Genomic DNA, 72,089 nt, shown 5'->3' with positions numbered 1-72,089 from the left:
TTACGAGGGTATGTTTGGCAGCATGAGTGAAGGATGCTTTGTTGCGATATAGGAAGCCAATTCTATATTTAATTTTGGATTGGAGATGCTTAATGTGAGTCTGGAAGGAGAGTTTACAGTCTAACCAGACACCCAGGTATTTGTAGTTGTCCACGTATTCTAAGTCAGAGCCGTCCAGAGTAGTGCCCATTGAGCATGAGGCACAAGGGTGCACTTGTTAGCATCCGTGTGAACTTCTACACATTTAAGCTGTGTGAGTGAGCCAGAACGTGGGTCTAATGCAGGTGCCTTTCCTCAGCTGACAAATCACTTCACCTTATGTGAAAATAAAATTATTGCTTGTGCTCCATATGTGCACAAGCAAGCCATGCTTGTGGGAGACTTTTATTAGTGGGCCAGCCATGATAATTGAAATGCACTTTTTTAGGAAAATAAGAAGAAAAAGACAAACAAGCCTCCAGGGATTAGGTTCAGATGGAGACAAAGGGATGAGAGAGGACAGATTGTTCCTCAAACCAGGAAGGCAACTACATCCACTTCTGTTGGTAAATTTCATCCCGTCTAGGTGTTTAATTTTATTGGTCACTGATGTGACTTTTTCCTTTCAAACATACTGTATCATAGCATATCAAAGGTTTGTTGCTGTGCCATAGGCCGGTCTAGTACCATCTACCCATAGCACATAATATATTATATGCAGGTCTGATCCCATCTTTCCCTGTCTCTAACTGTTGTCTGTCTCTGATGAAAATACATATTTAACGAAAGGAGAGTCAGAAACTCCAGCAAATCTTTTGTATTAAAAAGCTTTTTATTATCTTTTTTTTTTTCAGCTCCAAGGGCCAGTACATCAAGAGCCAGACTAGTGCAACCTTCTGGACCAGTCACTGAGGAGGAATAATCAGGTATTGATGAGCGATTGTATATATTAATCTACACAATTCCTTGTTATTCAGTGGCCTTGTAATTAAATCTGTAATTGGTAGTTGAAACAATAACAAAGCACACTCCCCTCCCCTGTTTTTGAGTGATGGGGTTGGTGAAATGTAACCACTTTCAATTTATTGACAGAGCTAGTATTGCAATAACTTACCATCAATGTTATTAAAATAATAGTTTTAACCATATATCATTCATATAAATCCAAAAATGGCTTTATCAACTTCTGAATGCCCCTTTAAGTCTAATCCTTTCCTTTTTTGCCTATCTTATTTTAGAGACAAGGACCAGTGGGTTGGAATCCACTCCAGTTTTAAACATTGATGAAGAAGTAGGCATGTTAATATTGTTTTACTTTCAAAATTGGGGTCCATCTTGGTGTTACTGAATTATACTGCACGACATCTTTATTTTGACAGTGATGCAACATTTTTAAATGTGTCTCAAGTCTCCAGAATTTCGGTTTTGAGATCAAATGTTTGATGAGGTTACAGTACAGAATGTCACCTTTTATTTCAGGGATATTTTCAGACTTTTCTGATTTACCGGTTCGAAATGAAAGCACTTTATATGTCTAGTTGCAAGTTTTATTAGTCGTGTGTACAGGATACGTATGTAACACGATCCAACGAAATTCTTACTTGCAGGTAGCTTCTCGACAAAGCAATTGAAAATGCTGGAGTATAGAGACGAATTCAACATTTTAGCATCACTGTCCAAATACTTCTGTAGGGGAGTGCAACAACAATATCCTGGCAGAGATTTTTACTCCACATTTCCTTTAATATGAAGCAATCTGCCATTCCACATTATGGAATTAGTCTTAGTTGAATTAATTCAAATCCACTATTGTAATGTTTACACAGTGTCGTTCATTTTTGTAACCACTGTCTGTAATTGTGGAAGCTGGAAGCATTTGTCTTTGAGGAGAGTTTACGCTGTAGTCAAAATACACTGAGTGTACAACATATTCCTAATATTGAGTTGCACTCCCTTTTGCGCTCAGAACAGCCGCTGGCCCATGTTGACTCAAATGCTTCCCACAGTTGTCAATTTGGCTGGATGTCCTTTGGGTGGTGGACCATTCTTAATACACACGATTAAATGTGGATCGTGAAAAACCCAGCAGCGTTGCAGTTCTTGACACAAACCGTTGGACCTGGCACCTACTACCATACGCCTTTCAAAGGCACTTAAATATTTTGTCTTGCCCAGTCACCCTCTGAATGGCACACATACACAATCCATGTCTCAATTGTCTCAAGGCTTAAACATCCTCCTTTAATCTGTCTCCTCCCCTTTATCTACACTCAGGTGGATTTAACAGGTGACATCAATAAGGGATCATAGCTTTCACCTGGTCAGTCTGTCAGGGAAAGATAATGTTTTGTACTCAGTGTGTTGTTGCTGTTTTAAGAACATTCAGAATTTATTTTCGATGATGGGATCAAGTTCTATTGTGTGATATTCCAATTTAGACTTTACTCAACATTTTGGTCTGCCCTGTAATTGAATTTACTGTAGAATCAAAGCTGAGGCTTTTGGCTTGTCACACCATAGATTGTGCATAGATATATTTGCTGTCACCTACTGACAGCCCAATATGCGTTTTAATAGATTAATTATATCATATTCTTACTTTAATCCTTTTCCCAGTTTTGTGTTTTCAAAAAAGCAATACTTCATAGAGAAATGAACATCCTCCTAGCTGACTTAGAAGACCCTTGAGTGTTCAAATCCTGCTGTGCCTGGTGCATCACACAGTTGGAGTAAGGTTATGGAAAAGGAGTATGTGGAGCATCCCAGTGGACAGCAGCTAAAGAGTCATCAAGGAAAACAAACGACAAACTTGATGAAGAGGGACTCGAAGTAGCCGTCTCTCGCCATGGAATACTTCTAAGGAGCCTCAACATGATGCGTGGAGAGATATTTGCGTCCCCACTGTTCTTGCAGAAGGAATTGTCTGGCAGCAGGAACATACAATTCATGTGTATGTGATCTGCAAATTTTGGCCATACCTGACCAAAGTTGCCCTTCATTGTCCAGAGCTCGCCACTCTTCTAAACATGAAGCCACTTCTTTCTGTCATGCATGCAAAGGCACATCGTTTGAAATGCGGTAAGAGGTAAGTTTTTCTTTATTAAACTGTTCAAAGAGAATTTCCAGCTTCAGTCCTTTACAAGGCTTCCTATTTAGATGTTTGTTATTCACATAATTGCAATATCAAGTCTATATTTTTTTTTAAATGTAAATTAAGATTAAGTGGGGAGGACGGAATCAGGAAGGAGTTGGCACAACTCTGGGGGAGGAAGTGGAACAAGGGAACAGCTTCTTGTCGAGGGCTGCAATCTGTTCCAAGCAAATGTCCAAAGGAGGTAAACATTTTGTTTAAGGTTATATTCAGCTATGTTAATACTTATCTGGAATAAGGAGTTCTATTTGGCATTTCTAGCAAGAACAGACATGCTAACCATCCAGGCTATGGGGTAGAACAGAAGGAAGAAGAACAACCTGCACAGAGTATTGTCCAGAAGATACTTGAAGGTGTATTGTGTGGATCAATACATTTATTTTAGAGGTATTATATCTATGGATTTAATTAATTTAAAAACAATTAGTTATTCTGTTTAGTTTGTCATAATTCTCAGACAACAGCAAAAATCCAGGAGACCCAGACTCTCAAAGTTTAAGAGTGATTTGGGTGTTAGGCGATGAGACTCTGTACAACAGAAGTTCAGAAATGGGATAATACAGGTAAATGAATACAAAATATAAATAATCCTAAATGTAACTCTCCTGGACTGTCACCTTGACGTAGTGGAGAGGCTTGTGTACTCCAATGACTCTGAGAGCTAACCCTCAGAGGATGTATTCCACCGACACGTGCAATCAAGCCGGACGGGTAGGAGGCAGACTAAACATTCCCTGGTTATCCAGGTTGGGGTTCATTCACCGCCCACATAACAAGTCATTTGTTACAGAAACCTTCACAGGCTCCATGTTCCTCCAGGAAGTGAGTGCAACTTCTCAGCGTTGGAGATGCGTTGTTAATTTATAGATGTACTGTATTTAAGAGGAAACAAATGAGAACATGGGACGGTCCGCAGGTACTACAGAGAACAATTGAAGTCCTGTTTCTTAGCATCAAACAAAGGAAACAGAACCTCTACCGTCGGACAGGTTTGTTACATTCCCTGAATATTGAATAGCACACACTTCATTTCTCGTTAATTTCAAAGCCATGCAATGTAGCAAATAATTCCATTCTCCTTTCGTTTTGATGAGATGGATGTTTTGTTATCCGTGTTTGTTCCGTTGCGTAAACACAGACAGCACTGCTAAAGTTACAAATCCACATTGCATTCTTATGAATTTACAGCTGACCTACACAAAGAAAGTAGCCTTTGACCGGGTGATGCTCCTGAGACGGCTGAAGGAGGAAGAGTTAATTGTCCTAAAGGAAGTCTAGCAGCACTGGGAAAGCCTAAAGAGGGAATCGGAGAATGTGCAAGACCTTGCTTCACATGTGGCACTTGACCTAAGCAGGCAAAGTAGGGGAACGTTCATTAATATGTACAATTGATGTTGGCACCTTGTAAATTGCTATTGTACTTAAGGAATACGTCATTGTATTTACCCTACACATTACGATTGTTGGTGTTAGGCTGGCAATTGAATCAGTCGGAAGCTGGGAGCAGAGGTCTCTTCTCCATGCTTCAGAGGAGAGTCAGCAGCCTCAGAAGACACCAGGACTCTGTCAAACTGATATACAGCAAAGCTATGGGCCAAGACACCTCCCTCCTAGAAAATAACTTCATAGATGACCTCCTGGAAGAGGACATCTATGACAGCATCCACTACAGCTCTGATGATGAAGAATCTATCACAGACTGAAGGTGTTCGTTTGGGTGGGTGCAGTTTGCACGGGGTAAAAAGTGATTCCATTTGTTTTGCATATGTGCTTTATCTGCCTTCCTAAGGAAAAATAGTTTGAACATTTTATGGAAAATAAACTTTTATGTTTATTCCTTGTTGACAATGTGATCATGTTGCACAGATTTGAGAGGGGCGCTCGTCTGTTACTGCTTTTGCCCGGTTACATGACCAGGTCCGATGCACCCCTTTAAAATGGCCAATCTGCAGTTGCTACATCCACTTTTGGATTCTTTAAGAATATAATTTATAAATGCCTCATGAATATAGTTCACCTGCCGTACCCCATCAGATCCCAAAATAGATATTATTTCTACTTGAATGTTTGTAAACAAAGTAAATGTAAACATACGAGCGTGTGTCAAAACTCATTCCACGGGTGAGCCGAGTGTCTGCGCTCCTCCCATAATTGATGAATTAAGGTCACTAATTAGTAAGGAACTCCCCTCACCTGGTTGGTTAGGTCTTAATTGAAAGGAAAAAACAAAAACCAGCAGACACTAGACTCTCCATGGAATGAGATTGACACCACTGGACTATAGCCGCAAAACATGGTTTAAACTATGGTTACATTTCTCCATCCCCATCCCTCTGCTTTTTACAGAACCACTTGTGGGGAGAACGATGTATTGTTTCACCTGGTGATTTCCGATTTAAACATTGTTAAACTGTAATGTACTGTGCTTGTTAGTTTATATTAGTATTGTATTAGTTTAGTTTTAAAAAATTGAAAAGGTTATCCTTGTCTTCAAGTAATCGTTTGCATCCTGATGGAGCTACATTAGTCATGGGCTTTTAAGTCAATGATTCCTTATGTATGAGATGTACAAATGCTTAACTAGTACTGAGTACTTTGACCAGTTACTTATTTACTCTCAAGGAGCTTTACTTGTACTTGAGTACAATAACTGACTCCCATCAGCTGCAGATGAAACCGGTTAGTTGAAAAATGTTGGTTAGAATCTACAGGCACTCGCAATGAATCATCAAAAGTATGGACACAGAATGATTGAAGTGATCCATATATAATATCTGTGTGGAGAAAAATTGTGTTTATAAATTAAGGACCATGACAAGAAAACCTGCTGATGAAAAGCAGAAAGTTTCACTGGAACTTTGTCAATATTATAATTGCAAAACAACATGAAGTTAAGGCCACCAAAAGTAGAGAAGACATGATGAGGAATACAATTCCAGATAGAAGTGGGTCTTAGAAATTGTTTTATCCAATTGATGTTTAAAGTAGTCAAGTGTTCATTCCAACAGTGTTCCTAATGTAATGGGTACGGTTTCTCCAAAGAAAGTTGAAAAGCATCTGGTCTATCTCCTTGCTTATTTTACTGTCAAGATATAGAGCGCCATATGTTAGTCTAGAGATACCTTCGGCCTTGGTTATTAGGACTCTACCTTTTAAAGATAAGTCCCTCTGTAGCCATTGATTTAGCTTCTTCTGTGTTTTTTTAATAAGAGGGTTAATTTTGTAAGCCTCTAGACTTCTGATCTTTTGTAATGGCTATGCCTAAATATGTAAGTTCTTCTTTTACTGGAATACCATAATATGAAGGTGTCACACAATCTTTGACAGCTATGAGTTCACATTTATTAATGTTAAGATATAGACCAGACGCTTTGGAAAAGGATTGTATCACATTGATCGATATGGGAATTTGGTTAGCGTCATTCAGAAAAAGTGTAGAATCTGCCAGCTGGCTTATAATAATTTCTTTACCAGCTATGGAAATATCTTGTACAGGACTATTATTTAAAGAATTTGCAAGAAGTTGGGTGATTAATAAAACGGGTACGGAGAGATAGGCAAGGTTGTCCTAATTCCTCTCTTTAACTCAAATCTAGGTGAGGTGCCATATTTCAATTTGATAGAGCTGTTACCATTTGCATAGTGTCTTAATAGCCTTACAGAAAAAAATCCCTAAAGCCAAGTCTCAAGGGAGTGGAAGAGAAACTGATGCTCTACTGTGTCAAATGCTTTATAAAAATCTAAAAAATAATATGAAGCCATCCTCAGTTATTAGGTCTGAGTAGTCAAGTATGTCTAATACTAGTCTGACATTGTTAGAAATATGTCTGTTCCTCATGAAGCCAGACTGTGTTTCATCAATGATTGCATCCAAACTGTAGTAGGATGAGTCAAAGATGTAGGAGCAGTGAACGTAAATGATAAGGAACCGAGATCTGCACCATTTATGCCAATTTAAAGTGAAAATAGCTTATTCCATAACCTTTGAGCTAGACATTATCCGGCTTTGAAATTCAACTGAACTGAAAATTATGTTCAAGACCAAACCAAGGGTTATTGTAGTAAGAGAGACTAAAAACCCTCTTTAGTGTAATCAGGAACTATTCTGAGAAATAAAATAACAAATAATTTAAATAAAAGGGTACCTATTTTAAGTGCATATGAAACTGATCATAAAAAATAGAATAAAAAATGTTTTACATAAACGTTCCTAAGACCTTTTTTGGAAATAAGTATTAATAACTAAATAGAACAATACCCATGTAAAGTCATAGCAGACCTGCATGCCCTTTAAAACAGTATCTTAGTTACTGTATACATAAAATAAATACAGCTTTCAGTCTTCTTCGTAAGTTTGTAAACAAAATAGGTCTTCTGGTCATACAAGAACAAACTAATAAATTGAAATACCTGAGTATTCCTGAAAAATAGTCACCAGATGCTTGTTAGATAAACAACATAAGGAAAATGAGAATACCATGGCTGAAACCATCAACCTGTTCCTTCTAGTGAGATTTTAGGGAGGAATATGGATTTCTGAACCGTTGATGAAGCCTCGTCCTCTGACGAAGTAAGCAGCTTTTCTGTCATTTCATGCTATCTTGACCATTGGTCACAACTTGTTCCTTCTTTCTATGTCCTCCAGGCTGAGATGCTCGGCAAAATGCATACCATGGCTCTGAAGGAAGGCGTTCATCCTAGCAGCTTACATCCCTGTAGAATCTGGCAGTGAAGAGCACGATGATACCCCTAGGTCTTGAATCATTTTGCTGTTGTTTCTTGCCGAGGCGATGCACAACGTTGATGGTATCACCAACTTTGTTCTTCTCTGCAGGCAAAACTTCTTGGCAGATGCGGATAGCCGCTCCTCGCACATCTTCATTCTCCACCTCTGGCAAACCGTAGAGTCTCAGGTTCCATTTTATTGTGTATTGTTCCAGATCAGTGAGACGTCTATGGTAGACATTGTTATTCTTTTCCACCCTTTTTCAGCTTTTGCCACTCTCGTTTTCACATCCTTGATTTCACCACATGCAAACTCCAGTCTTTTTCAAGCCTTCGATAACCATGGTGTTCGCGCCTACCATTTTCTCAATGGCGTCACACCTGGAGTTGATGAGTAAGGAGAGGATAGCCACGATGTCAGAGTTCATGTTGGGTTTTTTGGAGGGTGGAGGTTTGCACGGAGTAACAGGTAAAGAGGGGAATTTGTCATCTTCAGCAGCATTGAAAGCATGATATTATCCATAGGCCAAGCGTAGTTGTGGCAGTTGTCTATAAGCACGTTTCTCTCGTTGATTAGCAATAGAACGGCTAACTTCTTCCTGTCTTTTTTTGTCACGACTTTGCCTGGACATGCCAAAATAAATGATCCAATTATTATTCCAGTCACAGGAAAGGTCTTATATCTTGAACAAATAAAAATGGTAATGACTGTAAACTTGTTTTTTTCACAATCTTTCTGAAGTTTGGTACGGAGCTCGGTAAAAAAAGCGTCTGTTCAAGCCGCCATCTTGGCACCTCAATCCCTCAGAGTTCATGTACGTCGCAATGCCCGTGACGTAATAGACTATGTTTCTAAATTTTCTGATTACATTTTTAAACTATTCAAATGATTCTTGCGCAATGCTACATTAATTTGAATGTCGTAAACATTGTCGGATTCTATTAAATAATTGATGTAACGGATAAATTCTTATGTTACTACAGAAACCGGAAAAGTTGTGAACTACAAATGTGGCGCCATTTTGTAGTTTTTTTTACTAACCCTAACCAGTTTGTTTTTAATCAATATCTTCGACCAATATCATTCTAATTGATGTGTAGAATGATCTGTACATTCATTAGGACATGCATAACGCTGTACTGCAACAACACATGCCAATTCAATGTCTGAAGTAGTGCACTTTCTGAAATGTGTTTTTCATCATAACTATTTAAGTTTGACATGTGCGATTCTTTTGATTTAATAAGGACCCCTTACTAAACCTTCATGTCAAATAACGTTCGGATATGTTTATCGATTGTTGATTAAAAAATCATAAAAGTTTGGGGAAAAGTCAACTGTTGGTGGTGCTACTGAGCACTCGATGGCCACCAGGGGTATGGGATTGCATAATTATGTTTAATTCATGCATAGGATTATTTGTGCCAAGCCATAAATCTAAGCTAACAAAAAAATATATAATTTGTTTGGGGTGGGGGGGGGACTCTATGATGAGAGTTGAACTCTTCCAAAGGTTTCCGAGGGGTGTATAAAGGTTCATGGCAGAAAAGTGTATGTATAGAAATACTTATATAAACATTGTTACATCGATATTGACGCTTCTAGAAGTTCAAAAATAGACATTCAACAGTCTATATGTGGCCTTTCAACCCCGATACCCATGACCCACATGGCCACATAACCGCACCTCTATTGCCATGGTCCTCGGCACATCATATTCCTGTTAAGCAACAATGATGAAAATTAACTCTCACTGCCTATTCAAAAAAAGCAGTTGTGAAATTATTTGCCTTTCACCTTCATTAAATATTTTCCGTGGACAACTAGCCTAGAGACCGAGCAGATAGACGGTCTGCCTTTATGCGCTAAACATGTTGCATGCCAATATAACTCAGGGGTAGGCCTATATCCAACATATTTACTGCAGGTAAAGTAATATATGTAATAGCATTATATATACTGTATATATATTCTGTTGATTTACACGTAGGCCTGTGTATTATAATATATAGCCTAGCTGCGCCTAGCCTATGGGCCTATAATAAACTTCGATATGAATTGCGAAGTTCATCGTCAGTTGGCCAAAATTGCTGTCCCAAAATGCAACATTCTCATCACAAATCTAATCATGCATCTTGCATGCAACAAGGCGCTGGAGTTAGTACTGAAAAAAAACTGCAAAGGAATATACTTTCTGGCCTAAAAGCCTGTTTTCCACACGTTTGTCCAAATACATATGGCTTCTTCAAATTGGGGGGACTATATACGTAAAACGATTTCCTCTCTATATTGTGAAAAGGTGACCTGTACTATCGCCTCATATGAAACATTTGATTTCAAATCCAAATTGCTGGAGTTTAAAGTTAAATTGTACATTTTAACTTCACTGTGCAAATACATATGATGTTGAGTGTACAGTATATCCTCAATACATATGGTGTAGAGTGTTCAGTATATACTCAATACATATGGTGTTGAGTGTACAGTATATCCTCAATACATTCTAGGAGATTAGTTGAAGTAAACATACCATCCAGAGCATGGCTTCCACCTCACTTTCTGCTCCTGACCCTTTATTATGAAACAAATAGAAATGTCTGTTTTATTTTAAAGCTGCACTATGCAGAAATCGCTCCACAATGTCATGGTAGCTAATATCAGCTGTTTGAAGCGGTTGTAGAGAAACCAAAGTAAAAGACTCAATAACGGGAAGCATAGAAATAACACACACTGTAGGACAGATCTACCGCTTCTTAGACTTGCTTTCAAGTAGAATGATGATCTGTAACTAACATTTCTATGTGAATTTGGTCGGGCCACCCAGAAAGTTACATATTGCCACTTTAACTACAAGGTCTATGCACTGCAAGTTAACTACAATTGGTGTTGCACTAGGATGTCAATGTTCTGCAGATTTACCTCCTTTGAAGGTCTATTGGCAAGAATCTTGAGAATAGGGAAAGTCGTTTGCCCCGGATACACTGGACACTCTGAAATAATGCATTAATATATTTAATCACCACCCACCAGAACATGAATAAAGTTAGCAGGACAGTCAATTGCATTATTCATTTTACATCTATGCCTAGCCTTAAGATTACACTCTTATAAATGGTTATTTGGCTGTCACCATAGGAGAACGCTTTTTGGTTCTGGATAGAACCCTTTTGGTTCCATGTAAAATCCAACAGAGTTCTACCTGGAACCAAAAAGGGTTCTCCTTTGGGGACAGCCGAAGAACCCTTTTGGAACCCTTCTTTCTAAGAGTGTACAGTATGCCTGCCTCCTGAAAAGTAGGGGACCATCAATCACTGGAATGGTTTCATACATGTATTAAAAACATAATTGAAATGATTGTTTATTCATAAATGTTAATGATGTCAATATAAGTTAGATACTAATTTACCTTTTTGCATGTCATATTTCCTCTTCCTTGGTCGGGGTATGATGGGGTTGGATGGGGTTGACTGTGTCATGCTCTGCGAGTTGGAGGGTTTTTTGAGGGTGACAGGGAGACAGGACTTTCTCCCCGTCTTCTTTGGTTTGGTGTGGGTGAAGCTGGTCTCCTGGGTGGTGGGGGATATCAGGGGTTTACCCTGGTTGAGGATGAGGGTGTAGCTGGTCTCCTGGGTGGTGGGGGATATCGGGGGTTCAACCTGTATTGAGGATGAGGGTGTAAAAATCATACAATGTGATTTTCTAGATTTTTGTTTTAGATTCCGTCTCTCACAGTTGAAGTGTACCTATGATAAAAAAGTACAGACCTCTACATGCTTTGTTATTAGGAAAACCTGCAAAATCTGCAGTGTATCAAATACTTGTTCTCCCCACTGTATAATGCATGTTAGAACCAGGTATAAACGGGGCAAATAGAGGTAAGAAGGGCTCAAGGAAAGGGTGCGATGTGTGACTATGTGAGTGGGAAAGCAGGTGAGTGAGCGAGCAGGTGTTGCACGTATGTGTGTGTACGAGTGTGTGAAACAGAAGAGGTGTGTGGGGGAATGGTGGAGGGGGAGGTAAGGGTAGGCCATGGTGAAGAGGTGGGTTTTTAGGCAGGACTGAAAGATGATGATGGACTTCCAGAGCCTAGGAGCAACCCTGGAGAAGACCCTGTCACTGAAACTCTGGAGCTTGGACCTGGGGATGACAAGGTGGCCAACTGTGGTTGAGCGGAGAGAGCATGGGGGCTGGTAGGAGAGAAGAAGGTCAGAGAGGTAAGGGGTAGCAAGGTGGGGGGAGAGATTTTTAGGTCAGGAGGATATTGTAATTAATGCGGTGGGAGACAGGGAGCCAGTGGAGTTCAGAGGATGGGGGTGATATGCTGCCAGGGTGATTTAGAAGACTGGCTGCCAGGGTGATTTAGAAGACTGGCTGCCAGGGTGATTTAGAAGACTGGCTGCCAGGGTGATTTAGAAGACTGGCTGCCAGGGTGATTTAGAAGACGGCTGCCAGGGTGATTTAGTGGGTTAGAAGACGGGATGCCAGGGTGATTGAGTGGGTTAGAAGACGGGCTGCCAGGGTGATTGAGTGGGTTAGAAGACGGACTGCCAGGGGATTAGAAGACGGGCTGCCAGGGGATTAGAAGACGGGCTGCCAGGGGGATTGAGTGGTTTAGAAGACGGGCTGCCAGGGGGATTGAGTGGGTTAGAAGATGGGCTGCCAGGGGGTTTGAGTGGGTTAGAAGACGGGCTGCCAGGGTGATTTATTTTATTTTACCTTTATTTTACTAGGCAAGTCAGTTAAGAACAAATTCTTATTTTCAATGACGGCCTAGGAACAGTGGGTTAACTGCCTGTTCAGGGGAAGAACGACAGATTTGTACCTTGTCAGCTCGGGGGTTTGAACTTGCAACCTTTCGGTTACTAGTCCAATGCTCTAACCACTAGGCTACCCTGCCGCCCCGTTAGAAGACGGGCTGCTGAGTTTCGAACCATTTGGAGCTTATCGAGGGAGTTTGTGTTAGTGCCGTGGGGGGAGTGAGTTGCAATAGTCTGAATAGAAGGGTGGTAGGTGTAGGTCTGAGTAGAAGGGTGGTAGGTGTAGGTCTGAGTAGAAGGGTGATAGGTGTAGGTCTGAGTGGTCTGAATAGAAGGGTGGTAGGTGTAGGTCTGAGTGGTCTGAGTAGAAGGGTGGTAGGTGTAGGTCTGAGCAGAAGGGTGGTAGGTGTAGGTCTGAGCAGAAGGGTGGTAGGTGTAGGTCTGAGCATTAAAATGTACTTAATTTGTAAGTGGATTACATCACAAAAAATAAAGGTGGTGTACAACATTTTAAATGACGTGAATGATGCATAACAAGATGACCATTGGATAGATACACATTCACTGTGGATGGGAGCATTGCTGTCTGGTGGTCCCAATTCATCCATTGTTTGGAATTATTTTCTCCATAAGATCTAAAACGGTCTCATTTAGAAAGGCTTTGCAAAGACAAGTTGAACTAGCTCTATTAGGCAGGGGTGTCAAAATCATTCCACAGAGAACACCTGGACAACCTAACCAGGTGAGGGGAGTTCCTTAGTCATTTGTAACCTTCATTTATCAATTAAGGGTGGAGCAAAAACCGGCAGAAAATCGGACCTCTCATAGTAGGAGTTTGACCCGTGGATTAAAGTAATGAACCACTCAAACTAGTTTAATCAGGTGTGTAGATGTTGCCCAGAACAAAGCCCTGCGCCCACCATGAAACTCCATAGACTGTAGCCTAGCTCGCTAAAGCTAGCTGAAACTTGAGTCGGCCTATATCTAAGATTTTGATTGAAAACCTTGACAGATCAGTGAAAATGCATAGTAGTTTGAGAAATGTCGTAAAAAACAATAAATCAATCTCCATAACATTACATACTAGCGATTACAACCACATGGTTTATTTGCACACTTCACTTACCGGGAAAGAGAATGATCGCATGAGAGGATCGGGTACGTTCCAAGTTGCCTTCTTAGTTGAAGTCATATGATGCGCATTTGTGTTGTAGGTCAAATTACACCGATTCTGCAAAGAATAAGAATATACATTCAAACGGCCTGGAAAAGCGTTTCTTAGATTCGTTTAATTTGATATTCTTATATAAACTGAACAACACAGAAAGTAACCTCCCCTGCAGCCGATTGTGTTGACGAGCTCCGCATTACATTGGCTTGAAGTTGCAGATGTACATTACTGATCTTGGGTCAGTTTTCCGTTATTTTCTCGTACGACTTGGGGAGAGAAAGCAACATCACCTGCAAGGGTTTTGATCGGCAAACATATGTTTTCTGACTGCAATGAGCGCAACACCCAAAAATATTAAGTGAAATCAAGCATAGAAAACAGCATTTGCCATTGATAATGTATTTAAATGTTCCCTGGCAAAGATCCCAAAGACTCCCATTACTTGGAGTAATCTCTGAACTGTTTCAAAATGCCTACCTGTTGAATATAATTTTGTCTGCAGCAAATAAATGTATCGGAAGAGTGGAGTGGAAGATTAAGTACAGTACACTTCTTTCAATGGAAAAATCACCCTTAAAATAAATCTGAAGACAGATATAGGCTATATATGTAGCCTGCTATTACACATACTATTGCCTCGTTCAGGTGCAGAGGAGAGGTGTGCGCAACATAGAGGCTCTTCATTTCATGTAATAACTTTGTGCTGCATCTATTCACTGCAGTTATTTCATCTCATCCAATATTAAAAGACAAAAAACGGCAGCAGTGTGTCCCTTTTGTCAACACGCACCACAACACAATGCAGAACCGAAGCCAGAACGCAGTAGCCAGCGCATTTATACATAGGCACAGCCCGGCTACACTAACAATTAAGTTCCATTCATGAACATAGTAGCTTAATTACTTGTGATTGTGTTAGTGTCTGGGAGAAATTGCATTAAATTAAGTCAGATATACATACAAGTAAAGTTATAAAGACATGAATAGTAAGAAACAATGGTGAAACTATTAAGAAAGCATTAGTAATTTACATGATAACAGGATAACCTTTTCTTTAAAAATACAGTGTCAAAGCCCTGTAGGTAGACTGAAACTATAAAGAAATTACCAATAAATTACATAATAATTACTTAACTACAGTGCTGAAATAACAACGACAAGCTAACTACCAGCTACAAGCAAAGACCCAAAAGGTACGTTTTGGGTATCCTCCCCATCCAATACACCTTAAGAAAGTTTAAGCTAATTTGCTGCATTTCTATACCAATTAATAACTCTTAAATGCTATTTGGAGAACAGCAAAAACAAGCAAAAATGACCATAGCCATTATCATATTGGTTGGTGTAGCTTCATTCACCTCAGTTGACACAAACTATACACTACACATTAACTCGGCACCGGGATTAAAAATGGTAATTTACTACATACAGAATGATCTGTTAGTAGAACAAGTATTTTATTAAACAAAAGTGAACAAATACGCTTGCTGTAAATAACTTTTGTTGTTGCAGTTTTACAGTTAATTTCCTGCAATTCTACACATTTTTCCAAGACTTCTGGCATGTTAATAAGATATCTGAGCGAGAGAGTGACTAACAACATATATGTGGGCCCCCTGGAGGTCAGGGCCCCTGGGCACGTGCCCTGCGTGTCTGTCGGATAACTCGGTCATGGTTACCACTTAAAGCTCCAATACTTAACTTTTAGGGCAACCAACCAAATGTACATAGAAATGTAAGTTAAAGATCTGTCATTCTCATTGAATGGATGTCTAAGAAGCTGTAGATCTGTTCTATATGCACTATTTCTATGCTCCCGGTCTTCAGTTTAGTTTTTGCCTCTTTTACATTGGTTTTGTGCACCAGCTTCAAACCGATGAAAATACAATATTTTTGGTTAAGGGAAATATATTTTGCAGCGGTTTAGATGTTACAATGATTCTCTACACTATACTTGCTTGTTTTGTCACAAACTGAAATTAGGAAAACTATTAACATTTTTTTTGCAACGAGAAAATAGCGGAGCGAGGTCTGCATAGTGCATCTTAAGTTTAAATAGCTGTCTAGACTAACTAGACTAATTTATCAATCACGTTTTTTTTATCGACACGGGCTAACTAAGCGACTGTCAGTGAGTGACACACTAACTAGAGGAAAACTGCTGATGCACAATCTTGTTTCGAAATTGCACTTTGTGTATTCTATTATTCTAACTTTCAACAGTAAATTGAGACCCCGACGGTGCTGTCACTGCTGAATTTAATGTTATTGAGAAAACAGAAAGGTGTCATAATGTATCATATATTTTCATAACATCCTTTCTGAATTTAAAAGCAAACCAAGAAGTAATCTAGTATTTCTAGTGTCTGTAATCTGATTGCAATATTTTAGCTGGTACCGTAACTGATTTGTTCGTTTTTTCTCCAGATTACATGTAATTGATTACATGATTGCATGTAATAAATTACTCCCCAACCCACCATATGTCATGGCCATCTTCGTCACCAGATATCAACCCATTTGAACACTTATTCTGATTCTGAAGCGGCACCTGAGATATAATTTCCCCCCACAATTAACAAACGCGCCTTGGAGACCAGATGCTGATAACAGGTTACCCATCAATTGGTGGGGAGGTGGAAGGTTGTTGGAAGACTGATGACGCAAACAGCAGGGGAGAGACACAAGTGCTGAGTTGACATACAGTATAAATACTCCTGTAGAAAAGGCCCATGGAGTTGGTGGAATAATCCTTTAATTCATTGACATTTACTCAGCTGGGCCAGGGGCGCTTTAATTAGGTCAGGTGGAAATGTCCGACAGATCTCAACTCCATAAAAGGAGGAAATTGCCATCGCCTGATCTCGCTGCTTTCTCTTCCTTAACTCCATCTGATCAAGAAGTTCTGTGCGTCCATGAATCCACACTACTCAGTAAATATACCACTTTATGGTTAAAGGAATTCCTGCCTCAGTCTCATACATTCCTCTGTCACCTGACACGTGACCACCTGTTCACCTTCACTGTCAGTCATCCTACCTGTCCAGCTACCCACACAGATTCCACTAATCTTTCAACTCCCGTAGATTTATGTCCATTGTTTGAAAGAAAGGGAAGTGATGAGAGCATGAGTGTGCTCATAGGTTAATCAGCAAGCGTGGTGGAATTGCCTTAGGGCGCCATGCACATAGGCTGAATTTGAGGTGAATGGCATTCCACAAGCTTGCTAATGGTAAAGAAGAGGAGAGAAGTGAAACTATGCTGATGAGTGACATCATTAACACTACCAACACTACAGTCCCTGTGGTCGGCGTCCTGCGGCCGGAGACGAACGCACTGGGGAGAGGGTACTGTCACGTATGCTCTCTCTCCGGCGCTCTAGGTCGTCATGCTTCCGCGCCTCATACGGATCGACAGGTTTCCGCGCCTTAGCAGAGGTGGCCAGTCCACTCCTGATCCCCGGGATCGTCATCTTGGTCGGCGTCCTGCAGCTGGAGCCGTGCGTCGCGGAGGGGGTACTGTGACGTGTGCTCCCTCTCCGGCCTCTAGATCACCAGGCTGCTCGTTATGGCGCGCGTTTGCACATAATAACACTCACCTGGACTCCATCATCTCATTGATTACCTGCCCTTTATTTGTCACTCCCATTGGTTTCTTCCCTAGTCGTCATTGTTTCTGTTTCATGTCTGTGCGTTGTTCGTGTATCTTGGTTTCATTTATTTATTAAACGATTCACTACTTGAACTTACTTCCCGACTCCCAGCGCACACGTTACATTGCCCCTAAAAACCAGCTTTAGAAAGTAATGTAACACAAAGATTATCCCAACGAATGGACATAGACTACTCATCTTAAACCACATATTTGTGGATAAAAATACGTCAAGATTTCTGAACATGTGCTCACAAATCATTTTACATTTATTCAAATTGTAATTTTATTTGTGAGCTATGTTGACTATATTTACATATCATGGATTTATGTGTGATTTATTTTTACATACGGTATTCGCAGATTATGGTTTAGCTTGTGAAATATTTGTATATATTCACAGATCATAGATTTCTTTGAGTTATGTTGAATAGACATTCTTACAGAATAACGAAACAAACTAACAGATGTGTGCCTTGTCAGCTCGGGGATTTGAACTTGCAACCTTCCGGTTACTAGTCCAACGCTCTAACCACTAGGCTACTCTGCCGTCCCATATGAGGAAGCAATTTGTTTTTGCCTTTGTCACGCGAATGTTTCACATAAACGGTCAATGAATTATTGTGACTGGTGAGACAACCGGTTTGTAGAGCTTTCGATCAAGGTGCATTCCATCACAGAAATGAACAGTATATAAGCGTAGTGTCCAATTGTACCGCATACATGAGAGGGTGAATGCACAGAAATAGGTGAGCTCAACAATACAACATGTAAAATATGCGTAAAATACATTTTAAGGATGGGATAATAATAATAATGGTTTCTGACGAATATGGTAAAAATGATTATCATCTTTTCTCATAGATTTGAATTATCTTGGCCAAGGAGCTAGTGACAATGGGGAACCAAACCATGCTTTTGGTGCTGCTTTTGTTGATGATGAGTAAGTATTGTCTCTTCTCAATATGACGCTGATGAGACAAGCTGGTGTTGAATTGCACACGTTTTCCTTTGTCCCCACTTCTATTTAGTCTATAAGGCTATAAAACCAACTTATTTTTCCATATTCATTTCCCTTGCGTAAACATTTTATCTTTGGTATCTCAACAGGTAGGGTGACCAATGCTGTTTCTGGTAAGTTTACCTGATTAACTGATTTCAACCCCCAAAAAACAAATTGTTTGTCAGCAAAACAAACAATTCCCTTTAAAGGATAGTTTCTCAAAATGACGGTCTAATCGTAATTGTTTTCTTACCTTGAGTGGAGTTATGCGACTGTATTATATTTTTAATACAAGCTCTATGCGACTGTATTATATTTTTAATACAATCTCTATGGAATGCCCTGTGAAGTAAACTATTCCTACAATGTCATAGTTTACTTCATGTATGAATAGTCACCCTAAAATAGCTCACACACTTCCATTCAATTTATATTGAAACAATATCACTCAAGAAAATCTGTGTTTGACTTTGAATGAAATGTTTTGGAACATAACTGTGTTTAATCATTTTAAAACTCCTGTAAGAAAACAATTAAGATTAAGTGAAAATTTGCTTCAGTAAGAGAACGTTGTTCTGAATGTGCATAATGCTGTCTGCACACTTCGTAATTGTCATTGTTTTATTTTATTTGACAAAAATGACAAGGTGTAGACAATGCATGTGAGTAAATACTTGGTCTGTAATAATTAGAATGTGACAAGTGTCACTGATCAAAACTATATTTAATTTATACTCCGGTGGAATGACTGTAGACCGTTGCTGCGACTGTTGGTTTCCTTGTCGTGGTTACTGGGCTGGTACAGCAACAAGACCAAATCCATCTGTGACGAGATAGTGTCGGAGTTCTAAAATCCTCAGAATGAACTACTTTTATTTAGTCACACTCACAGCCATAAGCTATTTTCTGTATGCTCGCCATTACTTTGTAAATAATAATAATTTTATTTTCCTGTAAAATGAAGACTTTATCAGCTATACTTAGGTCATTATTTGAACTGGGTAGCCAGCTAACTTTAGCTAGATGACATGTTTTGTGTTTTATTATGGATCCCCATTGGGGTCCAACAATATTAAGGATATAAAGAAACCAAAACATTGTTTAGAAAGTTGGTTTTAGTTGCCTTGCCATCTAGTATAGGTTGACATATGGGTTTATTGGTGTTAAAATAGAGCAAACATGCTATTTGAAGCTCTGGGCTGCTGATGCCATTCAGACTGTCGCTTTGTGTTTATACTTTTTCACAATGACAACGACAAGTTTGATGTTAGATGACAATAGAATGTTCATGATGTCACCACGACAACTGTCTACAGACATGTCGATAGGCCAAATGTAAACCAGCCAAAAAGGTAGAGCAAATGTTTCAGTGCCCCATGCTATCATCGGTGGTCTCTTTGATTGAACTCTAGCTCAGTGTTGCATGTGCAATAGCTTGCATGTTAAAAAAGGTTTTTATGAACTCAAAACATAGTTAAAATTATAATTTTGATCTCATGCATAGCTCTGTCTATTAATTTGAGTGTGGTTACATTTCTCCAGCCCCATCCCTCAACTTTTTACCAAAACAGTGCCGGGGTGTCCACTGTTGTTGTTTGAACAGCAGATTGTATAATATCACACCACAATACTTAGCATTCGAACTATCCACTGAAAAGATTATTGCCAAAGGTGTTTATTTGTTATAGCAGGTGTTCATTCAATGGTATTAAATGTCCCCCGACAATGACCTGCAATGCTTTTGTTTACTTGCCAACCTTCATTGCCCTCTTGGCAAAATAATTCTGCAAATATTTTGTTTGCCCAACACATTCGGCCAGGTTGCTCTTGTCAAAGATACTATATTTTAATCTCAACGACTAGAAATAACCCATTAAAAGAACCTGCATCAGTCCGCATGACACACCCCTTGTTGTGACACATTCCTAATCTTGCCAGAAACATAGCTGAAAGACTGCCAATAAGGCATGACTTCCTAGAAACATATGTGCTTTCAGATCATTTGCGGGAGAGTACAATGCAGGACAGTACAAGTATTCAGAGCCCTTGAACTTTTCCACATTTTGTTGCCTTACAGCCTTATACTTAAATGGAATAAATAAAAAATGTTCATCAATCTATACACAAAACTCCATAATGACAAAGCAAAAAATAACAAAAATACCTTATTTACATAAGTATTCAGATCCTTTACTATGAGAGTCGAAATTGAGCTCAAGTGCATCCTGTTTCCATTGATCATCCTTGAGATGTTTCAACAACTTGATTGGAGTCCACCTGTGGCAAATTCAATTTATTGGACATGATTTGGAAAAGCACAACTGTCTATATAAGGTCCCACAGTCGACAGTGCATTACAGCGTCAAAACCAAGCCATTAGGTCGAAGGAATTGTCCTTAGAGCTCTGAGACAGGATTGTGTCAAGGCACAGATCTGGGGAAGGGTACAAAAATATTTATGCAGCGTTGAAGGTCCCCAAGAACACAGTGGCCTCCATAATTCTCCAAGTTGGCTGTCATGTGCCTCCATTACCTGATCGAACATCTCTGGAGAGACCTGAAAATAGCAAATCCTAAAAGGAGTGAAATCCTAACCACTCAGTGGAGCCTCGTTTGGCAGCGAAACAATTCATTCAGCCTCATTTACTGACTTTTAAAAACCATAGCTGATATGGCTGACTTGCTTAAACAAATGGAGTTTCTGACTCCTTGTGGGATTTGTGTAAGTCGCTAACGTTATTGTCCTTCAGTAACAACGAACACCATGAGCTGACTTTTGAACCATACACAAACATTAATACATTAATGTTCAGTAAATGTATAATGCTTGTTCTCATATCATCAATACTTAGATCTAAATATAAGCAAATTAAATCAAACTTGTTGCTATGAGGTAGGACTATTTGTTCAGTACTTTCAAAATGGATACCGACAGAAATTCAGAGAGAGATGCAGTTAGCCTACCATCTGAAGTATTTTATTGGGGCTACGTGGTCTAAAAAGGAAGGAAAATACAATCATGAGGATCCACTTTTATAGACAATTTACTGATGCACAGACAGTGCATTGCGCAAACAAAACAACTCTCGCAATACCAACTGGAATTACATGGGTCTATTACTTTAAAAAAATATTTGAATGGGAAGACTGTCACTGGCAGACATGGTTACAGACCCAACAACTTTATATAGTGTCCTGTCCTCGTGTAGAGAAGCACATGAGATTTATGCAGCAGCATTGCAATACATTTTTGGACTCGTTATAAGGGCACAAGGCGAGACCCAGATGCAGACACAGGAGGCAGATGGTTATAGTCCAAGATGTTAATTAACAATCCAAAAGGGGTAGGCAAGAGAAAGGTCGTGGACAGGCAAAAGGTCAAAACCAGTTCAGAGTTCCAGAGGTACAGAATGGCAGGCAGGCTCAAGGGCAGGCAGGAATGGATCCAGAAAACAGGCAAAGGTCAAAACCGGGAGGACGAGAATAGAGAAGCAGCAGCACAGGAAAAACCACGCTGGTTGACTTGAACATACAAGACGAACTGGCACAGAGAGACAGGAAACACAGGGATAAATACACCAAGGAAATAAGCGACACCTGGAGGGAGTGGAGACAATCACAAGGACAGGTGAAACAGATCAGGGTGTGACAGTTGTGCTGTGCTCACTTGAACAGGAAGGTGGAGCGGTGGTCCTTCTTGTAGGCAAGTTTTGTCATCAAAGGTGCTGGGAACCTTGAAAAAAATAAGGTTGAATCATGACATCAGTGATCTTCAGGTCGGAGCTCTAGAAAGAGGCCCGAGTTCCCGACTTGGAATTCCGAGTTGGATTACAGTTCAAAACATATTTTCCCTGTCGGAGCTGTTTTTTTTTCCAGAGTTCCCAGTTGTCTTTAGCTCACTGAAGTCTGAGATTCTCCTAGTTCCCAGTTGTTTTAAATGCGACTGAAGTCATGCTGGATTGACAGCATGGCCAATGTATTCAACCTTTTCTGGCCCATGGTGTGTTGCGAGGTTATTTCTATCCTTTTAAGCTTAGAAATAAGACCAATTCAGACAGCTGTTTTAAAACATTAAACCTAGATTTGGACCACACACCCTCTCCACCGAATAACAGGTAGGAGAAGCAAAATAGTAATTGCTATGCAACGCTTGCAGTTAGCCACTGATTCCTTCCAAACCACTCATTGTTGAATTTGCGATTTCCAACTTTGTCACGCCTTGACCTTAGAGATCCTTTTTATGTCTCTATTTTGGTTTGGTCAGGACGTGAGTTGGGGTGGGCATTCTATGTTTTGTGTTCTATGTTTTCTATTTCTTTGTGTTTGGCCGGGTATAGTTCTCAATCAGGGACAGCTGTCTATCGTTGTATCTGATTGGAAACCATACTTAGGTACCCTTTTCCCACCTGTGTTTGTGGGAGGTTGACTCTTTTTTTTTGTTGTTTTTTTTTGTATTTTTTTTGTTTTTTTGTATGGGAGGTTGTATTCAATGAACAGCATTCTCACACAGGTGTTCCTTTTGTCCAAGTGGGAAAGGGCAGTGTGGAGTGCGATTGAGATTGTATGGGTCTAGGGTTTCTGAGATGATGGTGTTGATGTGAGTCATAACCAGCCTTTCAAAGCACTAAATGACTACCAACGTGAGTGCTACGGAGCAGTAGTCATTTAGGAAGGTTACCTTCGCTTTCTTGGGCACAGGGACTGTAGTGGTCTGCTTCAAACAATATAGGTATTACAGACTCGGTCAGGGAGAGGTTGAAAATGTCAGTGAAGACACTTGTTAGTTGGTCCACGCATGCTCTGTGTAAACGTCCTGGTAATCCATCTGGCCCTGCGGCCTTGTGTTTGTTGACCTGTTTAAAGGTCTTGCTCACATCGGCTACGGAGAGCATGATCACACAGTCGTCTGGAACATTCTACATTCTACATTGTAGAATAATAGTGAAGAATTCAAAACTATGAAATAACACATATGAAATCATGTAGTAACCAAAAAAGTGTTAAACAAATCGAAATATGTTTTATATTTTAGATTCTTCAAAGTAGCCACCCTTTGCCTTGATGAGAGCTTTGTGCACACCTTTCTCAACCACCTTCATGAGGTAGTCACCTGGAATGCGTTTGAATTAATAGGAGTGCCTTGTTTAAAGTTATTTTATTGAATTTATTTCCTTCTTAATGCGTTTGAGTCAATCAGCTTTGTGGTGACAAGGTACAGTGGCTTGCAAATTATTCACCCCCTTGGTATTTTTCAATTTTTTTGTTGCCTTTTCAACCTGGAATTTGTATCATTTGATTTACACAACATGCCTACCACTTTGAAGATGCAAAGTATACATTTTTTGTGAAATAAACAAGAAATGAGACCAAAAAAATGAAAACTTGAATGTGCATAACTATTCAACCCCCCCTAAAGTCAATACTTTGTAGAGCCACTTTTGCAGCAAGTACAGCTGCAAGTCTCTTAGGGTATGTTTCTATAAGCTTGGCACATCTAGCCACTGGGATTTCTGCCCATTCTTCAAGGCAAAACTGCTTCAGCTCCTTCAAATTGGATGGGTTCCGCTGGTGTACAGCAATCTTTAAGTCATACCACAGATTCTCAATTGGATTGAGGTCTGGTCTTTGACTAGGCCATTCCAAGACATTTAAATGTTTCCCCTTAAGCCACTCAAGTGTTGCTTTAGCAGTATCCTTAGGGTCATTGTCCTGCTGGAAGGCGAACCCCCGTCCCAGTCTCAAATCTCTGGAAGACTGAAACAAGTTTCCCTCAGGAATTTCCCTGTATTTAGCGCCATCCATCACTCCTTCAATTCTGACCAATATCCCAGTCCCTGCCGATGGAAAAACATGAGCAGGGACTGGGTTTCCCGGGGTGGTTTTCCCGGGGTGATGAGAGGTGTTGGGTTTGCACCAGACAGCGTTTTCCTTGATGGCTAAAAAGCTACATTTTAGTCTCATCTGACCAGAGTACCATGTTAGATATGTTTGGGGAGTCTCCAACATGCCTTTTGGCTTATTTTTTTCATTTAGCAATGGCATTTTTCTGGCCACACTTCCATAAAGCCTAGGTCTGTGGAATGTACGGCTTAATGTGGTCCAATGAACAGGTACTCCAATCTCCGCAGTGGAGCTTTGCAGCTTCTTCATGGTTATCTTTGGTCTCTTTGTTGCCTCTCTGATTATTGCTCTCCTTGCCTGGTCCGTGAGTTTTGGTGGGCGGCCCTCTTTTGGCAGGTTTATTATGGTGCCATATTCAAAGTTTCGGATACTTTTTTATAACCCAATCCTGATCTGTACTTCTCCACAACTTTGTCCCTGACCTGTTTGGAGAGCTCCTTGGTCTTCATGGTGCCGCTTGCTTGGTGGTGCCCCTTGCTTTGTGAGGTTGCAGACTCTGGGGCCTTTCAGGACAGGTGTAGATATACTGAGATCATGTGACAGATCATGTGACACTTATATTGCAGACATGTGGACTCTTGAAGGTAATTGGTTGCCCCAGATCTTATTTAGGGGCTTCATAGCAAAGAGGGTGAATACATATGCACTCATCATTTCAGCATTTCACTTCACCAATTTGGACTATTTTGTGTATGTTCATTACATGAAATCCAAGTAAAAATCTATTTAAATTACAGGTTGTAATGCAACAAAATAGGAAAAACGCCAAGGGGGATAGATACTTTTGCAAGGCACTGTAGGGGTGGTATACAGAAGATATCCCTATTTGGTAAAATAACAAGTTCATATTATGGCAAGAAGAGCTCAAATAAGCAAAGAGCAACGACAGTCCATCATCACTTTAAAACATGAAGGTCAGTCAATGCGGAAGATTTCAAGAACTTCAATTTCAATAACTTAAGAAAGTTTCTTAATGTGCAGTGGCAAAAACAATCAAGCGCTGTGATGAAACTGGCTCTCATGAGGACTGCCACAGGAAAGGAAGACCCAGAGTTACCTCTGCCGTAGAGGATAAGTTCATTAGAGTTACCAGCCTCAGAAAATGTAGCCCAAATAAATGCTTCACGGAGTTCAAGTGACAGACACATCTCAACATCAACTATTCAGAAGAGACTGCTTGAATCAGGCCTTCATGGTCAAATTGTTGCAAAGAAACCACTACTAAAGGACACCTATAAGAAGAAGAGACTTGCTTGGGCCAAGAAACATGGGCAATGGACATTAGACAGTTGGAAATCTGTTGTTGGGTCTGATGAGTCCAAATTTGAGATTTTTGGTTCCAACCGCTGTGTCTTTGTGATGCGGAGTAGGTGAAGAGATAATCTCTGTGTGCTTCCCACCATGAAGCATGGAGGAGGAGGTGTGATGGTTTGGGCATGCTTTGCTGTGACCCTGTTGGTGATTTATTTTGAATTGAAGGCACATCATTCTGCAGCGATACGCATCCTGTTTGGATTGTGCTTAGTGGGACTATCATTTGTGTTTCAACAGTACAATGACCCAACACATCTCCAGGCTTTGTAAGGTCTGTTTAACCAAGAAGGAGAGTGAGGGAGTGCTGTATCAGATGAGCTGACCTCCACAATCACCCGACCTCAATCCAATTGAGATGGTTTGGAATGAGATGTACAGCAGAGTGAATGAAAAGCAGCCAACAAGTGCTCAGCATATGTGGGAACTCCTTTAAGACTGTTGGAAAAGCATTCCAGGTGAAGCTGGTTGAGAGAATGCCAAGAGTGTGCAACGGTGTCCTAAAGGCAAAATGTGGCTACTTTGAAGAATCTATCATCTAAAATATTTGTTCATTTGTTTAACACTTTATTGGTTACTATAATATAGAACAGAGATATCAAATTGATTTCAAAGTGATTGCACGTTGGCTAATAGAACAGATGGTAGAGGAAGTTTACCCACTTGCCAAAGAATTCTCACAATGCACCCTAATCTCCGCCCCCTGTATTTCCATATTTTCTTCTTGGAAATTACAGGGATTTGGGCCTGGTCTTGGGGATGCAATATATCCTTTGCGTTGGACTCATTAAAGAAAGAATCTGTGTCCAGTTCGAGGTGAGTAATCGCTGTTCTGATATCCAGAAGCTCTTTTCGGTCATAAGAGACGGTAGCAGCAACATTATGTACAAAAGAAGTTACAAACAATGCGAAAAAACAAACAAAATAGCACAATTGGTTGGGAGCCCGTAAAACGGCAGCCATTCCCTCGGGGTCGATTATTCAAATACAGCACCTGATCTGCTAGTCACATTGTATTAAATGTCCCCAAACACATCCCTGGGTCATTCTTCTTTTCAGTTCATAACAGACAGGGCTGTTGTGGTGACCAAGAGTCACGAAGGCAGTCAAATTTCATATGACCATTTAGTCACTGTCACACCCTGACCTTAGTATTCTTTGTTTTCTTTATTATTTTGGTTAGGTCAGGGTGTGACGAGGATGATATATGTGTTTTGTCGTGTCTAGGGTTTTTGTATGTTTTGTATGTCATCTACAAGACCCTGCTAGGTAAAGTCCCCCTTATCTCAGCTCGCTGGTCACCATAGCATCTCCCACCTGTATGTAGCACACGCTCCAGCAGGTATATCTCTAGTCACCCCCAAAACCAATTATTTCTTTGGCCGACTCTCCTTCCAGTTGTCTGCTGCCAATGACTGGAACGAACTACAAAAATCCCTGAAACTTGAAACACTTATCTCCCTCACTAGCTTTAAGCACCAACTGTCAGAGCAGCTCACAGATTACTGCACCTGTACATAGCCCACCTATAATTTAGCCCAAACAACTACCCTCTTTCCCTACTGTATTTAATTAATTAATTTATTTTGCACCCCATTATTTTTATTTCTACTTTGCACATTCTTCCACTGCAAATCTACCATTTCAGTGTTTTACTTGCTATTTTGTATTTACTTTGCCACCATGGCCTTTTTTTGCCTTTACCTCCCTTATCTCACCTCATTTGCTCACATCATATATAGACTTGTTTATACTGTATGTTTGTTTTACTCCATGTGTAACTCTGTGTCGTTGTATGTGTCGAACTGCTTTGCTTTATCTTGGCCAGGTCGCAATTGTAAATGAGAACTTGTTCTCAACTTGCCTACCTGGTTAAATAATGGTGAAAAAAAAAAAAAAAATGTTTATGGGGTTGAACTTGTCTAGGTGTTTTTATGTCTATGGTTGCCTAGATTGGTCCTCGGATGCAGCTGTTTGTTGTCTGATTGGGAACCATATTTAGGCAGCCATATTCTTTGGGTAATTCGTGGGTTATTGTCTTTGTTTAGTTGCCTGTGTCTGCTCTCATATATAGCTTCACGTTCGTTTTATTGTTTTGTATAGTTTAAGTGTTTATCGTTCATTAAAAGATATGTATTCTCATCATGCTGCGCCTTGGTCTCCTCGTTACCACGAACGTGACAGTCACAGTAATTAGGCTTCTCCAAGCTCTGACTCTGCTGATGGTGTAAGGGTTTTCTGGTGAAAGACAAGCGGACCAAAAAGCAGCATGGTGGTTATTCATGTTCTTTAATTTATAAAGAAACTACACATGAGATAACTAACAAAAACAACAAACGTGAGAAAACCTAAAACAGTCCTATCTGGTGCAAACACAGAGACAGTAACAATCACCCACAAACACACAGTGAAACCCAGGCTACCTAAGTATGATTCTCAATCAGAGACAACTAATGACACCTGCCTCTGATTGAGAACCATACTAGGCCGAAAACAAAGAAATACCCAAAACCTAGAAAAACATAGACTGCCCACCCAACTCACGCCCTGACCATACTAACTAAATACAAACACAGGAAATAAAGGTCAGAACGTGACAGATGGTCATTAGTAGTCTACCAAACTTGCTAACTGCCTGGTACTCAGCACTATATTGTCCCTCTAATCCTCGAACATTATTGAAAATGTAAATCGAAAATCAAATCAAATACTTCACGAGAGCCCATTATGCAATTGCGCAAGAAAACAGTGATGGCTATTAAAAAGAGGAGGATTCCCATCAGCTTTCTTTTGGAAAGGCCTACTATATTTATTTCTCAACTTTCCTAATATTAAGCACTTTGCTTATCTTTACAACAGGAGTATAGCATACCTGGCTGTCATGAAAATGAACCACGGGAAAAGCGTCCTCCATTTTCTATTTAAATGCATAGATGACATGTATTTTCTTCCCTTGCCCCTGTTTTAAGACAGGTGCATGATAATGATCCATTCTAAATCAAAACAAATGTCATATATATTATTTGGTACATGTAAAGACAAGATTAAATCAAGAATAGTCTGATGGGTGACAATATTAGCCTATCACTTGTGAATTATATATTATCACTTGTGAATGATGCCCAGCGTAAGGCAAGAAACAATTTGTTCCAACTTTTTCGAATCATAGTCGCACACCTCATGTAGCCTAGCCCATAGGCCTATACGTTTTGATAAGGTTTGTTTCACAACTAAAGTGGCCAAATAACATTAACCCCCTTTATAAGGGGTGTAGAGCCTAACTGGAATACATAAGCAGCACGTGAGTTTCAAGTTTGGGGAACATTCGCACACATACCTCCGTGTAATTGCCTAATAGTTTATCAACATTTAAACTGTTATATATTTTCCATCAGCCACATTGCGAAGAAGAAAAAAATGCTAGTGGTTGTATTAGTTTGGGCTCTATCGCATCCCAGAACTGTCCCAGACTATGTTTGGAATATTTGTTTCCTCGCACAGAATAGAATAGGTTAACTTTTGTACTGTGGGGGATAGTAGATTGATATAGGCTTGTGTTTTTGTTGTTTGTTAGGCCTACACATCTTGTTGGCTGACAAAAAGTAAATGTGGACAGTTCTTCCAATATCTTCAATATGCACTTCGGAATTGGATAAGGACTTCTGCAGTTGCGTCCCCGACGTGTCTTGGGGTGGTTAATTTCTTTACTATCAAATGAGGAGAGACAAACTTATCACACAAGTCGGGGTTATAACTGAAACTAAATCTTTATTCACTTATTAATAAGGGAGCAGGTAAATACAGCACGCACATACAAAGTGAATCGATTGAGTTCTCTGCGATAATGTGGGCTGGTCGACAAATAACCCTCAGATGATTCGTTGAGAGCCCAGAGACAAAGAATATAACACCTTTTTTTATAGCAAACTACATCCTCCTGAATGTTCATGACAAACAATAGATGTATGGAATGGGTCACAAGGTTAAGATTTGTAATAAAGATAATAATAATTCACATCAGACTGCTGTAAAGACCATTCTCTTTGTGTAGAAACCAGGGTCTGGCCCTGAGCCATCTCTCCCTGGTACCTTCCAATCAAACCGGATCAATCTCCCTCACATGAATGGAATGTGGTCTAAGGCATCGTAAATCTACTGTCAGCATTAAACCCCCAGAGGCCCATTCTCAGTAGAACACACACAGATTACTGTTCTAAGAACCCCCTATTCTGTTGCATTAAACAACCATTTGATGCAATAATAGTATTTATAACATGATCCTGTAATTTCTCTCACAGTCGGTCTTCACTTGTAGCCTGTAAGAAAGACCCGATCACGTGATGGAGAGCCATGTGAGTGAGAGGTGCTTCGGATCACGTAGCACTCAGAGAGAAGGGCACAACGCACCACTCCGGGCCAAGGGCACAATGGCCACTGGTCGAAAAAGGCATGGATTGTTTTATGGTGCATTACAAAGGGGATGACGCCAGGACATTTGAGGCATTAGCAAGTGCTTGTAAAATTGTGAATGTCTGTACAGTCTACGCAAAAAACAAAGCAGAGCTCATTCTTTTCAACCGACTATTTTCAAATCATCATTAGATTTGCATTATTCAGCCTTATAATGTATAAAAAAATCTAAATGTGCTTCCCGAGTGGTGCAGCGGTCTAAGGCACTGCATTGCAGTGTTGCGGCATCATTGCAGCCTGGGGTTCGATGCCAAGCTGTGTGAGTCCCATAAGGTGGCGCACAATTGGCCCAGCGTCATCCATGTTAGGGGAAGGTTTGGCTAGGGGGGCTTTACTTCATGCTGAGTTCGGGTTAAGCGAGTGGGTGTTAAGAAGCATGGTTTGGCGGGTCATGTTTCGGAGGACGCATGACTCGATCTTCGCCTCTCCCGAGCCCGTTGGGGAGTTGCAGCAATGAGACAAGATCGAAATTGGATATCACAAAATTCGGGAGAAAAAGGGGGTAAAAAAATCTAAACATATAAGCCCAACATTTGTAGTACAACTAAAGTTACATTAATACCTCTAAATGAAGCACATAGGAGTACCTACTTCTTTGTTAACCGCTCAACACAGAATAGCTGCATGTGCGCACTCCCTCAAATTGTTGGAGAAAATATCCTTTCTATTTTATTCAACTTTGTGAAATTGTATTCTTCATACTTTAAAATAATATAAAATAATGCCACGGGAATTCTAAGCAAATCTTGTCTGCTAAATGAACTAGTCTTAGCCCACAGCCATTTGGCATAGCCAGATCAGGACCAAACATAAGGACAACTCAGAGTATGCTTTTCTGTTCTTCTGAAATAGACTACAATTTCTTCATTTCTTTCTTTAGACCTGTCTAAAGGTTTAGGCTATATTACATGGATCTATTAATCTTTTTAAAATTGAGATGTTCCAAAGGTATGCATCAGTGGCTTGTAGACTATGTGTGGAAGCCAGTAGATGCTAAATATGTTTATGTTAATTAACGGTCAATTATCATGAGACTGACAGTTATTTGCTTGACAATCACCGGCTGACAAAATTCGTAACCGCCACAGCCCTAATCAGACCACAAATATGCTTATCAAAAGTACCCCATGAAAAACATTATTGCCAAAAGTGTTGATTTATCATAGCATGTGTTCATTCAATTGCCTTCTTAGGGATCGGTGTCCTGTGTATGGGACGGTTGAGCTAACGTAGGCTAATGTGATTAGCATGAAGTTATAAGTAACAAGAAAATTTCCCAAGACATAGATATATCTGATATTGGCAGAAAGATTAACAAGAATTTAAGTTAACTGCACTGTCCAATTTACAGTAGCTATTGCAGTGGAAAAAGACCATGCTATTGTTTGAGGAGAATGCACAATTTTGAACATGAAAAGTTTTTCATAAACAAATTAGGCACATTTGGGCAGTATTGACACAAAATGTGGAACCAAAATGCAATGGGTCATTTTATCAGACGAAATCTTTGCACATACACTGATGCCATCTAGTGGACAAAATCTAAATTGCACCTGGGCTGAAATAATATATTATGGCCTCTCTCTTGCATTTCAAAGATGGTACAAAAAAAATACAAAAGAACGGTTGATTCTTTCTTTGTATTATCTTTTACCAGATCTATTGTGTTATGTTCTCCTACATTCCTTTCACATTTCCACAAACTTCAAAGTGTTTCCTTTCAAATGGTACCAATAATATGCATATCCTTGCTTCAGGACCTGTGCTACAGGCAGTTAGACTTGGGTATGTCATTTTAGTCGAAAATTGAAAAAAAGGGGCGGATCCTTAAGAGGTTTTAAATGTCCCCTGACAATGAAGAGGTAATTTGCTAAATGACCTGCAATGCTTTTGTTCACTTATCAACCTACATTGCCCACCAGGAAAAGGAAGTCGCAAACATTTGACTTACTGGTAATAGGTGGGCCTTCAGGTAATTTGCTATACAGTATGTGATTAGCTAGAAATATGAGGATGAGACTACCAGGCTAAATATATGTCCTCTTTGTGGTGTGCATTGATTGTTGCCAACCACTGAAGCCATTTCTGTTGATTGGCACATGCATTTAAAAAGTGAAAGAACCAGACTTCTGAGTGATTTAATCACACTTTAATAATTCCTCCAAATATTTCTTAGATTCTTACAAGATATAATACAATTAGATAAGCTTTGTGAAATCAAATGTAATTTTTTAAATTTTTACTATTAATAGTACTAAAAAAATAATAGTTATCTTGGCTTATTGTTGATCCACTTCGATGGACAGGTTATACTTTGCTGACCTGATCACTGGTTGGTGATCGAATAACTCACTTGAAATAATTGCCAGTGTGGTCAAATATGGCTGGATAATAACTTTTTTATGACAGAGGGGTATTTTGTTCATCTCAGGACCACTCTATCCATTTGGGGCTGGAGACACCATGAGTTCCAGATCAGATGATGGAAGTTCCCCTCTTATTCCCCTGAGCCGGCCATTTGTCTATTTTGGAAACGCGTACCACCAGATATATGTGGGTAGAAATTTATATTTATTTATCTCTGTTGCATGAAACCTGTTGTGTATTTTGAATATCTTTGTGGGCAAAAATGTATGCAATGCATTATGACTTATTTTGCTGGTCAGGTTGACTATTGGTTGTCAAAAATCAAGATGCCATTGTTTACCGGGATGTAATCTGGTTCTATGATGTCTGTTTAACCAGTAAACCACTTTACAATCAGAATATGCTGTTAAGGTGTTGCATGCCCCAAAAAAGTATGCTGGGATGCCTCCTGGAGTTGTTAAAGATTATACAACTTGATGTTAGATGGTTCTTCACCTTGAAAGTAGTCTATGGGCCAGGAGAAACTGTAATCCATGTTTTTGTTGTTGCTGCTACTAACTTCAGCTCACTATAGCTCACTGTGTGAGCGTGTTTTATTTTTTCAAAGTCCACATCATCTGAAATCAACTCAAATATGAATATTTTGTTTAATGTTACTCAAAGGTGATTTGGCCTTTGAGTAACAATTGAGTACCTTACTGTGCGTGTTTTCAATTAATAGCTTTTTAGCAAAGAGCAATCATTTTGCTAGGATTGTTTGGAAGTGGTCTGAGTGGGGAGGGGAAAACTAGCTCTTATAGGCAGAGAGGTTTTGAACTCTCCTTCTTATTGGTCTATTAACTAATTTACCACCTGGTGATGTCACCAGACAGACCAAAACTCCATCTCATCAAAACACGTTGAAATTTGAACTGGTCTTTTCAAACAGCTCTCACACTAAGGACATTATCTGAATTTTCACAATTTCACAGTATTATTCCAACCTCAGAGTTTGGAAATATATACAAAACACAGTTTCTCCTGATCCATAGACTACTTTCAGGGTGAGGAACCATCTAACATCAAGTTGTAAAAGCCTGAACTACTCCTTTAAGCAATTCAAAACCTGTTCTGATATACAGTACAACTAAACAAAATAATTGTGTAATCATTTACCATTTTTCAATGAACTCATTTGATTTAAGGTTAACCACAATGGACACCTGACGTTCAACCAAGCATGGTCCAGCTACACACCATACAGTTTTCCTGCACATTCCACAATAGATCTAATAGCTCCATTTTGGACTGATTTGGACAACCGGGGGAATGGTAACATCTTTTACCAGCAGTACATCAGCGGTAGTGTTCTGCAACAGGCCACACAAGATATCAATCAGTACTTCCCAAACCTGGGCTTCTCTGCTAATTTGGTCTTCATTGCTACGTGGGATAGGGTGGCCTACTTCCCCAATTCAGGAACAGTAAGACTTTTCTTGTGGTTCTATATCCATCAAAAGTAATGTTAATTGTAAAGGCAATCGATACAACACCTGTGAAGCAATGATATGAAATAGAAATTACATGGGATTTCTTATGGTGGGCAAAATTGTTACATTATACAGTAGGCTATGTATTAAAATCTTTCTCTCATTTCCTTAATGTAAGGAAACCACCTTCCAAGTGGTTCTGATTGCTGGTGTCCAATCCTCTTTTGTCCTGATGAACTATGGGCAGATTGCACTAGCACAACGCAGCATTCAGGTCAGAAGAATGAATGCATACTTGTAACGGTCTATCCCAATGGGGGCTTATGTACAAAAGTTTAGATTCAGAGCTTGTATATAATTCATTGTGATTGGAGGAAACATGGGAAAGTTATTCTACTTTAAAAGTTGGTAAACTTGTTATCCCACTCAGGAGACAAGTAGGAGAAAATACCCTTGAAAGATTTTGAGTGCTGGAGAGAATTTAGTTGTTTACGATCCTTCAGCATCGTCCACACCCTCTTAAGCCATAGATCCACCCATCTCTTTAAGAATGCACATGTCGGCATGGCCAACCGTCAGCATGGTCAACCTCTCCATTGTCTCAGCCAATCATGGCTAGCCAGAAAGGATCCTGTCTTTCTCCCTATATAGCTCAGTGCTTTCTCCTTGGCAAAACTCAATATTTTCTGATCCCATACAAGTTTGTAATTAAGGCACATGAAAGTTCACGTTTAAGAAGGCATTTCTGCAACAACAACAAAAATATATATTGTCTGGTGATGTAAATTTGTTTTTTCATAATTCACATTTTTAAATACATTTGTGTCTATTTTTTTTTACTAGGCCGGCTATGACACAATCAACTCCATCCACCACTTCTCGATCCCTGGATCATTTCAAAGCAATTTTACAACGTTCAGCTCCACCAGTAACGTCAATGTTGCAGGTCGCTGGGCCTTTCGCACAGACCATGGATCAAGAGGCTGTACTTTCAATGGTGAGAACACAAAAAATACAAAACAGAGGAGCCCCATTATTTTTGATTTGTGTTAAGAATTACTGTTCTTCTCCAAAATAGACAAACTATATTCAATCTATATTTTTTTTAAGTGATGGTTGCGCATCATGTTACTGAGAGACTCTGACTAGGTTTAAATTAAATTCATGAAATCTTGTCCAGGCTTCTGTCCTTACCCCATAATATTGGCTGCATGAAACATCTTCTATCACTCTCTTTCAGGTTCTCCTGTCCAGTTGGGTGACTCCTTCTGGAGTGACAACAGCTGCAGACAGAGGTGTACCTGCACCAGTACAGGCGTTCAGTGCCAGAGCCAACCCTGCTCCTTTTCCCAAATCTGTCAACCCGACGCCTTCCGGTTCTCCTGCCAAACGATTGAACGTAGCACCTGCACTGTTTCCGGCGACCCCCACTACTACACCTTTGACGGAAGCGTGTTCCACTTCCAGGGCACCTGCACTTATGTCCTGTCAGAGGAGTGTGGCCATGGACTGCCCTACTACCGTGTGGAGGGAAAGAACGAGAACCGTGGTAGCACCCAGGTGTCCTGGACCCGTCTGGTGAGGGTATCTGTTTACGACGTGGAGATAGAGCTGGTCAAAGGTCACCAAGCTGAAGCAAAGGTCAGTGCCGGTACACATGTAAGAGTTTCTTTGTCGCTCAAGCATGATTGATGTTTATTACTGTTGATTTCACATTGCATTGCACATAGTTGACAAAAATGTGAACTTGCACTTCACTGAATTGTCTCTTCATAATGCTGTAGGAAGTATTATTTTTACTTTAATGATATGCACTACATGATCAAAAGTATGTGGACACCCCATTCCAAAATCATGGGCATTAATATGGAGTTGGTCCCCCCTTTGCTGCTATAACAGCCTCACCTCTACTGGGAAGGATTTTCACTAGATATTGGAACATTGCTGCGGGGACTTGCTTCCCTTCAACCAGAAGAACATTATTGAGGTCGGGCACTGATGCTGGGCGATTAGGCCTGGCTCACAGTCAGCATTCCAATACATCCCAAAGGTGTTTGATGGGGTTGAGGTCAGGGCTCTGTGCAGGCCAGTCAAGTTCTTCCAAACCAATCTCGGCAAACCATTTCTGTATGAAACTCGCATTGTGCATGGGGGCATTGTTATGCTGAAACAGGAAAGGGCCTTCCCCAAACTGTTGCCACAAAGTTGGAAGCACAGAATCGTCTAGAATGTCATTGTATGCTGTAGTGTTAAGATTTATATTCACTGGAACTAAGGGGCCTAGCCCGAACCATGAAAAACAGCCCCAGACCATTATTCCTCCTCCACCAAACTTTACAGTTGACACTATGCATTCGGGCAAGTAGCGTTCTCCTGGCATCCGCCAAGCCCATATTTGTTAGACTGCCAAATGGTGAAGCGTAATTCATCACTACAGAGAACGTGTTTCCGCTGCTCCAGAGTCCAATGGAGGCGAGCTTCACACCCCTCCATATCTTAGGCTTGTGTGTGCGGCTGCTCGGCCAAGGAAACCCATTTCATGAAGCTCCTGACGAACAGTTGTGCTAACATTGCTTCCAGAGGCAGTTTGGAGTAAGTATTACAACGAGGACAGACAACTTTTATGCACTACGCACTTCAGCACTCGGTGGTCCTGTTGTGTGAGCTTGTGTAGCCTACCACTTCGTGAGCTGAGCAGTTGTTGCTCCTAGACATTTCCACTTCAAAATAACAGCACTTACAGTTAACCTAGGCAGCTCTGGAAGGGCAGAAATTTGACAAACTGACTTGTTGGAAAGGTGGCATTCTATGACGGTGCCACGTTGAAAATCTCTGAGCTCTTTCTTCAGTAAGGCCATTCTACTGCCAATGTTTGTGTATGGAGATTGCATGGCTTTGTGCTCAATTTTATACACCTGTCAGCAACAAGTTTGGCTGAAATAGCCGAATCCACTCATTTGAAGGAGTGTCCTCATACTTTTGGAAATATAGTGTAGTAGTGTCCTAATTATGTCCTTCTCTCTCATACTCCTCAATGTCATGATTTCTACTCATTCTGCTCATCCAGGTCAACGGAAGCTTTGCCTCCACCCCGTTCTCCCTCCGTAATGGCACCATCCAGGTCTACCAGTCTGGTTTCTCCCTGGCAGTCAGCACCGATTTTGGCCTGCTGGTGATGTATGACGCCAACCACTATGTGAGAATCAGTGTACCTTTCAACTACTTCAACGCCACCTGCGGTCTGTGCGGAACCTTCAACAGCCACCGTGAGGATGACTTCCGCTCTCGCACGGGACAGATCCTGACCTCTGACGTTGACTTTGCCAACAGCTGGCAGGCGTCTGGGGACAACGACCCAGCCTGTGAGAGGGTCCAGTGTGCTGGGTTGGACTGTGCCTTCTGCACCCCCTCCCAGAGGAGTCTTTATGGCAACACAGCTCACTGCGGTATCCTCCAGGACCCGTCTGGACCATTCGCCCCATGCCACGTTCAGCTGCCCCCCCAGACCTATGAGGAGAGCTGCGTCTATGATCTGTGCGTGGGGGGAGGGTACCAGCCCATTCTGTGCCAGTCCCTCAACGTGTATGCCACCCAGTGCCAACAGCATGGCATACAGCCAGGATTATGGAGGAGGCAAGGCTTCTGTGGTATGTACTGTATGTGCCAATCAATCTTGTAACTATGGTCTCTGTTCCACCGAATTGCACCATAAAAATAATAATGTTTTCACCATTTCTGTTTCCATTGTATTCCATCAGAAATCTCCTGCCCAGCCAACAGTCACTTTGAGTCCCAGGGCACAAGCTGTCCTGCCACCTGCAGCAACCTCAATGCCTCCCATGGCTGCCCCCTCCCCTCCCAGGAGAGCTGTATCTGTAACCTTGGTTACGTCCTGAGCGCTGGGGTGTGCGTACCCCTCGCCCAGTGTGGCTGCACCTTCGAAAACCGCTATTACAGCTCGGGAGCGACCGTCATACTGGACCAGAACTGCGGCAGGCGTTGCATCTGCAGCCGTGGCTCCATGGCCTGTTATTCCCATGGGTGTGGAGAACTTGAGGCCTGCAGCGTGGAGGATGGGGAGAGGGGCTGCAGACCAACCAGCTACGCCACCTGCTGGGTGGAAGGACCCAGGTCCTACCGCACTTTTGACGGAGTGACCTTCCAGTACCCCGGGGCTTGTGGGCTGATCCTGGCCAGGGTCATGGGGTGGTCCCCCCACACTCACTTTGTGGTGTCGGCAGAGAAAGTACCCAGAGGCCAGCAGGGTTTCACCCAGGTGCTGAAATTTGAAGCGGTGGGGACACAGGTGCACATTGAGATGGGAGGTGGGAGCAGAGTGCAGGTAAGTGCCATTCATCAGTAATACAATGTAACTACAGATAACTTGCCAACCACAATGTGTATTGAATGTGTCATGAATCAAGACATTGCTCAAATGTATCAGATATATCAGATTTAGTTTTTGTCTCCCGAATGTATGATTTAATTATTTTTTAATATAAACTCAGCAAAAAAAGAAACGTCCCCTTTTCAGGACCCTGTCTTTTAAAGATAATTCGTAAAAATCCAAATGACTTCACAAATCTTCTTTGTTAAGGGTTTAAACACTGTTTCCCATGCTTGTTCTATGAACCATAAACAATTAATGAACATGCACCTGTGGAACAGTCGTTAACACTAACAGCTTACAGACGGTAGGCAATAAGGTCACAGTTATGAAAACTTAGAACACTAAAGAGGCCTTTCTATTGACTCTGAAAAACACCAGAAGAAAAATGCCCAGGGTCCCTGCTCATCTGCATGAACGTACCTTAGGCATGCTGCAAGGAGGCATGAGGACTGCAGATGTGGCCAGGGCAATAAATTACAATGTCTGTACTGTGAGATGCCTAAGACGACGCATCAGGGAGACAGGACGGACAGCTGATCGTCCTCGCAGTGGCAGACTACGTGTAACAACACCTGCAGAGGATAGGTACATCTGAACATCACACCTGCGGGACAGGTACAGGATGGCAAAAACAACTGCCCGAGTTACACCAGGAACGCACAATCCCTTCATCAGTGCTCAGACTTTCCTGTTGTAAGGCAGGTCCTCACCAGACATCACCAGAAACAACGTCACCTAAACCCACTGTCGCCGGACCAGACAGGACTGGCAAAAAAGTGCTCTTCACTGACGAGATGCGATTTTGTCTCACCAGGGGTGATGGTCTGATTCGCGTTTATCGACGAAGGAACGAGCGTTACACCGAGGCCTGTACTCTGGAGCGGGATCGATTTGTGTGTTACAGGGAAGACATCCTCCTCCCTCATGTAGTACCCTTCCTACAGGCTCATCCTGACATGACCCCCAGCATGACAATGCCACCAGTCATACTGCTTGTACAGTAAGCTAGGGCCTTTCTTCCCAGAAAAGTCTGGGAACTTGCAGGTGCCGTGGTGGAAGAGTAGGATAGCATCTCACAGCAAGAACTGGCAAATCTGGTGCAGTCCATACGGAGGAGATGCACTGCAGTACTGCAGCTGGTGGCCACACCATATACTGACTGTTACTTTTGATTTTGACCCCCCCCCTTTGTTCAGGGACACATTATTCCATTTATGTTAGTCACATGGCTATGGAACTTGTTCAGTTTATGTCTCAGTTGTTGAATCTTGTTATGTTCATACAAATATTTACACATGTTAAGTTTGCTGAAAATAAACGCAGTTGACAGTGAGAGGATGTTTCTATTTTTGTTGAGTTTATATATACAATTATATTTGAAATACTTTACTGGGAGAGCGATTTAATCTAGAAGCTTTTAAAACCTCTCCTTCATGTACTAAATTCATTTAAAGGGATAGTTCACCCAAATTACAAATCCCTTTAACCAGTTTTTTTGTCAAATCTCAAATCCCACATTTCCTAACGAATTGATCCCATTGAATCCCACCATAGGTGAATGGTCAGCTGATCCGATTGCCCTTTAGCACCGAGTCCGGCCACATCCAGGTCTTCCACAGCAGTGTCAACAGCATCGTCATCCACACCTCCTTTGATGTCACTGTCCAAATTGACTGGCCTCACTTGGTCCGGGTCACCACACCAGGCACCTACAACAGCTCCCTCAGTGGTCTGTGTGGCAACTACAACGGCCACAGGCACGATGACTTTCGAACCCCGAACGGTGTTCTGGTCAACAACTCGCAACTCTTTGGAGACAGTTGGCGGGACGGGTCCCTCTCGGCGCACTGTGTGGAAACGGAAAATAGGGTGCTGCCACCAATTGGACAGAACACCACTGTTTACTATTCTGACCAGTCATGTGGCCTTATGGCTTTGCCTGGTGGGCCGTTCTCTTTGTGCCAGAGCAGGGTGGGCCCATGGGATCGGGTGGAAGAGTGTGTGGAGGATTTGACTGAAGCGGGTGGGGCCCCAGGGGTCCTGTGTGAGGCTCTTCGTGGTTACGCCCTAACGTGCCAACAGAGTGGCATCACAGTGGGAAACTGGAGGGATGTCACTGATTGTGGTGAGCACCAGTAGCATTATTGCATACGCTGCACGTCAACTGAACCCCTACATTAAAATGCACATGTATCACAAGCTGGTTCATGTATACTTACTATGCCCTTCAATGCCAGTATAGTATAAGAATTATAGTGTAGTATAATTAAGTATAGAATAGTAGCATTGACGGGCATAATACATATAGCCTGAATCTCAAAACGAGCACTTCGTTCACACAATCACTCGATATGAGCATTCGTGACTCAATCAGGTCAATCTCACTGCGCCCTGCAGAAGCCTATTTATCGAGTTGGCATCCTATTGCGACTCAGTGCCCTTGGAAGCAACTTGTTCCCATGAATCTTAGCATGTTAACTAGCAACAACAGTTATTACTACGTCACCCTCAAAAATAGTCTGGATAAATCAAGAAATCTGTAATTAATTTTGAACTTTGATTTGGAGGAGGTCTCAGTCGCGCAATTTTAAATCTAGCTAAGGAGTTTCATGTTTCTGAAGCTTGTCTATTATTAACGTGTTAGCTAAGCTTGAGCCAGCCACTTCATATGAAACGTAAGAAACCTTCCAACCAGCTAGTGCAACAGTAAATCAGGGGGTTAAATAAAACAATCTCAGGGGGATTGGGTTTGGAGATGACAGCCTAATACAGAAGCATGTCTGTTCTACGAAATATTTGCGCTGAACTGACATGCACGATTGTTGCTTACACTCCTATGTTCCGAAGAAGGAAGGGAATACTCCATAACGATAGTCTATAATGCGCTCAAATCAATCAGCAGTGTACTGTAGCTCTTGGCAAGGTAATTCAAAGCCTAAAGTTTATTACTCAGGATGAAACTTTCCAGCGCCATGTAATGTTGTTAGACAACCCCATATTAGGATAGTGTTAGGGTTGCGTAAATTCAAATCTGGTATCAGGATAAATATAACAATGAGTCACCGATTTTATACAATGTATTTTTTTATTAGCTAAGTAATAAATGGCAAATGCAACTTTCGTATATACGGGCTCACTGTAATACCACGCATGGCAGAACAGAGACTACACGGAACAGAGACTACACGGACTACAAGAAGAAACCCAGCCCAGTCACGGACCAGGATGTCTTGCTCCCAGGCAGACTAAATAACTTTTTTGCCCGCTTTGAGGACAATACAGTGCCACTGACACGGCCTCCAACGAAAACATGCGGTCTCTCCTTCACTGCAGCCGAGGTGAGTAAGACATTTAAACGTGTTAACCCTCGCAAGGCTGCAGGCCCAGACGGCATCCCCAGCCGCGCCCTCAGAGCATGTGCAGACCAGCTGGCCGGTGTGTTTACGGACATATTCAATCAATCCCTATACCAGTCTGCTGTTCCCACATGCTTCAAGAGGGCCACCATTGTTCCTGTTCCCAAGAAAGCTAAGGTAACTGAGCTAAACGACTACCGCCCCGTAGCACTCACTTCCGTCATCATGAAGTGCTTTGAGAGACTAGTCAAGGACCATATCACCTCCACCCTACCTGACACCCTAGACCCACTCCAATTTGCTTACCGCCCAAATAGGTCCACAGACGATGCAATCTCAACCACACTGCACACTGCCCTAAGCCATCTGGACAAGAGGAATACCTATGTGAGAATGCTGTTCATCGACTACAGCTCGGCATTCAACACCATAGTACCCTCCAAGCTCGTCATCAAGCACGAGACCCTGGGTCTCGACCCCGCCCTGTGCAACTGGGTACTGGACTTCCTGACGGGCCGCCCCCAGGTGGTGAGGGTAGGCAACAACATCTCCTCTCCGCTGATCCTCAACACGGGGGCCCCACAAGGGTGCGTTCTGAGCCCTCTCCTGTACTCCCTGTTCACCCACGACTGCGTGGCCACGCACGCCTCCAACTCAATCATCAAGTTTGCGGACGACACAACAGTGGTAGGCTTGATTACCAACAACGACGAGACGGCCTACAGGGAGGAGGTGAGGGCCCTCGGAGTGTGGTGTCAGGAAAATAACCTCACACTCAACGTCAACAAAACTAAGGAGATGATTGTGGACTTCAGGAAACAGCAGAGGGAACACCCCCCTATCCACATCGATGGAACAGTAGTGGAGAGGGTAGCAAGTTTTAAGTTCCTCGGCATACACATCACAGACAAACTGAATTGGTCCACTCACACTGACAGCGTCGTGAAGAAGGCGCAGCAGCGCCTCTTCAACCTCAGGAGGCTGAAGAAATTCGGCTTGTCACCAAAAGCACTCACAAACTTCTACAGATGCACAATCGAGAGCATCCTGGCGGGCTGTTATACCGCCTGGTACGGCAACTGCTCCACCCTCAACCGTAAGGCTCTCCAGAGGGTCTGCACAATGCATCACCGGGGGCAAACTACATGCCCTCCAGGACACCTACACCACCCGATGTTACAGGAAGGCCATAAAGATCATCAAGGACATCAACCACCCGAACCACTGCCTGTTCACCCCGCTATCATCCAGAAGGCGAGGTCAGTACAGGTGCATCAAAGCTGGGACCGAGAGACTGAAAAACAGCTTCTATCTCAAGGCCATCAGACTGTTAAACAGCCACCACTAACATTGAGTGGCTGTTGCCAACACACTGTCATTGACACTGACCCAACTCCAGCCACTTTAATAATGGGAATTGATGGGAAATGATGTAAATATATCACTAGCCACTTTAAACAATGCTACCTTATATAATGTTACTTACCCTACATTACACTATCTCATATGCATACGTATATCCTGTACTCTACATCATCGACTGCATCCTTATGTAATACATGTATCACTAGCCACTTTAACTATGCCACTTTGTTTACTTTGTCTACATACTCATCTCATATGTATATACTGTACTCGATACCATCTACTGTATGCTGCTCTGTACCATCACTCATTCATATATCCTTATGTACATATTCTTTATCCCCTTACACTGTGTATAAGACAGTAGTTTTGGAATTGTTAGTTAGATTACTTGTTGGTTATCACTGCATTGTCGGAACTAGAAGCACAAGCATTTCGCTACACTCTCATTAACATCTGCTAACCATGTGTATGTGACAAATAAAATTTGATTTGATGTATGTAAAACAGTATTCTTTATACTGTGATAGACAGTTCCAACCCGTCTGTTGGCCTATCACAGTAGAGAATGGGCGTGGTTTAAACTTGCTCAGCCTATTGCAGGCGCTCAGGCGGGTCCCCGCCTCTTGGCGCTTCTTTGATAGCTGTAACTTGCTTGTGAAGAACATCCAGGCTCTCATGCTCCATACGGTTATCTCGCACCTGGCTCCTGTTATCTAACAAAAGACCGCTTGTTCTCGCAACACCCCGCTCTGAATGTGCCCCCCTCCCAACTCATTGAACAGTTCCTGTCTTCATGCTACTTTTCCATCATGAGAAATGCCCATGGCCTTGAAAGTTTTAACAATGTTTCAAGTCAGCTATGTTGCATAACACATACATACATCCACACAAGCCAACAGCAGATAATATTCAATCATATATATGGTAATGGCTATAATGTAAAATACAGGATCCAACAATAGTTTCCCTATTTACCTAGTCAGCTTGTTATTGTGTGTTCTATGTGAGATAAATATTCCTCTCGAGGTGCATTCAAGTTGCGAGAGGGAAACATGTATTCTGACAAGCAGTCAATGCACAACAATTCTTAATGCTATCAAGGGAAAATGCTTTTCAAAGCAGTTTTCCATTGCTACCACATTCTTTTCTCTACACCTTCAATTGCGTGAGTTGGCCTCCGATAATCAATCTGAGATCGACTTGAGTTTCTGTCATATCATTTTTTTGTTTGTTGCTTTAACCCCTGCATTAAATACAATGCTCATTCCATAAGCAAACTAGCTAGTTACCTAGCTACTGTATTAACATTATTTTATCACAATGAACAGGTTTTTAATGAATTAGCAAACAGCTTGCTCTGCCCTTTATCAGTGCAATGCCTAACTAGCTAGCGCTAGTTCAAATTCCATCCCTGTGTTTGTCAGTGAATCTAGCTAGCAGCAGGCTACAACAAACTAAAACCAGCTGATGAAATCACTGGCAACCGTTATACAATGCTTGCACTTATTTTGTGCAGGAGTAGAGATGTTGTTTTTACAAGTTTCTCACTGTCTATCGGAGTATCTGTGTCTGCCTCAAGTCTCCAGTACCCGTGTTTCATAGCAAGTGAGTCATGCCCCAAGACAGGTTGTGAAAGACAGTGCTCGCAAATGGTTTTAGAATGTTTGAATATTGATAAGTGGCAGTTGGGACGTCGAGTGTGCATCGTCTCAATGCACATTTTGGCCGAAGCAATTTCAGACATGAGTGATCACTATAGTATACAACAGCAAGTGGCCAATCTATAAAGGGCTTAGGGGCCAAGTGTTTGGTTTGAGATTCAGCTATGATACATGTGTGCAATCATGATATGGTTCAGCTTTATAGCCTATTAATGGTATTATGTTAGTGTTGTGTCTGAAAGGGTTCTTCAATGAAATCCACGTTTTTTCCCCCCTCAGAACAAACCTGTCCCCCCAACAGCCACTACGAGCTGTGTGGCACTTCCTGTCCCGCCTCCTGCCCTAGCCTCTCCTTCCCCTTCCTCTGTGTCACTGCGTGCCAGGAAGGATGCCAGTGCAATGATGGCTACCTACTCAGCGCCAATCAATGCGTTCCGCCAGTGGCCTGCGGATGCCACCACCAGGGACGCTACCTCCAAGGCGGTGAGCGCTTCTGGGAAGGTGGGGAGTGCCAGAGCCTGTGCACCTGTAACGGCACCACTGGAGCAGTCCGCTGCACCCCATATGCCTGCAACCCCCAGGAGTCCTGCCGTGTGGTGGAGGGTGAGTACGGGTGCCACCCCAACTCCCATGGCACCTGCTCCGCCTCTGGAGACCCCCACTACCTCACATTTGATGGAGGGGCATTCGATTTCCAGGGCACCTGCCGCTACGTCCTAGCAACCCTGTGTGGTAACACCACGAGAGGGTTGCAGCATTTTCTGGTGGAGGCCAGGAATGAGCCATGGAACGGGTTGACAGTTTCTATCACAGCCGAGGTGTTTGTCAATGTGTGGGGCCACTGGGTGCACATTTCCAGGGAGAGGCATGGAGTGGTACAGGTAAGGTAACAAGCTTTGAGAAAGACTATGTCAAATTACATTTTTCAGTTTGTGGTACTCCTTTTTTCCAAAACACACCAGCTTTTTCAACAGATATGAACTGAAACATGTCAAAGTTGTGGTCCATATTTTTTGTTTTATCTTCTTTTTTTGAAAGAGTACCATGTCTTTTTACCCAGACTAGCAGAACAGCGGAAATACTTGAACAAAGGCATGATGAAGTTAATAGACGGTATTCACTTCAGGTGTTATGATGGCCATGGGGAATACAAACGTTATCTACCACATCTCTGTTGATTACATTCATCATCTATTTGACAAATACCAGAGATGATGATGAACAACATTGAGAAATACTATTGCTGCTATGCCACATTGTAAACAATGTCGAAAGACTGATTACTTCAATTGTCTTTTCAGATTGATGGAGTGACCAGCAACCTGCCTATACTTTTGCATGGTGGACGGGTGTCCATCTACGCGAGTGGACTCCGCACGTTTGTCAACTCCGATTTCGGCCTGAGGGTCAGTTACGACGGCTCGAGTGTGGTGTCTATCTCTGTCCCCTCCAACTACAGGTGTGTGTTTAGGTACACATTGGTGGTAGTGGTGGCGAATGTAAAATTGATGGATGTAATAAACGGATTGATGTTTAAAATTCTTAAGTCAGGGTTGTGGTCAATTTAGTTTTCAATTCAGAAAACTAAATTGACCCCAACTCTGCCTAAAGTACGTAATAAAACCTAACAATGGAAATGTTCGTTTTTTAACCGCTTTAAACAGTTCTTTCTTAAATCTGTAATTCACTGTGTCACTATTATCATTACAACAGCGGAATGACGTGCGGCTTGTGCGGAAACTTTAATGGCAATCGCAACGACGACTTCCTCACCCCCTCCGGAACGCTGGCGTCCACTCCCTCCCAGTTTGGGAATTCTTGGAAGGTGGAGGGCAACTACACCTGCAGCGATGGCTGCGGAGCCTCCTGTCCACAATGCCACAACCCGAGTCCCGCCCGCGCCCGGTGTGAGGTCATCAAGGACGTTGAGGGACCTCTGAGCTTCTGCCACGGCCAGGTGGACCCCGAGCCCTACTTCCGCGACTGCGTGTTTGACGTGTGTCTGTCGGGGAACAGAGAGCAGGATGTTCTTTGCAGGGCTATCCAGACGTATGTGAGCACCTGTCAGTCAACAAACGTCAGGATCTACCCCTGGAGACAGAACACCACCTGTAGTGAGTGACAAATTGTCTTCACTTTAGATTGGTAGATAGGTTAACATATTATGTTAGGTCCTTTGTGGTAATATGGTAAGACCCAAGGCCTCATACAGTACTGCATATACGTCATTCTGCATTTTATTTAGAGTGAAAAGCCTCATACAGTTTCATGTAGGTTTTTTTTCTCTGAAGAATGTACTTCATGCACAATTGCAAGTTTGATTGTATTCTAAAGACAGCCCTGTGAGTTTTAATAACAAAGTCTCAAGTTGTGAAGCTTTCACATGATCAAATTTGTAGAATGTCTGGTATTTATCTAATGTACATTGGGGACAATAAAATATCACACATATTTCAAAGTATCACATAAGCTCCAACACTTAAGAGAAACTGCTGGTGGTGCAGTTAAACACGCATTGTAACAATTGTTTTGTCAACATCACGCAGTGTGGAAAACTTTTCAGTGATTGCAACTGTACGACTAAGGCTTTACGTAGTCTCCAGGTGATTTTCTCATTCTCTCTCTCTCTCTCTCTCTGTCTGCATGTGCAGATATTGAGTGTCCAGCAAATAGCCACTATGAGCTCTGTGGATCAGACTGTGGGCACACCTGTGTCAGCAGCATTGATGCCAGCTGCGAGCAGAGCTGCACCGAGGGATGCTTCTGTGACAACGGTTACCTCAGGAGCGGGAGGCACTGTGTCCCCGTAGAGAGCTGTGGCTGCCAGTACGATGGCTTCTACTATGATGTGAGTTACTCATCTCATAGTTTATGCCAGGGGAATAGGTTTCGCTCTGTGTTGTATGCAGAGTAAAGGATCAAGGGTGACACCGCAAAGACTTTCTCGACGGATCAGAGTTTTTCCTGCCTGCATATTGAGTTAGAGAAACATGAAACAACGTTCTTTCAGTTCATTGTGTCTCAACTACATCTGTACATTCTCCCATTAGAGCAGAAGTCAAGATCAAGTAAATAATTGTGCACATGCAATGCATGCGTGGCACCACAAGTTACATACACCATCTATACTGAGTGTACAAAACATTAGAAACGCCGTACTAACATTGATTTGCACCCCCTTTTGCCCTCAGAACAGCCTCAATTCGTCAAGGCATGGCCCTCTACAAGGTGTCAAAAACGTTCCACAGGGATGCGGGCTCATATTGACTCCAATGTGTCCCACAGTTGTGTCAAGGTGGCTGGATGTCCTTTGTGTGGCGGGCCATTCTTTATACACACGGAAAACTATTGAGTGTGGAAAAACCGAGCAGCAATGCATTTCATAACACATTCAAACCGGTGCGCACCATTGCGCGTATGGTACCACCATACCGCGTACGGTACCACCATACCGCGTACGGTACGGTACCACCATACCGCATACGGTACCACCATAGCGCGTACGGGACCACCATACGTACGGTACCACCATACCGCATACGGTACCACCATACCGCGTACGGTACCACCATAGCGCGTACGGGACCACCATACCGCGTACGGTACCACGACCACCATACCTCGTTCAAAGACACTTAAATCTTTGGTCTTACCCATTCACCCTCTGAATGGCACACACACAATCTATGTCTCAATTGTTTCAAGGCTTAAAAATACCTTTTTAACCTGTCTCCCTTCATCTACACTGATTGAAGTGGATTTAACAAGTGACATCAATAAGGGATCATAGCTTTCACCTGGATTCACCCGGTCCGTCTATGTCATGGAAAGAGCAGGTGCTCCTAATGTTTTGTACACTCAGTGTAATAGAAAAAGTACCATGCCTGCATAAGCAGGCTTTCAGTTCAGTGTCTCAACTGCATCCGTGCCTGTTGGATGGTAAAGTCATATAACCCTCAGTCAGTGTCTGACCAGTGAGAATACAATGACTGCTTGTTTTCCCAAAGGAAATAGCTTACAGCATAGCTAATATACTAACATGCTAAGTTGCATAGCACTCTATACTGCAGCAAATGCTAAAAACAACACAAGAGTTAGCAGCTCGTGCTCAGACTAAGGTGAACATTCCATTGAGCTCGAGTACAAAGATGACACTCTAAACACACAGAATTCCCAGTGCAGATGGTACAATAAATATTAATAAAGTTGACAAGGAACATATTTCACTACTCTGTAGTGATAATTACATCATTTTTATGACAGGATTAGCAGAGCTGGAAAATACAAACCACTTCCCATTGATGCAGAATGAGAGAGAAAGGTTGCAACAGGTTCATCGGAAATTCATCGGAAATGGAACAAACCATTCTGATTCTATCATTCTTATCGTCATATTTTCTCATATCAACTCTGTTACACTCAGGGGACAGATGGATTTGCACTGCAGTGCTTTTTGAAATAATATACCAACATAGCTCTAGTCATGGTAAAATATTAAGACAATATTACAGTAGAAAATGTATTCAGAAATAAATTATAACCCCTAAAGTGACCTGATTGACCCAGGCCAGTCCGTTAGATCACTGCTGAATCATTAATAAAAACAGTACCTTGCTACATTTTCGAAAGGTTGATAGAAATCATCAGTATTTTTATGTCGTTTATTTTATGCAAGTAGGCCTACTTCATTCATTTAACTGTTATTACTCTTTGATTTAATCCCTTTGTAATTTTAAATAGCTAGGTGTACCTGTAGAGACGTTGTTATATGAACATGGTGTACTGTTGCCTATATTTTGCAATGCATCCACACTGTTTTTTTGGACTTCAGGTTACTGAGTCTTTCTGGACCCAAGGCTGCTCACGACACTGTGAGTGCTACGCCCCAAATGACCTCCGCTGCTCTGCCGCATCCTGCACCCCCAACCAGGAGTGCGCCATAAAAGATGGCCGCCTGGGCTGCTTCAATGCCTTGTCCACTTGCACGGTCTGGGGCGACCCCCATTACATCACTTTTGACGGGGCCGTGGCCCATTTCCAGGGCACCTGCTCCTATGACATCGCTAGGACCTGTTCCAACCACTCCATTAATGGCCTCACGTTCCGCGTGGTGGCCACCAACCGTCACCGTGGCAACAACCTTGTCTCGTTTGTGTCGCTGGTGGATGTGTGGCTGTCCCATGGAGGGGAGGAGACCCATATCTCCATTGGACAGAGCAAGAGCGTGATGGTAAATGCACTAAAATCCAAATAACACTTTTAAAGTTGATGCAAATGTGACAAATCTGTCAGTTTTTAGCAATGATATGAGACTTTTATTATAGAGCCCTTCAAGATGGTAGTCGCCAAGACTTCCCCAACCACAAGTTTTTGTCCTCATGCTTTTGCATTGTTCACACTACCTACAAATACTTATTGTCTTGCTTACAAGGACAAAGGCTTCTTGAGGTCTCTTTGTCGTCAACTGTCCTCTATCAAACTAGTCAAGTCTAGGCCTGAGGTCTTTTCCAATAACCTCAAATCTCTTTCCGACATTCCCCCTTTTTTCTCGGTCAGGTGGACGGGAGCGAGGTCTCTATCCCCTCCTCCATCGGCTCCATTGCCGGAGTGGTGCGGGAGCGGGGCTTCGTGATGCTCAACTCCAGTGACCTGACGGTCCAGTTCGACGGCCGTAGCACCCTGATGGTCAGGCTGGGCCAGAGCCACCACGGTGCAGTGTGCGGGATGTGTGGCAACCTCAACGGTGACCCGGAAGATGACAAAGTCCTGCCCAATGGCACGCCGGCACGGAGTGACAATGACTTTGGTGACGGTTGGAAGGCAGACACTAGCCGGCCAGGGTGAGCTGCTGCTGCTGCTTTGAAACAACTAAGGCTTCTGGGGAAACAACCTCTATTGAAATTCAGTTTATTCACAATATGCCATAGAATGTATAATTTCATAAAAAAACACAAGAAGATGATTCAGAAGCAAAGTTTTCGCAGAATGAAAATACATACTTTCATCCATAATGGAAACACAAGGGATTATATGATTGTACAGTGACTGTTATTCCCTTGCAACGTTTAAAAGTGCTATGCTATACTCACTCACTCACTCACTGCCTTCCGACTCTCTACCCTTCTCCAGAAGTGTGCTCTCGTTCACTCGCCCTCATGTATTTAAAACCATTGGATTTGTGCAAGCATGGCTGGAGGGAGTTTCAACCATATTCTTCACACTAGTCGGAGAAGGGTACAGAATCGTAATGTAGCCACTCACTCACCAGGTAAATAACTAACTAACTCTTCTACGTGTCCTTTTCCAGATGTGGGGCTTCTGATAACAGAGGCGGCGGAGACAACTGTCCCTTCAGTGTGGAATACACAGACCTGTGTAGCATCATCACCAACACTACCGGCCCCTTCAGCGCCTGCCACCTGCACTCTGACCCCCAGCCCTACTTCACTTCCTGTGTCTACGACCTTTGCTTATACACTCCAGCCAATGGGATGCTGTGTTCTGCCGTGGCGGCCTATGAAGAGTCCTGTTCCGTCCTGGGTCTCGATATCCCAGAATGGCGTGCGGTTCTGCTGTGTGGTGAGTGTCCGGGTGTCTTTGGGGGCATTTTGTCTAAATGGAAAAATTGAGAAATTGGCAATTAGTAGGCATTACTGTTCTTTTCCAAATGTCTGTCCATACTATTTCTAGTTAACCCTGTAGTAGTTACTGTTGCCAATTTTCCCTCTCTCCCCTCTTTCTCTATCACTCTCTCCCTCCCTCTCTCCCTTCCTCTCTCTCTCTCTACCAGAGTCGGACCCCTGCGATGATCTGGACTGTACTGATGATGAGTGGTGTGGGGATCAGGACGGCGTCTACGGCTGTTTCTGTGACGAGAACCACCATCGGCCCAACAACGAAAGCTACGGTAAGACTTCCCTAGCACTTCGCCAATGTGACCGACGTCGTCCGAAACCCACGTCTCCTGTGCAAATTCACCTCCCTCTGATGTTTCGAAAAGAAGGAAGGATGAGTATAGAGGATACGAGAAACTGAGGACGGACGTTTAGAGATTAATCCGTGGTCTTTGTCCATCTCCGCCCTTAGATTCGGTCACGTCTTGCTCCAGCAGTTCAGGCATCATGTCTCTGTCCCGGTGCCAGCTATTTGAAGCCGGTTTCCCACCCCACGCCCTGCACCTCACTGACTCCACCTGCAACGGGTCTGTCCAGGATGGACGCCTGGAGTTCCATTTCGACAACGACAACCAACTCTGTGGGACAACTCTTATGGTACTGTATTTTCACAGTTCAATCGTGATATTATCACTTGGGATTATGTAGTCTCATAGTGCACTTCACAGACAACCCCATGCTCAAAAAAGGCTCAACAAATACAAATCATAGTCCAAATAATGATTCATATTATAAATATTTGCCAACTTTTCATTGTCGAGTGTTGCTGACTTCTTACTGCATAAATGCAGTATACTGTAGTTTATGAATGTGCTATGAAATCCTTACATACAGTAGGTGCCCATCAAGTGAAGATTTTATTTATAATATTCTATATCCACCAGTTTTTCACATTTGTGTTTTTCCACTACAAATGACTGCTTATGGGTACCTTCATGTGTGTTTAAAATATGAATATTCTCAGATTTTTAATTCATCGATTTAACGTGTATTCAAAAAAAAAATGTTAAGATCAATGCACTAACTGTAAATCCCTCTGGAGAAGATCATAAGATCTGCTAAAATGTCAAATGTAAATGTTTTACATTCAGATCTCATATTACTGCATAGATTTGTTTTTAATGTTGACTTCACAAATGTGTCATTTGTACAGTTATTTATAAAAAATGTTGTTGTCACATTTAACTGTGTAAAACCAAGCAGGACTACTTATTTCTCTGAGAGTAAGAGAGCTACTGTACTGTATATAGCGGTTTGCAAAAAAACATACTTATTTGTCTCTGATAGATATCAAACAAATACATGTCTGTCATTGAACAACCCCATGCCATGATTAGATAGTGAAAAAACACACCTTTTTTTTTCATAAGCTAATTTACCAACATTTCAGAAAAGGGACATAGAGCGTTTTGGAATGAGACTCTTTGGAATGAGACAAATGTTCTTATTTTTTTATTTTTTTTCTCCGCAGAGCAACGGGACTCACTTCATCTATCAGAACTACATCCAGGGTGAGGTGGAACCCCACGGAGGGGCGATGGGGGTCATCAGCCGTGCAAGGCACCTCAACCTGCGCTTCTGCTGCGAGTACCCCCTCTACCAGTCCTTGTCCATGACCATGGATCTCAACCCTCTAGCGAGGTCAGAGCACCCTCTCAAACAGCCTATTATGACTGGAATTGAATTGATTTTAGCATTAAAGTTCTCCTCCAGTCTCCTTTTCACCTCAAGTAACACCTTATTTACTTAACAAAGGACACATCAATAGGTGGTCCAGGTCAGACATGACATGACACAAGTTGTATCTCAAGCAAGGGGGAGGCTGATGACATCACATCTGACCATCAGACCAACTCCTTGAATGCCCTATTCCTTGAAGTTTGCAGTTGTGTAAAAAGTATTTTGCTCAAAACATTATCAAAATGATCCTTTTATATTAAAAGTATCTTTTTATAATCCTTTTATAAACGTATACTTTTTTATGTACAAGAATTTGGGTTGTGCTTCACCTGTATAAAATGTGCTCTACAAATAACCTTTATTGTAGGCCTTTTTAGGCGGGATTCTAGCCATTTTTCTACTTACCCAGAGTAGATGAACTCGTGGATACCATTTTTATGTCTCTGCGCGCTGTATGTCGGAACAAGTTTCGCGAGACAATACTAACTAGTGTTAGCGCATTGACTTGAAGTCTACAGTTACGGTAGCCAGAATCTCGCAGTATCCGTTAAAACCTCTTGATACTAGCCATCCCGGATCCGGGATCGTGAATACAGCCTCAAGCTCATTACCATAACGCAACGTTAACTATTCATGAAAATCGCAAATGAAATGAAATAAATATGCTAGCTCTCAAGCTTAGCCTTTTGTTAACAACACTGTCATCTCAGATTTTCACAATATGCTTTTCAACCATAGCAAAACAAGCATTTGTGTAACAGTATTGATAGCTAGCGTAGCATTTAGAGTTAGCATTCAGCGGGCAACATTTTCACAAAAACAAGAAAAGCATTCAAATAAAATCATTTACCTTTGAAGAACTTCGGATGTTTTCAATGAGGAGACTCTCAGTTAGATAGCAAATGTTCAGTTTGTCCCAAAATATTCTTTGTATAGGAGAAATTGCTCCGTTTGGTACATCACGTTTGGCTGCCAAAAAACCCCGAAAATTCAGTCATCAAAACGCCAAACTTTTTTCCCAAATTAACTCCATAATATCGACTGAAACATGGCAAACGTTGTTTAGAATCAATCCTCAAGGTGTTTTTCACATATCTCTTCGATGATATATTGTTCGTGGAAGTGTGCTTTCTCCTCTGAATCCCATGGGAAAATGCCTGCAGCTGAAGATTTACACACCAATTTAGACAAAGGACAACAGGCGGTCACCTGGTAAATGTAGTCTCTTATGGCCAATCTTCCAATGATATGCCTACAAATACGTCACAATGCTGCAGACACCTTGGGCAAACGGCAGAAAGCGTAGGCTCGTTCAGGCCACATTCACAGCATATAAGGAGACAATGGAAAACAGAGCCTCAAATTCTGCTCATTTCCTGTTTGAAGTTTCATCTTGGTTTCGCCTGTAGCATCAGTTCTGTGGCACTCACAGATAATATCTTTGCAGTTTTGGAAACGGCAGAGTGTTTTCTTTCCAAAGCTGTCAATTATATGCATAGTCGAGCATCTTTTCGTGACAAAATATTGAAACGGGCACGTTTTTATCCAATAATGAAATAGAGCCCCCATAGCTTCAAGAAGTTAATTATGACAAATGAGCTGAATAGTCTTACAAGGGTTAAAGTGCTCTGTCACTGCGGGGAAGAGAATTCTGGGGACTTCAGTGCATACGCTGTGAACTGAAATGCATGATTGTTGCTGACACTGATGTTCAGATGAAAGGAAATAAACAGTCTATAATGCGCACCACCCCAGCGCTCAACTCAAATAGTGGTGGGTAGCCTACTGTAGCTGCTGGCAAAGTAATCCAAAGCCTGTATTTCATCACTAACGATGAAACCTTCCAGTGTTATTATTTAAACAAAATCAGACAACCCAATAGTTGACATATTCAACTAGTCGGCTTGTTGTGTGTTCTATGCAATATAAATATTATTCTCGAGGCTCATTCAGGTGGCGAGAGCCATAGGGAGGGAAACGTATTCTGACAAGCAGTCAATGCACAATAATGTTTCATGCAATTATGTTTTGAAAGCAGTTTTGGGGGATCCCAGCTTTCCATTGCTACCACGTTTATTCTTGTTTTCTTAAAATGTGTGGCATCATTTAAAAATTGCAGGTACAACCAGAGTTTCAAGCATGTTTAAAGGTGCAATATGCAGAAATCACTGCCATTTCCTGGTTGCTAAAATTATAATAGTTTGCCTAATTTCAGTTTATGGGACAAAACAAGCAGTCATTGTGTAGAGAATCATTGTACCATCTAAACAGCTGTGAAATATATTTTCCATAACCAAAAATATCGTATTTTCTGCTCTTTGCAGCTGCTGTACAAAACCGAAAGTAAAATATGCAAAAACACAACTTAAGAACAAGAAGCATAGAAATAGCGCATATAAAAGTGATCTACCACTTCTTAGACTTGCTTTCAATGAGAATGACAGATGTTTAACTCATATTTCTATGTGAATTTGGTCTGGTCGCTGAAAAGTTAAATATTGTAGTTTTAAGGCGCAACAGAGCTCTTAAAGAGGCAATGTAATCTTAAAAGGGCAATGACATACTTCGTAATAGAAACAAAAAAATATATAACTTTGAGTGTGTAATAATAATTAATAATATTAACAATCAGGATGTTGTGTCCAATCGGGTAAATGCATATGGACAAACCCCATGCTTCAGCATATGTTGTAAGTCGCTCTGGATAAGAGCGTCTGCTAAATGACTTAAATGTAATGTAATGTAATATGTATTTATAGCACATGTGATAATATAGACATATGTTAAAAATAATACTTTTTACCGATATGTTATTGGGCTCATTTCTGGAGGTGGAAATTATATTTTATTTTAGAGTAGAAACTACTTCTAAAAAGTCACCAGAACTGAGCTACTCAGACCGTCTACACAAAACAAATCCCAGAAGAGGAAGCTGGAACCCCCTAAGCAAGGGTACTGGAATAGATCAAACTTACAGTTTATGTACAATACATGTACTCTTCCCCTAAAAGTATGATGGTCATTACTTTTTTACATGACAGGGGAGGTTAACTAGGCCCCTCAGACAATCGGTTTGAGATCGACTTCTGTTTCAGTCATGGGATTTTTTAATCTTCAACCCCTGAATTTTGTCTAGTTATTTGAATAACCTTTTGTTCCTCTGCTCTATAGCATTGTGACCAGGAAGCTTCCTTCCGGCACGGGCCACTACCAAATGCGGATGATCCCATACCAGGATGCCGGCTTCCGCTACCCGTTATCTGGTTCTCACATCAACGTGGAGATTGACCAGCAGATCTATGTGGCCGTGCAGGTGGACGGAGTGGACGGTCATCAGATCTCTACTGTGCTGGACTCCTGTTGGGCCACGCCTGTGAACGACCCAAACTACGCCGTCCGCTGGAATCTTATTGCTCGAGAGTATGGAGACATTATGTTTACCAGGGAAATGTTAGCATGTTCAGAGCCACAAATTGTCCCCATGATGGGAATAAGAGATTTGAAAGTGTAGGTTTGATATAAAAAATGTCACCAATTACCATTCCAAAAGGATCAAAACTAAACAAAAAGGGTCATAACTTTTACCTTATGGTGGCGCCATAGCTACGGGAAGTAGGGGTCCTGAATAATCAGAATTGAACAAAACATTCTCAGCAAACCAACCCCCCTGACAAACTACTTCCTGCAGCTATGGGTGGCGCTCTTAACATGCACATATTCCAATGGGAACACAGCCATTTTAAAAGTTTGGGACTTGTGCAACCTCCCATGCTTTCATTTTCGCCTTACAAGAATTATATACATGTGATGAGAAAGCTTTAGTCATAACCTTTTCGCTGATGTAATCAGATCTCATGTCTGCTTCTCAATTCATCCACTAGATCGCATGATGTGACTTGGCCAGAGTCTGGTTTGATGTAGTTTGGGTAGTGGCTTGCTGATTTTCAAGCCAGACATCTTAAAATGACGCTAGCAATTTGGTACCAGGTCCAAAACAACCGCGCAGTTTAACAGGTTGTCGTTTCCTGGTCAACTAAAATTGTATTTATTTAACAAGGAAACTACACTTGATGGAACAAAATAGTTGAGATATTGATAAATCCTAATGTAATCGCATGCAATCACCAAAATGACATTTCATTTAGAAAGCAAAAATAACAGCATAATTTATCATTTACTTCCTCCTTCACTTCCTCCTCCCATTTCCTCCCCTGCTTCCTTGTTTACTCCAGGTGCCCTAACCCTGAGGACAGCACGGTGGAGCTTGTCCAAAATGGCGTCTCCACATCGGCCCACTTCTCCTTCCGGATGTTCACCTTCACCAGGAACTCCTCCAGTGTCTTCCTGCACTGCCAGGTCCACCTGTGCCTGCTGCACCTCAACGACTGCACCACTGTGAGTCTCCTACCCTCCCCAACACACCTGGGCCATGTTCATTTTGCAAAACGTTTGAAAACATTGCAAATGAAACAGGTCCCAGGGTTAAAATAGTATTTGTTTACTTTCAAATACTTTGGGCATTTAATTGAGCCTGTCTGGTGTGGCAGATGTGTGTGGTTTGCTCTTTTGCGACTATTCCATTGTTGATTCCATTGTACCAGGCAAGCTCAAAGCTTTACGTTAAAGTGGCAATCCGCAGTTGAAACAATATCAAAGTGTTTGCCCTGCCGTTATTTCGGTAAAAAGCTGAGGGATGGGGCTGAAGAAATGTAAACACTCTCAAATTGATAAACAGAGCAATGGATGCAAGTACTGACCATCCATGATATAAAAAGTATAATTTTAACCATGTTTGAGGCTATACAGTGCTTTTTTTTTTACATTTAAATTGTTTCAAAAAATTGGTGTACAAAAACTTACATTTTGGGGTTCTGAAGGTGTAGAACAGTTAAACTAATCTCATGAGGCATATAAATAAATTATATTCGTAAAGAACCAATGGTAATAAGTGATATTCGTAAAGAATCAATGGGTACATATCATTCATTTATAAATCCTAAAATGGATGTAGCAACTGGAGATTGCCCCTTTAAAATGCAACTAAATTATTTGATTTGTTAATTTACCCAGGTCTGCCCTACACACGCCGGAAGTGTTGATGCCTTTGATGTTTTTTTTAATTGGAACTTTGACATTTTTCTCTAAAATCAGCTGATGTTAGATTATCCTCTCACTTTTGTGAGTTAATGTCAAATAGCCAAGACAAACACTTATAGTTAAATGTAAAAAATATGTTCTGGAATCATCCTAGATAAGTTGAACTTGTTTACAAACAGTAGTCATTTGGAGGAAACTCTAGTAGTCCATAGCCTAAACATGGTAATACAGTCTTCCGTCGTGTTTCTGTGTCCTGCAGCACTGCTACCCTGGGCACCACCACAGAGGACGCAGGGACGTGTCCTTCCACGACAGCGCTGCCATTTCCATGGGACCTCTGGTTTTGAATGGAAAAGACAGAGGTAATATTTACCACTGTGTATTTCTGGCCTTAAAATATGATATTTTATACAGAATACACTATGGTATACTGTACCAACTGCACAAATTGAAAATAACCACAGCCTTGTTGAATACTGGTTTCTGACTGGCGAGAAGGGCATTCTAGAATGCACATTAAAACCAGATAACAGGACGGTTAGAAAATATTTTGGGACAGTTGGAAAAGATATCGGGACACCTTGCAATCATGACGCAATATGCGTCTACACATGCAGACCGTGCTTGCTATAAAGTTACAGAAAGCTAAACCAACAACCACACAAAACTAAATTGCAAGTCCAACAAAGAAAAATGTAGCTAGCTAGCTAGCAATTGATTTGTTTTTGCAGAGATATATTTTTTTGGAGCATCTGATGACATAACGTTGTGAGTGATGAACATGAATTTAGAGGTCATTTGTACATGTAGGTAGGGGTGATGTGACTATGCATAGATAATTAACAGCAATGACCAGTGTCGACGAGTGTCCAGGCAAAATTGGGCATCATCAGCTCATTGTTATGGATGTCTCCAAATGAATGTCAATAGAAAACTGCTTAATCCTTATGAGTCTATTGATGCCACAGGAGGTTGGTGGCACCTTGTTTGGGGAGCACGTGCTCGTGGTAATGGCTATAGCGTGTCTTTGATGCCATTCCATTTGCTCCGTTCCAGCCATTATTATGAGCCATCCTCCCCTCAGCAGTCTCCACTGATTGCCACACCCATGCGTCAATCTAAGTAACATAATAAAAGAATCCCCATCAAAATCCATCAATTTAAGATGGCGATATCATGTTTTTTTTGCGTGGGCTGAGTCTCAATCCACCGCATCCGCCTATGTCGGCCTTCCTCATTATGGGGGAGACTACTCCGCTTTGCTATATGACCTCGCAAGTGTCACGGGACGCATCTGAAGGTGACCCATACAAATGAATGGAAGTATGGAGGTGTTTATTTGCCCGCAAAAATATGGGGTTAAGTATGTGTATAATAAAATTATAATATATACAGTTCCAGTCAAAAGTTTGGACATACCTACTCATTCTAGGGTTTTCTTTATTTTGTACTATTTTCTACATTGTAGAATAATAGTGAAGACATCAAAACTATGAAATAACACATATGGAATCATGTAGTAAACAAAACAGTGTTATACAAATCAAAATATATTTTGAAATCTTTAAAGTAGCTACCCAATGCCTTGTTGACAGCTTTGCACACTCATGGCATTCTCTCAACCAGCTTCATGAGGAATGCTTTTCCAACAGTCTTGAAGGAGTTCCCACATATGCAGAGCACTTGTTGGATGCTTTTCCTTCACTCTACGGTCCAACTCATCCCAAACCATCTCAAATGGGTTGAGGGCAGGTGATTGTGGAGGCCATGTCATCTGATGCAGCACTCCATCACCCCCCTTGGTCAAATAGCCCTTATACAGCCTGGAGGTGTGTTTTGGGTCATTATCCTGTTGAAAAACAAATGATAGTCCCACTATGTGCAAACCAGATGGGATGGCGTATCTCTGCAGAATGCTGTTGTTCCATGCTGGTTAAGTGTGCTTTGACTTCTAAATAAATCACTGACATTGTCACCAGCAAAGAACCCCCACACCATCACACCTCCTCCTCCATGCTTCACGGTGGGAACAACAGATGCAGAGATCATCTGTTAACCTACTCTGCATCTCACAAAGACACGGAGGCTGGAACCAAAAAACAATTTGGGCTCATCAGAGCAAAGGACAGATATTCACCAGTTTTAATATCCATTGTTTGTGTTTCTTGGCCCAAGCAAGTTTCTTCTTATTATTGGTGTCCTTTGGTAGTGGTTTATTTGCAGCGATTCGACCATGAAGGCCTGATTCATGCAGTGTCCTCTGAACAGTTGATGTTGAGATGTCTGTGAAGCATTTATTTGGGCTGCAATCTGAGGCTGGTAACTCTAATGAATTTATCCTCTGCACCAGATGTAACTCTGGGTCTTCCTTTCCTGTGGTGGTCCTCATGAGAGCTAGTTTCATCATAGCGCTTGATGGTTTTTGTGATTGCACTTGAAGAAACTTTCAAAGTTCTTGACTGACCTTCATGTCTTAAAGTAATGATGTATTGTCGTTTATCTTTGCTTATTTGAGCTGTTCTTGCCATAATATGGACTTGGTATTTTACCAAATAGGGCTATCTTCTGTATACTACCCCTACCTTTTCACAACACACCTGATTGGCTCAAACGCATTAAGGAATTCCACAAATAAACTTTAAACAAGGCACAACTGTTAATTGAAATTAATTCCAGGTGACTACAGTACCTCATGAAGCTGGTTGAGAGAATGCAAGAGTGTGCAAAGCTGTCAAGGCAAAGGGTGGCTACTTTGAAGAATCTCAAATATAAAATACATTTTGATTTGTTTAACACTTTTTTGGTTACTACATGAATCAATATGCATTATTTCATAGTTTTGATGTCTTCACTTTATGTAGAAAATAGTAAAAAATAAATAAATAAATGGAATGAGTAGGTGTGTCCAAACCTTTTGACTGGTACTGTATATTTCCTGAGCTTTCTTATACAGTATCTCCTAGATATAGGACAGACACTTCAAAACCTTATTCCTTATCATTTCTTTTTTTTACTGTATTTTTTTCCATTATGAATGTCTTATTCAATGCGTTTCTATGGGCTATAGTAGTAAAGGCCAACATCAGTATTTTATCAAATAATTGTTCTATATTTTTTGGGGATACCTAAAGGAGTCCTAAAATTCAAAATCAAATAGCTAAATATTTCATGACCATCCTAAAACAATTCCATAAATTAGTACCCCCCCCCCCCAACAGTTTACACTTTTAGAGGTTTTAAGCAAACGCAAATGGAAGTACTTTGCTGTTATTCTGCAGAGGCCGTGACTGTGTTAGCCCTGGCTAGTTGGCTAGCTAGCAAGCAAGGGATAAGAACGTTGCCATTGAGCACGGCAGGATCAAATATTTAGAAATGGCAGCAACTTTCCTCCATTATGCACAGTTTTGAACAGATTAAAACAACTCTGTGCAAGGAGCTCAAGAACAGCCTTTATGCAATACGGGATCCTACGGAAAACATGCAGATGGCGAGGACGATAGGGCCATGGGAAATTGATCCACAAATGAAAGTCTTTTGTGTGCACTCGCAGTGCGAGCAGTACAGCATGCACACTGGAGTTGGACAATAAGGATCACTTGCCAGTTCTGCAAGCTGACCCTCAGGCAATTGATGTCACCCACTCCAAGCCAATACAGTCCATACAGAGCACAGTGGACCAACCAACATGCAATGAAAATGCGATGTCCCTGCCTCTGACTTGGATGTCATCGAGCTAGGCATCTCTGACCACAACGCTGTGACACTGTCTCTATCCGCTCCAACTCTTCTCTACTGGACCATTCAATTCTGCAACCTGAGGAAACTTAACTTCATCCCTCTTTCAGGTACACATGCAGCCCACCTTTGAGTTCGACTGCAGTGAGCTGGCCCTCGATGACATGGTCAATCTGTATAACAGCGCACGGAGTAATATTTTGAACATCCTTGCCCCTGAAAAAACATGTGAAGTAACATTCTAACGCTTGTCTCCTTGGTTCACTTATGAACTGCACAGAATGAAGACTCATGGCAGTAAGATTGAGAGACATCTGAGGAAGGATGTATAAAGACCACAAGGCAAGCTACTCTGCTGCCTTAAAAGCAGCACGATCAGCCTTCTACTCTGCCACGGTTGACAATGACAAAGTTAGCCCTACCATTAACCGCCTTTTCAACCCTGCAAACTCATGCTCTCCTGCAGCCTCCTCTGAGCAGTGAAATTGCTTCTGAGATTTTTTTAAAGACAAAGATTGATACCATCAGGACAAATATAATGGCCTCCCCCCGATCATCGCCCAACTCCACTGGCTACCTGGTCAACTACAGGATCAACTTAAAAATGGTCATGCTTGTATTTAAAGCCTCAAATGGATTGAGCCTCACTACATCAGTGACCTTGTCTAAATCAGCGAGCCACCTCACACTCTACATTCCAGCCACTCTCTACTATTTCAAGTCCCCAAGACATGTCTCCAAACTATGGGGGACCGAGCCTTCTGCTCCCTTGCCCCTCACCTGACCATCTGAGATTCTCTCCATCACTCAGAACTTCTATAACTGGCCTTAAAACCCACCCTTAAATGTATTTAGCACCAAGCTCACTATTGATATTTTACTTGCCTTGATTCTAAATGTTGTTTTTATTCTGTATCATTATTTATTTTTTCCTCAGTAGAGCTTTGCGATAACTCTGTAATGAAAAGCGCTATACAAATTAAATGTATTATTATTACTATTTTGTTCAGTGCTTTTGTTTTTTGGACTAACTGATCTCTGATCTGTTTTGATTTCTCCTCAGATATGTGGATTCCAATATCAGAGAGAGTGAGTGGAGCCCCAGGTCAGATTGGCTCCCTGGTGACCCTGCTGCTCTCTGTCCTCCTGAGTGTCACAACACTGATCTAGGACCGATCTGTCTCTATGGCAAACCCAGGCTTGGGTCTGTCCGGTTACAAAATAATCTGAATATGACTGTATGACTGAAGAGACATTGTAGAGTGTGTGTTGAGGTGTACAATGAAGTAGACCAACCTTCACAGTGATATTGTTAATGGTGATATAGTGATCATGTTTGAGTAAAGGGATATAGTGTGTGTTGAGGTTTACAATGACGTCGATAAAACTGTACAGTGATATTGTGAAATATTGTTAATTAATAGTTTGATTTAGTGCAATTCCCCCTCCTGCAATTTTAAAATGTGTTTACCTGTTCAACTTTTTGGTCTCTGGATATAGGCTATCAATATTCTCAACTCCGGAGCATTGAAAATTCAATGTTTTGCTAGGCCAACCATGAAACCATGTTATCCCAATGTAGAAAGTGATGTATGGTTCATGTCTACTTGCCAGGAGAGGATGTAATCATTTCATAGAATACTTGTCTTGGGAAAAGGTTATTGGAGTTCATGCATGTTCCCAGGCTGTCTTTGAACTAGCCTTTTAATGTATGACATGTTTTATGTGGAACTAGCAGTTGGAAATTAAATATGAATCATTAAAGACAGAAGTTGTTCGGCTCATCTTTATATCCATGCCTTTACATAGTTGGTGACAGTGGTTTCTGTTAGGAATTACAGACTTTTATGCTGTTTTGCATCAATAGCTACCTACTAAAGCATTGACCTAGTTAGCAAATGGAATATGAATGAATGAGTCTGCTGTGAAGCTTGCTATTCATGACCAAGAACAATAAAACTAAACAAACTAACCAACAGACTATACAACTACAAGTGAGTGGAATAACAAACAGACAAAACAGCTAAAACGAGAATGTCGGACTCTGAGGAGGTGCGTGAGGACGTCGTTGCACCGCTGAGAGGACCCGAGTGACGAGCAGAAACCACTGGAGCCCCTGTGAGTACTGCCTGGTACCCGGTGCATCCCACTGTTAACAACGTGATACATTACAAAGTGGATCTGCCCCCACCATTTCATGGCGATGGAAAGGACAAGGAGAGTTTTACTCAAAGGAAAAAACGTTTGGGAATTAGCTGTCAAAGCTTGTGCTGGCACAACAGACAATTGTTTAGCCACAAGTCTTCCAACTAAACTGAGTGATGATGCACTGTCTTGCTGGATTTCCCTGCAACAAGCAATTCAATTGGACTATGGAAAAGTGGAGTGATGTTTTTGGTGGAAAGCAATACTCCTTTTCAGAGCTTTGTTAAATGTTAGGCCCAGACTCCCAAGATCAGCATTAGAGGTGTATGCAGCTGAAATCACACGTCTAACACAGGAAGCTTTTCCAGGCTACAATGATGCTGCCATCCAAATGAAACGTTTTGAAGCTGGACTGTACCCAGTGCTTCAGGCTTACACGCCACGAACATGGGGCTGCTACTCTGAAACAGGCATTTGTAATTGCTGGGCGCGAGCACAGAAGAAAATGCATTTGAACTCCCCAAGTCTAATGGTTAACATGTCTGCCACATCTAACCCCTTGTGCCAGGCTCAGGTGCTGCAACCACTTAATGTGATGAGCGGCTCGTGAAAATAATAGAGGACCTTACAACCGACATGAAATCGGTGCGAAGTGACATTCTCCGGACTACGTAAAGGACAACAGGTGATGGGACAGGGATTGTCAATGCAAAGACAGAGGCAGGATGATCCACACCATGATTCAAAAGGCAGTCCAAGTTGACAGGTTTCTTCTTACTCCACAGGCAGAGTAGGTTGCTCACCTACTCCAGACTACAGCTTGTCTCATCAGAGGAACCGCTCCCCTAGCCACCCGAGCTACAGTTGAAGTCGGAAGTTTACATACACCTTAGACAAATACATTTAAACTCAGTTTTTCACAACTCTTGACATTTAATCCGAGTAACAATTCGCTGGCTTAGGTCAGTTAGTATCCCCACTTCATTTTAAGAATGTGGAATATCTGAATAATAGTAGACAATGATATATTTTAACATTTATTTATTTCATCACATTCGCAGTGGGGCTGAAGTTGACATACACTCAATTAGTATTGGTAGCTTTGCCATTAAATTGTTTAACTTTGGTCAAATGTTATGGGTAGCCTTCCACAAGCTTCCCACAATAAGTTGGGTGAATTTTGGCCCATTCCTCCAGAGCTGGTGTAACTGAGTCAGGGTTGTATAGGCCTCCTTGCTCGCACACGCTTTTTCAGTTCTGCCCACAAATTCTCTATAGTATTGAGGTCAGGGCTTTGTGATGGCCACTCCAATACCTTGACTTTGTTGTCCTTAAGCCATTTTGCCACAATTTTGGAAGTATGCTTGGGGTAATTGTCCATTTGGAAGACCCATTTGCCACCAAGCTTTAACGTCCTGACTGATGTCTTGAGATGTTGCTTCAATATATCCACATAATTTTCTTTCCTCATGATGCCATCTATTTTGTGCACCAGACCCTCCTGCAGCAAAGTACCAAAACATCATAATGCGGCCACCCCCGTGCTTCACGGTTGGGATGGTGTTCTTCGGCTTGCAAGCCTGCCCCTTTTTCCTCCAAACATAACAATGGTCATTATGGCCAAACAGTTCAATTTTTGTTTCATCAGACCAGAGGACATTTCTCCAAAAAGTACGATCTTTTTCCCCATGTGCAGTTGCAAACCGTAGTCTGGCTTTTTTTATGGCGGTTTTGGAGCAGTGGCTTCTTCCTTGCTGAGCGACCTTTCAGGTTATGTCGATATAGGACTCGTTTTACTGTGGATATAGATACTTTTGTACCTGTTTCCTCCTGCATCTTCACAAGGTCCTTTGCTGTTGATCTGGGATTGATTTGCACTTTTTGCACCAAAGTACGTTCATCTCTAGGAGACAGAATGCATCTCCTTCCTGAGCGGTATGATGGCTGCGTGGTCCCATGGTGTTTATACTTGCATGCTACTGTTTGTACAGATGAGCGTTGTACCTTCAGGCATTAGGAAATTGCTCCCAAGGAAGAACCAGATTTGTGGAGGTCTACAATCTTTTTCTGAGGTCTTCGCTGATTTCTTTTGATTTTCCCATGAGGCATTGAGTTTGAAGGTAGGCCTTGAAATACATCCACAGGTACACCTCCAATTCACTCAAGTGATGTCAATTAGCCTATCAGAAGCTGCTAAAGCCATTACATGTTTTTCTTCAATTCTCCAAGCTGTTTAAAGGCACAGTCAACATAGTGTCTGTAAACTTCTGACCCACTGGAATTGTGATATAGTGAATTATAAGTGAAATAATCTTTCTGTAAACAATTGTTGGAAAAATGACTTGTGTTATGCACAAAGTAGATGTCCTAACCGACTTGCCAAAACTATAGTTTGTTAACAATAAATTAGTGGAGTGGTTGATGAACGAGTTTTAATGACTCGTTGTGAACTTCCGACTTTAACTGAAAGTGAGGTAATTTCGGAACAACTGAATGTATGCATCTTAGAAGTCATTTTCACATACAAATGTTATAATGACCGAACTCAGAATCAAATATGCTTCCCAAAAATAACATGATTACTGTGGTAAAATGTTTATTTTGATTAGCGATTTTCGGCATTAATCAGAGTGCCATCAATTAGCCTGATTTTCGATGTGTCCATGTAACAGGATCATTAGGGAAATCGTTCTTCTTGCAAAGCCTGTAAACATTTTAATCGAACTACTGTATTATATTAATTTGACTATCCACAATAATACATATTATTGTGTGCATGTAACCGTACTCAGTGACACGTAGCATCGGCGATTGAAATTTTTAATTGCATAAATTCATAAACTCTTTTACATAGATCTCTTTTCACAAATTGAGGATAATACAATACCACTGTCGTGGCCCCCTTACAAGAACTGTTCCCTCCCCCACCTTCTCCGTGGCTGACGTGAGTAAAACATTTAAATGTGTTAACCTTAGCAGGGCTGCTGGCCCAGACGGCATCCCTAGCCGCGTCCTCAGAGCATGCGCAGACCAGCTGGCTGGTGTGATTACGGACATATTCAATCGCTCCCTATCCCAGTCTACTGTCCCCACATGCTTCAAGATGGCAAACATTGTTCCTGTACCCATGAAGGCAAAGATAACTGAACTAAATTACTACTGCCCTGTAGCACTAACTTCTGTTTTCATGAAGTGCTTTGACAGACTAGTCAAGGATCATATCACCTCCACCTTACCGGCCACCCTAGACCCACTTCAGTTTGGTTTGCATACCGCCCTAACAAGTTCACAGACGATGCAATCGCCATCCCACTGCACACTGCCCTATCCCATCTAGACAAGATTAATACCTAAGTGAGAATATTGTTCATTGACTACAGCTCAGCATTCAACACCATAGTAACCTCCAAGCTCATCATCAAGCTGGAGGCCCTGGGCCTCAACTCCGCCCTGTGCAATTGGGTCCTGGACTTTCTGACGGGCCACCCCCAGGTGGTGAAGATAGGAAACAACGTCTCCACTTCGCTGACCTTCAACACTTGGACCCCACAAGGGTGCGTGCTCAGCCCCCTCCTGTACCCCCTGTTCACCCATGACTGCGTGGTCATGCACACCTCCAACTCAATCATCAAGTTTGCAGACGACACAACAGTAGTGGGTTTGATTACCAACAACGATGAGACAGCCTACAGCGAGGAGGTGAGGGCATTCGGAGTGTGGTGTCAGGAAAACAACCTCTCACTCAACATCAACAAAACAAAGGAGATGATGGTGGACTTCAGGAAACAGCAGAGGGAGCACCCCCCTATCCACATCGAAGGGACAGCAATGGAGAAAGTGGAACGTTTTAAGTTCCGGCTTACAAATCAATGACAAACTGAAATGGTCCACCCATGCAGACAGTGTGGTGAAGAAGGCGCAACAGCGCCTCGTCAACCACAGGACACTGAAGAAATTTGGCTTGTCATCCAAAACTCTGACTAACTTTTATAGATCCACAATCAAGAGCATCCTGTCGGGCTGTATCATAGCCTGATACGGCAAGTGCTCCTCCCTCAACCGCAAGGCTCTCAAGAGGGTGGTGCAGTCTGCACAACGCATCACCGGGGGCAAACTAACTCCCCTCCATGACACCTATAGCACCCGATGTCACAGGAAGGCAAAAAAGATCAACCACCTGAGCCACTGCCTTTTCAAACCACTACCATCCAGAAGGAGAGGTCAGTACAGGTGCATCCAAGCTGGGACCGAGAGACTGAAAAACAGTTTATATCTCAAGGCCTAACTCAGAGAGGCTGCTGCCTACATGGAGACCCAATCACTGGCCACTTGAACAAATTTTTATTTAACATTTATTTTACTAGGCAAGTCAGTTAAGAACAAATTCTTATTTTCAATGACGGCCTAGGAACAGTGGGTTAACTGCCTGTTCAGGGGCAGAATGACAGATTTGTACCTTGTCAGCTCGGGGATTTGAACTTGCAACCTTTCGGTTACTAGTCCAACGCTCTAACCACTAGGCTACCCTGCCGCCCCAAATGGATCACTAGTCACTTTAAACAATGCCACTTTAAATAATGATACTTTAATAATGTTTCCATATCTTACATTACTCATATGATATGTATATACTGTATCAAATATCATCTATTCCACATTGCCTATGCCGCTCAACCATCGCTCATCCATATATTTTCTTATGTCCATATTCTCATTCATCCCTTTTTAGATTTATGTGTATTAGGTAGTTGTTGGGGAATTGTTAGATTACTTGTTAGAGATTACTGCACTGTCGGAACCAGAAGCATTTCGCTACACTCGCATCAACATCTGTTAACCATGGTTATGTGACAAATAACATTTGATTAGATTTTTTGACATAGTGTTCAATTTTATATTTCTGGGCATTGGTAATCAAGCTCTGCACAAACAGACATCAACCGAGCACACAAGCTCTCTCTCTCTCTCTCTCTCTCTCTCTCTCTCTCTCTCTCTCTCTCTCTCACAAGAGTCAGCAAGGTTCTGTACCTTCCCATACCCCCCACTCACTGCCCTCTCAGGGGCATTACCATTCCGTTACCCACTATCTCATGGACATGGTTTGAGACAGGTAACCCCACTGTTAGCTACTCATGTGAGAGTTCAAGCACTCCCCCAGAGTTCCCCCAGGGCACTGGACCTTGCCCCTTTGTCCCCTGATACTCCTGCCCGTTCCCCTTTGCATCAGGCTGCAACGCTTGTGGATATTGCTCAGGACAGTCCGTGCAGAGCCACTGTTGCTGCACCTTGTACGACCCGTAGGGGCCGCACTATACTGAAGCCCCTGTGGCTCATAGACTATGACTGCTTAATGACAAAAGGGGGGGAATGAAATTAAAATAGAACTAGCTATGGTCAAATATAAATATATCTCCCTGTCTGGTCACAAAAAATAAAGGGAAAGGGGTGTGAAAAACATCTCTATTCTGTTGGTCTGAATTATCTGAAAGTGTTCTGTGTTGACATATTCTAGCCACAGTCTGTCTGGTGACGATGTGGATTACTCTCATGTTTTATCCTCTAACAACTAACTGTGCTAAGGTAACATGTTCTTCTCATGCTTTTACGTTTTTTTTTACTTCTACATTTATAAGTAACTGTAAAACAGGGATGTTTCTTTTTTGAGCAGGGATGGTATATACTGTAGAAAGTGATATACTGTTAATGTCTCCTTGCCAGGAGAGGGCAGAATCTCCCTATGGAATACTTACTGGGTTTCATGCATATTCCCGGGTTGTCTGTGAACTAGCCTCAATGTATGACATGAAAGGCTATTTTGACCCCACGGGGTGAGATCTTGCGTGGAGTCCCAGATCGAGGGAGATTATCAGTGGTCTTGTATGTCTTCCATTTCCTAATCATTGCAGATATGGCTAGTTAACCTATACGGTCCAAATAATGATGATCCAAGCTTCTTTGAAAAAATATAAGAATGTATCAACTCTACAAGCAACACTAGACTCTATTATTATGGTGGGAGATTTGAATACGGTCTTAAATACCTCTATAGACCGTAAAGGAAATCACACTACAATCTATCACTCTCAGGCAATTAAGGAAATCCTGAATGTCATGGATATATTGGAATTAGTGGATATATGGAGCCTTAAATACCCTGACCTAGTGAGATATACATGGCGGAGTCTTAATCAAGCTAGTAGTCTTGATTACTTTCTTATGCCGTTCTCTCTGGCACCAAAAGTGAAAAAAGTGATAGGGGACAAAATGTGGTCGGATCATCACATAATTGGCATATATATTACTCTTACAGAATATCCACGTGGGCAAGGATATTGGAAATTTCATCAAAGCTTACTAGATGATAAATTGTTTTATAACTAGGACAGAAGAATTTATAACTGACTTTTTCAGACATAACATACAGTTGAAGTCAGAAGTTTACATACACTTAGGTTGGAGTCATTAAAACTTGTGCATGACACAAGTACATTTTCCAACAATTGTTTACAGGCAGATTATTTAACTTATAATTCACTGTTTCACAATTCCAGTGGGTCAGAAGTTTACATACACTAAGTTGACTGCCTTTAAACAACTGGAAAATTCCAGAAAATTATGTCATGGCTTTATAAGCTTCTGATAGGCTAATTGAGATCATTTGAGTCAATTGGAGGTGTACCTGTGGATGTATTTCAAGGCCTACCTTCAAACTCGGTGTCTTTTTGCTTGACATCAGGGGAAAATCAAAAGAAATCAGCCAAGACCTCAGAAAAAAAAATCTGTCTGGTTTATCCTTGGGATCAATTTCCAAATGCCTGAAGGTACCACATTCATCTGTACAAACAATAGTACGTAAGTATAAACACCATGGTACCACGCAGCCGTCATACCGCTCAGGAAGGAGACGTGTTCTGTCTCCTAGAGATGAATGTACTTCGGTGCGAAAAGTGCAAATCAATCCCAGAACAATAGCGAAGGACCGTGTGAAGATGTTGGAGGAAACAGGTACAACAGTATCTATATCCACAGACTACGGTTTGCAACTGCACATGGGAACAAAGATTGTACTTTTTGGAGAAATGTCCTGTGGTCTGATGAAACAAAAATTGAACTGCTTGGCCATAATGACCATTGTTATGTTTGGAGGAAAAAGGGGGAAGACTTGCAAGCCAAAGTGCACCATCCCAACCGTGAAGCACAGGGGTGGCAGCATTATGTTGTGGGGTTGCTTTGCTGCAAGAGGGACTAGTGCACTTCACAAAATAGATGGCATCATAAGGAAGAACATTTTGTGGATATATTGAAGCAGCATCTCAAAACATCAGTCAGGAAGTTAAAGCTTGGTCGCAAATGGGTCTTCCAAATGAACAATGACCCCAAGCATACTTCCAAAGTTGTGGCAAAATGGCTTAAGGACAACAAAGTCAAGGTATTGGAGTAGCCATCACAAAACCCTGACCTCAATCCTCTAGAAAATTATTTTGGGCAGAACTGAAAAAGCGTGTGCGAGCAAGGAAGCCTACAAACCTGACTCAGTTACACAAGCTCTGTCAGGAGGAATGGGCCAAAATTCATCCAACTTATTGTGGGAAGCTTGTGGAAGGCAACTCTCACCGTTTGACCCAAGTTAAACAATTTAAAGGCAATGCTACCAAATACTAATTGAGTGTATGTAAACTTCTGACCCACTGAGAATGCGATGAAATAAATAAAAGCTGAAATAAATCATTCTCTCTGCTATTATTCTGACATTTCACATTCTTAAAATAAAGTGGTGATCCTAACTGACCTAAGACAGGACATTTATACTAGGATTAAATGTCAAGAATTGTGAAAAACTGAGTTTAAATGTATTTGGCTAAGGTGTATGTAAACGTTTGACTTCAACTTTAGCTACAGCAGATCCCCTTAGTGTATGGGACACTTTTAAATGTGCCTTTAGAGGCCATGCAGTTCAGTACTCATCTATAAAACAAAAGCAATTTAGATCAGAAGAGTCCATATGAACAAAAGAAATTGAAGAACTAA

General features: G+C 41.7%; 1 protein-coding gene and 2 long non-coding RNA genes across 10 annotated transcripts in view; 2 read left to right on the top strand and 1 right to left on the bottom strand.

Annotated features, from left to right (window-relative positions):
- The window catches only part of LOC115106697 (uncharacterized), a 9,151-nt gene extending 2,460 nt beyond the window's left edge, over nucleotides 1–6,691 (top strand). For 4 of the 8 annotated variants that reach the window (XR_010460687.1, XR_010460686.1, XR_010460690.1 and 1 more), the window contains 5 exons: nucleotides 428–545; nucleotides 834–905; nucleotides 1,218–4,119; nucleotides 4,319–4,490; nucleotides 4,604–6,691. This is a non-coding gene — a long non-coding RNA (uncharacterized LOC115106697). The remainder of the gene's footprint in view (nucleotides 1–427; nucleotides 546–833; nucleotides 906–1,217; nucleotides 4,120–4,318; nucleotides 4,491–4,603) is intronic. The other 4 variants (XR_010460688.1, XR_010460691.1, XR_003860068.2 and 1 more) reach the window with 4 other exon arrangements.
- Nucleotides 6,692–10,346: 3,655 nt separating this feature from the next.
- LOC115106288 (uncharacterized) lies at nucleotides 10,347–11,506 on the bottom strand. The gene is made up of 3 exons (XR_003860022.2): nucleotides 11,263–11,506; nucleotides 10,776–10,846; nucleotides 10,347–10,427 (listed from the first exon to the last, which is right to left on the bottom strand). It is a non-coding gene; the product is annotated as an uncharacterized LOC115106288 (long non-coding RNA).
- Nucleotides 11,507–18,086: 6,580 nt separating this feature from the next.
- LOC115106695 (alpha-tectorin-like) lies at nucleotides 18,087–63,687 on the top strand. Its single transcript, XM_029629681.2, has 25 exons — nucleotides 18,087–18,184; nucleotides 18,300–18,378; nucleotides 18,546–18,569; nucleotides 32,551–32,672; nucleotides 33,671–33,949; nucleotides 34,134–34,229; nucleotides 34,799–34,952; nucleotides 35,196–35,596; nucleotides 37,023–37,602; nucleotides 37,714–38,297; nucleotides 39,900–40,470; nucleotides 45,010–45,611; nucleotides 46,032–46,189; nucleotides 46,444–46,844; nucleotides 47,382–47,578; nucleotides 49,562–49,960; nucleotides 50,287–50,570; nucleotides 51,038–51,309; nucleotides 51,521–51,637; nucleotides 51,817–52,001; nucleotides 52,876–53,045; nucleotides 56,256–56,504; nucleotides 57,317–57,479; nucleotides 58,441–58,543; nucleotides 62,980–63,687. The coding sequence occupies exons 2-25, from the start codon at nucleotides 18,333–18,335 to the stop codon at nucleotides 63,084–63,086; spliced, it is 6,264 nt and encodes a 2,087-aa protein (XP_029485541.2). The 5' UTR covers nucleotides 18,087–18,184; nucleotides 18,300–18,332; the 3' UTR covers nucleotides 63,087–63,687.
- Nucleotides 63,688–72,089: the final 8,402 nt, after the last annotated feature.

Source organism: Oncorhynchus nerka, linkage group LG23, assembly GCF_034236695.1.
Source record: "Oncorhynchus nerka isolate Pitt River linkage group LG23, Oner_Uvic_2.0, whole genome shotgun sequence".
Taxonomy (NCBI): domain Eukaryota; kingdom Metazoa; phylum Chordata; class Actinopteri; order Salmoniformes; family Salmonidae; genus Oncorhynchus; species Oncorhynchus nerka.
The sequence above is the reverse complement of the archived record's forward strand: the minus strand, read 5'-3'. Positions and strand labels throughout refer to the sequence as shown.

Coding starts and splice junctions, on each gene's coding strand:
- LOC115106695 (XM_029629681.2), top strand. CDS start 18,333: ATGGGGAACCAAACCATGCTTTTGGTGCTGCTTTTGTTGATGATGA. Junction 33,950..34,133: donor ACTTCCCCAATTCAGGAACA/GTAAGACTTTTC, acceptor CCTTAATGTAAG/GAAACCACCTTCCAAGTGGT. Junction 38,298..39,899: donor GAGGTGGGAGCAGAGTGCAG/GTAAGTGCCATT, acceptor ATCCCACCATAG/GTGAATGGTCAGCTGATCCG.